This window comes from Humulus lupulus, chromosome 3 (assembly GCF_963169125.1).
Source record: "Humulus lupulus chromosome 3, drHumLupu1.1, whole genome shotgun sequence".
NCBI lineage: Eukaryota > Viridiplantae > Streptophyta > Magnoliopsida > Rosales > Cannabaceae > Humulus > Humulus lupulus.
The window spans coordinates 117,747,755-117,819,843 of NC_084795.1; the positions used below are offsets into that span (position 1 = coordinate 117,747,755).

Below are 72,089 nucleotides of genomic sequence, written 5' to 3' on the forward strand. Positions count from 1 at the left end.
ACAGTGTCGAAAACTCACTACTACAAAATTGACATAAGACGATGGTTTTAAACCGTCGTATGGACTCTCATACGTCGGTTCTAATACTGTCGTCCCATGCAATATCATGCCATGTAAATCATGAAACGGCGGTTTAAATAAAACTGTCATCTCTTGTCGTACATGAGACGATGATTTCTATACAAACGTTGTCTCATGTGGTACGTGAGACGACAGTTTCTGTGCAAGCATCATCCACTGTAGTAGATGAAACGACAGTTCCTACTCAAGCGTCATCAACCTGTAGTACATGAGATGACAAATTATGTGCAAGCATCGTCCTCTGCAATACATAAGACGACAGTTTTGTTGAGATCGACGTCCCATGTAGAATATGAGAATTTTTTTTATTTATCTATTTTTAACCACTATATTCATTCATAATTTCCTGTGTAATTACAACATTGTTCAGATAGAATCAATAGGCAGACAAAATCAATAGAACTCAGTCTATTCTAAATCTAAAAATTACAAGATCAAAATATACAGTTGGAATAACTATGTAAGTGCTAACTAAAAATTACAATTCGTATATTTTCTAATTCAGATTTCAAAAGTTACTCTAGCTATGACTCATCCACTCAAGAAGCTTGGTAGCTCATTCATTTCGAGTTTCATTAATTTCGCCAAGTGTATATGTATTCTTCCCATCACACTACAAAATACAAAATAAAAAAACTAAGTCAGAAATTAAATTCAATAGAATTGTAGTTCAATAATAATAAATACACTTACATTACTAGTTAGCCATCGCATGGATGTCTCATTCAAGCAATATTCCTTCATCATCCTTATGATATAAAAGCCGCACTCTACTGACGATGTTTGATGAGGGAAATTAACTATTTTCCACTTGTAATTTTATTCATTCATTCCTGTCTTTCGCTTAATGTGTGAAAAGACACTATATAAACATCAATATGAAGAGCATATTAATTTTTTATTTCCATATCAAATAACCATATTATATTGTAAAATGAGTTTCAAATGTATTATCTGTTCATAAGGTTCTTTAAATCATTTGAAGGAGATTTTCTAAGTGGATCAAGATAGTAACATGTATGGTCATCTAGATCAATGATCACTAACATCCAATGATGTCTGCATTTAAAAAAAAGTTATTAAAATAAACATTAGAAGGTATAAGTAAAATTAATATTAAATGAAAATTTTACTTGCATGAAATGGTAAGGCACTAACCAAGTTTGACCCATCACTGTGTTATTGATACGCTCGATTATCCAGTTTTGTCCCAATTCTCGATGACCACAATAGCTCAATCAAACCAAAAAAGTGTGATATCTCTCTATCGCACAACTCAGAATATATTATACTACATACATGAAAGTTAATGATATTATATTTATACTTAAAACGAAACTAAAATATATAATTCTTATAGGATGTCATTTGTTCCAATCTCAATCAGTTTGCCCTATTTTCTTTGCTCAAGCATCAATCCCAAAATATAACTTTCAATTGAATAACGAAACCTATAGTATAGTCATTTCATGAACAAGAAAATGAGTAACTTTATTATTTTAGACTTAACAGCCACTTGAGGCTAGATCAAAGCGGTCATGGGTGGATGGATGAGTGTGTGTTTGTGAGCAGTAAGGAGTTCAAGTCTCCATAAATATATATGTATATATATAAATTTATATTTTAGACTAGATTCGTTGATTCGTTGAGAGATCAGGGAAATATTTCAGGAAGCTAAACTACAGCTCAAAGCAGAAAACAAACCTATGCATAATTGTAACTTAACACTTTAATGCATGTAAATAACTATATGAGAATTTGTTGTATTAATAAATTAGAACAATAAAAGGGAATTACGTCAAGTTTTAATTCTAAAAAAGGAAAGATGAATATCATTTTCTTTTTCACGGAACTTCTACTCAAAATTCATAAAAGTACAAGACATCATTGCAGCAAAATACCAAAACATTCTTGAGCTTCCACAAAAAAAGTATATATTCCAAGAAAGGTGGAGTGTTGATCCAGTATGTCTCTTATCTCATCCACTGAGTGGAAATGAGAGTCCAACTCAAATGGAAATAGTAATAGAATATAAGGATTTTAATTATCACTCAGAAAATCCTATGCAACTCAATTTACATACTTTAATAGCATAACAAATATGTAAGTGCTAGCAGAAAAGCTAGCCAAGTTTAATATCAACAACAAGAGGAGGGAGGGAGTAGTTCAACAGACCAATTCCAACTATAACTGGGAAACCTTTATTCTCCAACAAAGCCTGAAATTATCAACATAAGAGTTATATAAATAATTCTATTCAAGTTCTCACTGTCAAAATTTCAAAAATGATTAAGAGACTTCTAACTTATCTTCTAGTCCATTCCTGTATTGCTTGCACAGAAAGAAGCAATCCTCTATCCAAGTCATATGAATTGGGCAATGGAGCAAGTTTCATGGTGTCCTTGAAACTGGAAGGATCTGTTGTTGCTTCATGAGAGAAGTTTAAACATGACGATGGAAACATACCCAGAAAAAATAAATTGGCAAGTAGAATTGTCTCTTAGTCAAGGACACATACCGATGGCTGAGCTATTTGTAGGAGGGTCTGAAGAAATGAAATGCCATGTTGCCACTACAGGTTCCATTTTTGATTTTTTTGGAGATCGAGTCCATGGCTGAGATAGATCCTCAAGCTTATTAACAAGATTTGGAGTAACCCGGATTGGCTTTGGTGCAATTATCATTTTGTCTTGATTGCTGGCCAGAGATGAATTAGGCAAAAGTGGAGGTGTATTAAGACGAGGTACACCTGTATAGGCCAACAACACAATCATCGTTACTCTTAACTCATACATGTATATTTTATTGTATATTTTTCTAAATTACCTTCAAACAAACGCCAAGAGAGAGAATAGTGAACCACACAAACTTATAAAAAAAAGGCTCCAAGGAAACCAAATAAAAGCTTTTAAATAATTTTAAAATTCACAAGTAAAATAAACATGAATAAATTAGAAAAACATTGTCTCGTTTACAACCTTTTCTCTCAATAATTATTTCAAGATATGATTTAGTGAGCCACAGTCCACTAACGCCCATCTTTGATGCTTCATTTCCAACTGTCTACAGAAAATAAGATTAATCAAGGTGATAATAAGTTTAAAATACAATTACATATAAAGTCATGTTGAAAAGGATTGATAAAGGTAATGTGTTCCCTTCTAGTAACTTGGTTGATCCCAAAGTAAACAGATTTCATTTGTGTTTACCAAACAGGTTGTCCACCAATCCTCCCCTGTACCCAAAATATACTTCATATGTAATAGAAAGAACTTCAAAACACAGGATACTAATGCAGCATATCCTAATAAAATAATATATAAGGACATCAGCATAGTATCAACAGTAAACCTCTACAAAGTAATAATATAGGCACACAATTCATAATGACTTTATTTACATCCCAAGGGGACAGCCAAGTCACTCTTCATCAAATGGTTGGTCTTGTGTTCAAACCATGGCCATCACCCTTAAAAAACTTCTCCAAAAGAATTTTAAAAAAGAAACACATTTTAGTAAAGAATACTAAGTTCATACTTTTCGATTTGTAACCCTCAGCACCATGAATGTCTCACCAAGAGTATCAATTGTTTCAAGTGAAATAGATACATTGTCATTATTCACTGACATAGATGCTCGTTTATAACTGACAACTACATTGTACCCCAAACCAAGTAGCCCACCTAAAGTCATCCTTCCAACCTACTTTTGATATTTAAAAGGATAATCGAAAAGCAAAGAATATAAAGTAGTTATGTATTAAATAATGTACACATAAAATGACCCAAGCACAAGAGCTTTCACATGGTAAGGGCAATAGAAAATAGGAGACAACATCTGTGGCCCCACCCCAGCTTTACTAAAGTCAAGGAAAAGAGCAGAAAAACATTAACCTGTGCATGATGAAGGTCTGGCTCAATATGCTTTCTAACTAGAGGGAAAATGCTATCAATAAGGTAATCCAGTGAACAAGAATCACCAATGTCATACTTAACTTTGGACAGGAGACTAAAATGAACCCCACCAACGTGGTATAAGAGATTTAGATACGGTTGTATCAGTCTTTCATTTTCAACCAAAAAACTTATGTATTATAATATATATATCACTAATTACCTCAAAATTATTAAATGTGCCATACGATATACTTATATGTTCAAAACTGAAATTTGTAGTTCTCTTTCATCCCTATAACAAAGCTTAAATCCATAACAAATACTGAAATGTTCAATAGACCATAAAAGGAATCTTTAATGCAAAACCTCCAAAATAGATTGTCTAAAATTTCTTTCTTTTGAGACATTTACTCATGACCATAATGACTAAAATTCCAAATTATATATGTACGTGATTGACTTTCAAATGTCCCAAATATTCCTTTCATTAATTGTATAAGGCCTAAACTTAACGATAAGCTTCTTAATAACATGAGGTACAATATACTTTCAGTGATCCAATCAAAACAAAGATCAAGAACTAAAAGATGCTTCTTAATAAGTAGATCAATATGAGGTATGGACAATGTTAAACTTGTGTTTCTATGAACATACAACACAAAAGTACACAAAGGTACAAAATCAATTTTCAAACTATCAAATAAATGGAAAAAATTGAGGGAGAAATACCTTGGTGCCGCTGAAAATGGAGGATACAAACGCTGCCGCTGTCCTCTACGCTTGGTGCCGCCAAAAATGACGCAGTCGGCGCCGAAAAGAGTTCACCTCGCGGGAGATGGAGCAGGTGCCGAGAGAACCTTTGTGTGGCTGGTTGTGCGGCTCCTCTTTGCAGCAGAAATGTAAGGGTTGGTCACGATTATTGGGGCAATTTTTTAACCTAGAAATATTAAGAAAGTCATTCTTTAAAATAAATAAAGAAGATAAAAAATAATTTGTTATTTAAAAAATAGTTTTTATTAGTTTTAAAATAAAAAAATTAATACTATAAATTTTTAATAAGTATCGGTTGTGTTGGGTAAATAAATGTTTTTGAATTTTTTAAACTCAAAAATGAAAATATTATTTTTATTTTTGTTCTTTATTTTTAAATAATAAAAATGTATTTGGTAACTATTTTTGTTTATTGTTTTTAAAAACAAAAAATAATAAATGTGTTTGATAATATTTATTTTTATTTTTTGTTTAACAATATAAAAGGAGGAGTGATTTGAAGAAGAGAAACAAAAAGTCGAAACTGCTTAAAAAAAAAATTAAGTGAAAAACTTATATTTTCAAAATTTAATGAATTTTAATTAAAATTTTAAAAAATAATAAATAAAAATAAAGTTATCAAACACCTTTTTATGTTTAATTGTCAAATTTTTAATTAATTAAATAAAAAACTATTTTTTTAAGTGTTACCAAACATCACCATCATTAATGAATTTTTAATAAGAGAAATCTTCTATTAAATATATAATAAGTAATTCAATTAGCAATTAATATTACAAAATAGTATTAAAAATTAAACAATTATTTGAATAACTCATTTAAAAACAAAACTCATTCTTTAACTAGTAGCTATTGTGTGTTGCAAATTATTAATTAATACTTTTTTATTAATATATTTACATAAAATATATTAAATTATATTAAAAAATACAAATTAAATTAGTACTTGATTATTAGAAAATTTGTATTGCATTAGACAACAGTTTAAGTAGAAATGTTGTCTCATTTTAAAAATAGGCATGTTACAACAGTCTCATTAGAACTGTCGTTTCATGTGAGTTTTAATTTGCATGGCATAATAGTTTGTGAGCGACTGTTGTGTCATGTATATTTTTAACATGACATGACAGTTCTACTACAAACGTCATCTCATGCATGTCGTCTAAGTACAATTTTGTAGTAGTGACTAAGTTCAAACATATGTTTTACACGAGCCTACTTTTTTTTTATGCACGTGAAAAACAATCTGTTTGAACCTAGTTTTCAGCACTGTAAATTAATCAAAATTTCCTAAAAATTTACAAGATCCTCTATTAAAAAATTAATTCTGAAAACTATCACGAGCTGAGAAACACAAAAGGTATGCATCGGAGGTAGGTACCGGTGCATACCTCTTTAGGTATACATCATTGAATTATCTTATATATATATATCTATATATATGGGTTCACTCTTAATGGTGATTGAGTTTTTCTCCCATTGATTACTTGTCAATTAATAGCTCTTGGATTAAGATCTAATTGTCCATATTTAAAGATGTTAATTAATGTTATCTTTAATTTTTTCAAACTTGGTAATGAGCTGCCTGCTAACATGACAATCACTTTTTAAATTAATTAAATTATTAAAAAAAATCATTATTTAAAGTTCATTCCAAGATTCTATATCTCATTCTTTTTATTCTTTGTTCATTCAATGTTCTTTCCGTTATCATTCTTTATGCATTAATGATTACGATTTTCTCAACTACAATTAGTTGGCTAATTAATGGTGCCTATTTGAAAAATTCTATATTATATATATTTTAATAAAAAACATTACTCATTTTAAAACACTTGTTTACTGAAGCAGCTCCAATTTTTTAAAGTATTTTCATGTAAGATTTCCACGTTTATACTATTTTCGAAATTCACTAGTAGAAATTTTTTTTCAAAAAAATGTTAACTTGTTTTTAATGTAGGATTTGAAATTCACAAAGATGAGTAATTCTTGTTTCTCTGGAAAATATTGTTTAGTAATATCCCACAAGAACATCTTTTGTAAATGTTTGATGAAAATGCTCTAGATTTTTCAAAGTGTTTCATGTAAGATTTTCTATCATTTTTGTGCTTTTTTTATTTTTACAAATTACTTATCATCCATTTCTCCAATTTTAAAATTTACTAGTTATTTTTATTTTCCAAAAAAATTCTATCTTATTTTTATTTGCCATGTAGGATTTGAAATTAAAAAAGATAACTAAATCTTATTCCTCTTGTAAAAATAATTTAGTAAAAACATACAAGAACAATTTTTTAAGAAGTTTTTTATGATAAAGCTCTAAATTTTTCATAGTGTTTCATGTAAGATTTTCACGTTGGTACTGGTTTACCATATGTGTAACGCCCTGGATAGCCAAGACCGTTACACTGTGTGTTTATAAAGGTGCAAGACTTGCTAATCAAGTCATTTAATTAGAAACGTGTTACTGAAACTACAGTTGAACTAGGGTTAAAAGATTTTGGTCTCAAAAGTTTAATTTCTAATAATCAAACATTTCCTTTACCTGGGATCCCAGAAGTAGTCAAGTGAAAAGACCGTTTACAAAAGATTCAGGATTAAAATACAGTTACTAGCCACTCTAAGGCAAAACAGACAATTAGGCTTTTCTCGTCTTGTACCACTCCTCGGTCGTGGCGACTGATTAGCTGACTATGTACATTCAGCTCCAAAGCTCTCCATCTCAGGACTGGTCCAACTTGCCCTTGCCTTTACCTGCACCACGTAGCACCCATGAGCCAAGGCCCAATAAGAAAACACAATAACAGTGCATAATCATCAAGCAAACAACCAGATAACTCACACAGTATAAACATGTACTCAATAGTCCAAACATTCATGTTATTCAAGTATTCAGCATAACAAGTACATCATTTCATATCATTAATCAATTCACATATGATAACTAGGGTTAATGCCCTTAGGCCGCACCCACCCTCTATTTATCCCACTGGCTCCGGCCCGCTTAAACTGAGCTCAGTGAATATTAAGCTATCCTCAGCTACCAGTGGCCGAGCCGCGCCCTATGCGCAAGTATTATTTACGGCACCCTTAGGCTATTTATCACATGTCCCATGGCATAATACCATCTATGACATCATACAGATTTAGGGAGCTCTTAGTCCCATCACAAACACATAACCGAGTGCTGTTTTCTTACCTTTAGATTTCGATAGCTTTGTTTAATTCGATCCTCAAGCACGATCCCGTCTGAGCCCTAGCGTACAACCAGTCACACACAAGTTAGAACCAACTCCAAACCTCAATTCCAAAACCTAGCCTTGGGAAGCCCTAATTCCACCAAACAGGGTGGTGGAATCAAACCCCGAGCCCCCGGGCAAAAACCCTAACAAATAACCCAAAAACCCCTTTCTGGGAATAGGGTACCGCTACATCACCCTATAGTGGGTGCTACAGCTCTACAAACAGAGCCATCAGGCTCCCAGACGCCCAAGCCTAGCGCTGTAGCGCCCTAAGTCTAGCACTACAGCGCTAGTCACAGCCAGACAAAACCCAGACTTCTCCTCATTGAACTTCCTCGAACCAAAACCTTCCAAAATCCTTCCAAACCTTAACCAAAATCTAAAACAAACCTTCCAACATCTATATCTCACCTTATAAGTCCCAACCATACAAAACTCAATCACATGCACCCCAAATCAAGGAAATCACCATAGCTGAACCTAGAGCTCAAAAACCCAACAAGAAAATAACTGAAACTACAGAATTCAAGTGACCAAGATCAGAACTTCTTACCTTCAACAGAGAAGTTCAACCTTATGCTATTCTCCACTCTTCCTTAGCTGTCACTCCTCAAAACTTCAGCCTCAATTCCCTAGAATTCCCACCAAAACTCAGCTCAAAATCCATATTTACATTAAGAACCAGAAACTGAAAAGAAACCTTAAACCTTACCTCAAATGGATGGACTACTCTTGCTAACTCCTCAAGCCAAACCAAGGACCCTAGCCTCAAGCCCCTACGTAGACTCTCCCTGAGTTACAGCTCCAAATTCCTTCATGAAATGAGGAAGAAACCTAAACCGAGAGGGAGAAGAAATGGCTCCTATTTTTCCTTCTTACTTTTTCTTCTTCTTTTCTTTTCTTTTAGCTTCCTTCAAATTCTAGACATTCCACTAAGGCATAAAGGAGACTTAACTCTTGTCCCTTATAAGCCAAATGAACATGATACCCTCCCATTAAATTTAAGCCCTTAATCCTTCCAAGGGCATTCTGGTCATTTATTCCCAACTCTCGCTAATTCCTCGAGTGTCTCTAATATTTATCGCTTACTTCCGGACACCTAACTAATCACCAACTATATTCCTCAATATCAAAATAGACTCCAATATATTCTCTAAATCCCCAGAATTACCCCCAGGCTCGCCCCGAGCCAGGTATAAATCCCCGCTGTGACTTTTCCCCTGAACCACTCACTAGGATTGCCTCGAGTCACAGATTCCAAATATATCCACATAATAATATGGTCTCAACAATTTATCAAAATTATTTACATTTATGCCCTCAACAGGCTAAAATTACAAATATGCCCTTCTAACCTAGTCAGGGCCTACATGCATACTAATACACATAGTCATGCATCACAGATATTCAAAGAATCATATAACATGCTTTTTAATCATTAAATCACATATAATCCAGCTATGCCCTCCTGACACACTAATCAATGCCCTTAAGCCTTATTAGTGAATTTGGGTCGTTACAATATGTGCATCGAAAAACACGAGGTGTTGGGCCCAAAGATTTTTAAAAAACTTTATTTAAAAAAACTTTAAATAATTGGATCCATTAACATGTAAAACATTAATGATAAAGAAATAAAAAGACGTGGATTTAGCAATTGAAGAACTATCAAGAATCCTCGATTTCTTTTTGTATGTCAAATGAACATTCAATCAAAAGAGTCTTCAAAATACTCAGACCAAGAACTTTCAAGATGTATCTCTACACCTCAAGACGTGTGTGGGAACGTAGAGTAATGGTTGAAAAATAATTCTAACTAACAAGATATTCTCAACACATGAGACCTTGGAATATTAGGTCTGAGACAGTTTTCTGGGATAGAGAAACATAATACTATATATTTTTCTCTCTGTGAAAAGCATATAATTTTCTCTTTACAATATTCTCTCTATTAGACGTATGATGAAACTATTTCCATCAAATAGATTTATAAAAGAATTATTTAATTTTAAAATTCAAATTATAAATCAATTAATAAATAGTTGAACAAATAGAAGAAATATCCAAGACCCATTCATAGACCTTCTTACATGCCAACTACAGTGCACGCATTGTAGTTGGCATGCAACACGTCCTGATAACTTATCTTATCAAATAAATTAAAGAATAAATATCATTTCAAATTTAAATCCAATTTGAATTATCATAAATATCTTTTCACATTATTTAAATAAATAAAACTAATTAATTGAAAATTAATTATCTTAATTATTTAAATTCTATTTTCAAAAATACCATTTTCTAAAAAAAATAATTAAAAAAATATATTAATTAATTAATTTGTCTCAATTATATATTTGATCACGAAGAACAAATTCTGACAAATATGTCATTTTCTTGATTTTTCCCAATATCCACTCTTACTTTGAATAGTGTGGATAGAGCCATTTCAGGACCTATGAACCTATAATTTCAAGCTCCAATAAATTTATATTATTAATTAAAACTCTTTGATATAGTAACCTTAATTTATTAATCATAATATTATTCCACTAAAAATATGACATTGCACTCTTCTAATTATAGACATTTATTTATTGAGTACTTTTAAATATAAAAAGTATCAATACATTTAATCACTACATACAATTCAATCCTCTATTAGTGGTTCATAATTAAAGTAGAAATTAATTATTATTTAACCTCTTTAATTATATCTTGTTTCCTGAAGTACCATTAACTTTACTAGTGAACGTTAATTCATAAACTTATTTAAGAGTTGGAGCTCAATAACTTTTCAGTTTCAAAAGCCAACCCTTAAGAGAACCATTATTCAATTCCTCTTGGAAAGTTATAGATTTCTTATCTTTATATTATGTCATCAGCCGTCTACATCAATTAGTTCCCAAAACAAAAGTTTTCGGCCTAATCATTCTAACTAACCATAACGAGTGGATCAAATAACTTATACGACATAAACAAAAGTTCATAATAAATTCATAATTAAGATGAATTTGTGCATGATCATCTTATTGATATATTAAATATATAATTATATAGTAAACGATATTATTAAGTATTAATAACATATCTATGGACCTGTGAAATTGGCCAACAGTCGTATGTACAATATACGACACTTTTTGAATGAAATAAATAGAATGAATGACAGAGTATGATTATCTTAAATAAACACACATGAATTTTATAGTGGTTCAGCCCTGTTCTGATGAACAGTAATAATCCAATCCACTTAGCTTTTAGTATAAAATTACTCGACAATTACTAGTACGAACTAATGAGTTCACTCATTAGAAAGATTTTTCTCCCAAAATTCCAGAAAAAGAGATCCATCAAAGAGTCCAAAAGTCCCCGTAAATGAAGCCTTGGGTCCTTTATTTATAGTACCAAGGGGTTGTTACATGACCAGTAGTATGGGAATCCTGGTTTGGTACATGAGTATCATGTAATGGAGAGACGTATCCACCTTCCCATGATCATGAGATCGTGGGTCTTCTCAATGTTTCTTTAGAACGTGGTAGATAATGCACGATTGAAACTTCTAGGAAACTGTCAAGTCTCTGTTGGTATATGAGACTTAGGTGCTAGGCCCGACGACCAAAGCTTGGGTACTAGACCTACGACCTTCTTGGTGCTGGATCTATTGATCCTCTAGGTGCTAGGCTTGTTGATCTTCGGGGTGCTAGGCCTATTGATCTTAGTTTGAACGAGAGTGATTATTTCTCAGTGAAGTGTACTTGGGGGTTTAGGCCGACCACCCTATGAAAAATAGGGTGGGCCGACCACTGAGGTGGCTCTTGGGTGTGCTTAGGCCGACCACCCTAGGGGTTGAGGTCAGGCCGACCACCCCTAGGGGTCCTTGTTGTTAGGAAAAAATAGATTGCCTCAATGGAAATGGGTAATAATATAATACAACTCTATGCAATATATTACAAATAAATAATGATTGATTAAAAGGAGTGTTACAACTCTATAACTGAAAATACAAACAAACAAAGAAAGGAAGAGGAAGAAAGAGAAGAAGAGAATGGTGAAAGATACAACTCTAAACAAAATATTACAAGTAAAGGAAAGGTGTTTGAAACAAAAGAAAGGAAGATTACAACTCTAAACAAAAGTTACAAGTAAATAGAAAATGAAAATAAGAAGAAAAGCAAATAGAGAAAAAATGCAAGAACAAAACAATAGTAAACTCTCACTTACACAACCTAAGTGAAGAGGGTTGTGGCTCACCAACTTGAATAAGGTTTAAAACCTTTGTCCAAAAGCTTATTTCCCCCTAACTCAAGCACTAAGGGATCTCTCACAGATTTTTGGAAATGCTTTCTGGAATAATCAAGCCTCAAGGTGTATTTTCCAGCCAAGTGCTTTGTGGACGGAAAAAGGTGTGTCTTACAAGTGAGCATTAGGCTCATATTTATAGAGTTTGCGATACCCCTTTGAATTTCAAATTCTACCAACCCCCATGGCTGTTACCAATGTTTAATTGGATGTTTATGGAATTAAAATGGAGATTTGGGAGTTATTTGGGATGTTAGAACCGTTCAATTTGAAAAAAACTAAAAATTCACATAGGCTGTCAGCCTCACTGGTCGCGGCCAGAATCATCAGTGGCCACGGCCACTGGCCTCTGTCCCCTAGGCCGTGGCCAGGGAAGGACAGTGGCCGCGGCCACAACCTTTTTTCAGCCAAAAAATGTCATTTTCGAAATCGTTCCAAAACGTCCCAAATCTTTTCCCACATGATTTTGTAACCTCCAAACACCTATTGGGAGTTAAAAACATGTCTCCAACAGCCATATTTCATTATGGCTTTATGAAATCCAATCTCAAATGTGTAACATATAATATACACATTACTGGGTAATATTTTGGGAGTTACAAATTTGTAACTGATCTTATAACTCCAAAATATGTCACATTTGGGCACACACATGTGTCCAATTTTGTGACTCTCAATAATATGTTACAAGGTGTGACAAATCACATTTGTGTGACAAATTACATTTTGTCACATTATTTAATCTAATATTATATTATAAGAAATAATATAACACTTGTGCATTCTATGGCCAAACACCCCCGGGGTAGGGGGTCAGGCCGACTACTCCTAGGCCGACCACCCCTATGGGTAGGGGTTAGGCCAACCACCCCTAGGGTTTTAGGCTTGGTCGACTTCTCTAGGTCCTAGACCTATCTTTTTTGCCCGTCGGTCTTTTCTCAATACTTTGTCATTTTTCTCTGATTTGTGATGTCACGTGCGCATTCTCATTCGCCATGTTTTGGGATGACATTTTCCCCCAAGTTTATTGTAATGTACTCAACATTACGGTAAACTTGGTCCAGGCACGAGAAGCATACCATATCAGTACTTAGATAGTCAAGTATCTCATGACATTATATAGTACTTTTTTTTACTATTTATACTTTGCTCGGTACGAATTTTTCAGGGACAATTAATAATTCCTAAAAATAATTAGGTTTTTCAAGGAAAATTAATTTCCCAAAAATCTAATATATTTTTTAAGGAAATTTGAGATCCTAAAAATATAACGTATTTTTCAAGGAGTTTTAAAGTGCTAAAAATATAATATATTTTTTAAGGATATTAATTCTTAAAAATAAAAGATACTTTTCAAGGAATTTTAATTCCTAAAAATATAAGATAGTTTTTGAAGGAATTTGATTTCGTAAAAATATAAATATTTTTCAAGGAATTTTAAATTCCTAAAAATATAGATTTTTTCAAGGAATTTAAATTTTAACCATATCAGATATTTTTCAAAGAAGTTTGAATTCCTAAAAATATCTTATCTTCCTGAGAGGTTATAAGTAGATCCTTTCTTTTCATTTTGCTCTATGCGCCACTTCCACGTAAAATCCAAGCCTGATTTCTCCAGTTCCTTCTCAAATCCAGATCTTTGGTAAGTACTTTCTTCTAATCCTCACATCATTTAATTTAAATGTTCTTAGATTCATAAGAAACACTTTGCATTTTTGAGGAATTTTTGTCTAAATCTTCTTGCTTTGTTGTATCCTGATAAAAAATATTGACCTACTTTAATCAAGATTTCTCTGTAAAATTCCTTAGTCTAGGCGATTTCCAGGGTTATAAACCCCAGATTGGATGATTTCGAGGGATGCAATACCCTAGGCCGACCACTCAATAGTCCTGGAAATTTCTGGGACTCCAAACATAGTGCCTGCGATTTCTAGGAATAGGCCCAGGTTTGGGCCGACCACCTCCTTGGCACTCAATCATGGGCCAAGTACCTCCTGCTTCTCCTTGTGTGATTTCCAGGTATAGGAACAAGTTTGGGCCGAGCACCTTCAAAGTTTCCAACCTTTGCCTTAGGCAATTTCTAGGCTTAGGAACAGTGTTTGGGCCGAGCACCTCCAAGGCTCCTAATCCTTGCCTTAGGCAATTTCCAGGCTTAGGTACAGTGATTGGGCCAAGCACCTCCAGGGCTCCCCGTGTGCGATTTCCAGGTTTAGGAAAAGGGTTAGGCTGACCACCCCTAGATCTGCATGGGCCAAGTACTTCCCTTCCCTTGCCTTAGGCCATTTCCAGACCTAGAATTAGGGCTAGGCCGACCATCCATAGAGCTTCATAGGCCGAGTACACCCCTTTCCTTCCCTTAGGCGATTTCTAGGCCTAGAATTAGGACTAGGCTTACCATCTTAGGGGTTCATGGGTCTTGCCTCGGTACCTCAAGAGTTTTCCTGATCGGAGAAGAAAATCTGTCTCATCCTTCAATTGTTTGCACTCTTTTGTGTCGTGCCCATAATCATTATGGAAATGACAAAACTTATTCTTGTCCTTTTTTCCTTTTGAACGCAAGGGTGGTGGATTTCAGTATGGTACCTCCTGGTATGTTACCAAGTTAATCTCAGCCCTTGATGTGGTCAGAATGGTATAATTGGTGAACCTGGGCTGGTTGGGTTGATGCTTAGCTTGTTTGTTGGCGGGTGCTGACTTAGCTTTCTTTTCTCCACCCTGCTCGGCCCTTGAGGTATTCCTCCTCTTACTGTTGCCCCAGTATTGCCCTAAGGGTTTGCACCGTTCTTATATTCCTTGACAATGGTCGGATGGTTTATGCCTTTTTCTTACTTCATGATAGCATCATCTAGCTTGTTGTATTTTTCGGCTCGGTCCAGGAACTCCTGCAAGGTGTTGATAGGGTTCCTGTGTATACTATCCCACAAGGGACTTTGATAAGTGTTATCCAGATTTCCGAATAGCGTTTAGATGGATAGTCTCGGGGAACCGGAATTATCAAAGTCTTTCACGAAAGGAGACCAGAGGTCGCGGATGGACAGAAAGGCTCCGCCTCTCCCGTTTAGTGTCCAGCATACTCTTTCAAGCAACCGCGACGCGGAAGCTCGTCAATTATCCCGGACTCCCGAAGGGATATCCTTCGGGAAAGGTCCTTCCAGGAGAAGCTCTTCAGGTTACCTTCGCGGATACAGTTCCGTGCCTCGCACGGAAGAAGACCAAGCGGTCGAGTCATGGAGAAGGCATAGTTGGAATGATATCCACCTGACACAGGATCCCGCCTGACACGACCGACAGGTCGAGGCCGCACACATCCCAGCACGCCTAAAAGTACCATTTCGCCTACTGTTCCGCTGACAGCCTGGAAAAGACAGCTGCCTTTGCGCATTCCCCATACTTTCATGTAAATATACCCACATAGAGCCTGGTAGCCAGGCGACTACGGTAATTGTATCCCCTATTTATGGCTGGTGTAATTAAGACTCAGGGGGGCAAAGTAAAACCCTAATCCAAAACTCTAGCTATAAAGACCTCCTCATTTTGCAATAGGGAGGGGAGAAGAACACATTACATAGCAAGAACTCTGCTAAAATCCCTCTAGCTTCGTCTTCTTCTAGAGAACTCGAGAGAAACACTGTGAGTTTGTGAGGTTCTTGTACACCAGCCATTTTACTGTAATTCTCTACAAGTATAATAACATCGACTCGTGGACTAGGGCTCGTTAACGCCTGAACCACGTAAAAAACCTATTTGTCTATTTATATTTCTGCACTTCTACAGTTCTTATCTTTTTATTATTTTGTTTGTATTCGTTTTCGAAAAACTCGGTAAACATTTTGGTGCTTTCATTGAGAGATGTAGGGAGTTGTTAGTCAGCTCTTTTTCTGCGTACTGAAAAGATGGTGACTACGAGAAAATCCGCGGTTGACAAAAATGCTAAGGTCAACCCCGATACTATGATGGAAGATGCGGTACAAAACGAACCCTCGGCAGCCCAGACCGAAGGAGAAAGTACCCACGACTCGGACTACCAAGGTGAAGACCCGACATCCCGCCAGGATCGGGTCAGTACTGAAGATACGACATACTTAGAAAACGAAGAAGAGTATGTCCGAGACGGTTACTACAAAGACGGCTACTACTACGAGAAGGATCCAGAACTGGTCCAAGTAGCCGAAGAACTGGTGGCCACTAAGGCCAAGCTCGCCGAGCAGAAGCGCGTCTCCGGAAAAATGTAGCGCATGATGGAGCGCCTCCAAAGTAAGTTCGGAGATCTAGGCGACTCGGACGAGGACGCCTCTGTTTTAGGTGGTGCTGATGCCACCATGCCGGATCCCGCCGCTGCTGGACCATCCAAAGCCGCCCCTAACAAGGGCAAAGAAAAAGTTGGGGAGCCTGTGCGCACTAACGCCCCTGCACCTCCTAAAGGCGTGAATCACCAGGCCGACTGCCCCCCCCCCCCGCGCGCAGAAGGTCTCTGGCGCTTCTAAGCCCAGACGTCCTTCAGCCCCAAGGGGGCACTCTGTGCCTAAAGGGCCTGGTGCTAAGGCACCCAGGCCTAGGGGAAGGAACAACTGCCCTAGTGATTCCATCAACCAGGACGGTCGGGCTGCGGACACGCACTTCGAAGATAGCTGGTCCACGGTGGACCTAAGGAAAAGGTTGGAGGTCAAGTACGAAAAGGCCAAAGGAGAAAAGGCCCGGCCTCGCGGAGATGACCTGCGAAATCATCTCAACGACAAGCTCCGGGGACGTGACCTCCCGGAGAGCGATACAAAGAGGCTCGAGGAACAGATCGCTGCCTTGACCAAGCTGGTCCGGAAGCAAAGTGGGGCCCTGTCAGACTCTGAGGAAGAAGACCCGGAACCATGTATTCGGAGGATCGCAGAAACGCCCCTCCCGGAGAACTTCAAAATGCCTCACATAGAATTATATGAGGGGAGGACAGACCCGCGCACCCATCTAGCTAAATACAACAAGATGATGCAAGTGGCGCGCGTCAGTGAGGATGCCAAATGCATGTGCTTCTCACTCATCCTTACCAAGTCCACGGAAGACTGGTGGAAAAGATTAGCTCCCGGATCCATCCACAGTTGGAAGGAGCTACAGTCCGCATTCAGGAGGCAGTTCATTGCTGCCCGGGACCACGACATGGAGGTTGGTTCTTTAACCAACATCAAGCAGCTACCCAATGAGAGCCTCAAAGCTTTCATTCAAAGAATGATGGAAGCTGCTGCTAAGACCAAGGTCAGCGATGACATGAAGTTGATCGCCCTTCAATCGGGGCTTACCGTCGGCTCCCTGCTATGGGGAGAAATGCAAAGGAGGCGAGCAGAAACTCTGTCCAAATTCATATCAAAAGCTCAAGGAATCATCAACCTTGAAGATGCCTACCAACAGGCCTTTGGAGTTCCCCCAGCTCCGACGCCCTCCGTGACTGCACCGAGCTTTGCTTCGCAAGCTCCCGCGCCAGCCCTCACGCTTCCAGGAGCCCAGTTCACTCCAAGCGTGTATGGACCTTCTGCGTCTGCTCAGACGCCGAGTCAAACCCATTTCTCTGGGTACGGAGCTGTACCAACCGGATGTAGTATCGCTCCCGGCCTGTCGCAACCGCAAGCGGAAGGCCCAGAACAAAATCTGAGCCAATCGCGGAATAAACGAGGCGGAAGAAACTCCAACCGGGGGGACCATTCAAAGAAACCCCGGAAGAACTATGAGCCCAAGTTCACGGATTACACCAGTTTGATAGACTCGCGAGAGAACGTCTATCGGGCGACCTATAATATGGTCAACTACCGGAAGCCCCCGAAAGTGTCTCACGGAGGAAGGCGTCCACGAGACTCCAATAAGAGGTGTGAGTTCCACGGAGACGTGGGGCACACCACAAACGAATGCCTTCAGCTGAAGGATGAGATCGAGTCCCTGGCAAGAGCGGGACACCTCGGTCAGTGGGTGAGGATACCCATAATCTATCCCGGACAGGGAGTAGTTCACGGAGCTGCGTACTCTCCGGGACAGAGGGGGACCGCTAGTGCTCCTGGAGCCGGTCACCCCCAAGCTCCTGGATCTCAGTTCCCAGAGCTTCCTGCTCCGACCTCTCCGGCACCCATTGCCATGTTGACTCCAGGACCCGGAAAGCCATATCCGCCAGGCCTTGCTCCGCCACCCGTTGACGGACACGTGGCCACCATTTCCGGAGGACCGCACCTTGCCGGAAGCACCCGCAACTCCAAGAAAAGGTACTTGAGGGAGTTAGAACACACCGGGGAGATGTGCGCCTTGGTTCAGTCACCTGCTCAGCGTCCCCGAATGATGGATCTTCCCATCACCTTCACGGAAGACGACGCCCGACATGTGCACTTCCCCCACAATGATCCCCTCGTCGTGGAAGCCCAGATCGCCAATAAGAAGGTGTCACGGATTAACCGAGACAGATCTGATCCCATGCCCCATCCAGCTTCAGGGGTTCAATGGGGATGCACTCATGCCCTTAGGCAAAATTCAACTTCTAGTCACCCTCAGAGGAGATAGCGACGCTTGTGCCTTCAAGCACTGCACATTCGTGGTGGTCGACTGCCCCACGGCGTATAATGCCATCCTAGGCCGACCGATCCTAATCGATGTTGGGGCCATAACCTCGATACGCCACTTATGCTTGAAGTTTCCATGCGACGACGGGCGCATCGGCACCCTCCGGGGAGACCAACGAAGTGCACGAAGCTGTTATAACGTCTCCGTCCGATCCGTCTACACGGTCCAGGAGGCGATTGTTGCCACACCTTTGGCAGAGGATTTACCAGAGACTGGGGGTGCCCAAGGGGCATACGTTGACGAACTCGACCCTAGAGTGGGGGTCGAGAGGGCGATAGAGCCGATGGAGGAAGTCGAAGAGGTGATCCTCAACTCGGGAGATCCCACCAAAGTCATTCAGGTGGGGAAAAACCTTCCATCGGCCATTCGAGAAAAGATCGTGGCCACTGTGAAGAATAATCAGGATATCCTGGCATGGTTCCACGCTGATATGACAGGGATTAATCCTAATGTTGCGTGCCACGCACTCAACATAGACCCATCTGCAACTCCAGTTCGCCAAAAGAGGAGGCCGTTAGACCCAGTAAGGGCCGAACCAGTCAAAGCCGAAGTGGACAAGCTGATGTTCATAGGTTTTCTCCAGGAGTCACTCTATCCCGTGTGGTTGGCCAACCCGGTTCTGGTCCCGAAACCCGATGGATCCTGGAGAATGTGTATTGACTTCACGGACCTGAACAAAGCCTGCCCAAACGACTGTTTCCCTCTTCCGCGAATCGATTAGATGGTAGACGCTACTTCCGGGTATGAACTCTTATCCTTCATGGATGCATACTCCGGATACAACCAGATCAAGATGCATGTCGCGGACCAGGAACACACCAGCTTCCTCACGGACAAGGGTGTCTACTGTTACGTGGTCATGCCATTCGGTTTGAAGAATGCTAGGGTGACATACCAGCGTCTAGTAAACAAAATGTTCAAGGATCAGCTGGGGAGGAACATGGAGGTGTATGTAGACGACATGTTGGTGAAATCCAAGACCTCCGGGGACCACAGTGACGACCTTGAGGAAGCTTTCGCCGTGATCTGAAAGTACGGAATGAAACTGAATCCGAAGAAATGTACTTTCGGGGGCTCGTCTGGGAAGTTCCTCGGTTTCATTGTCAGCTCCCGCGGAGTGGAGGCCAACCCTGAGAAAATTAAAGCGTTCATAGATATGCCTTCTCCCCGAAAGCAAAGGGATGTCCAAAGCGTTACCGGAAGGATAGCTGCTCTCAGCCGCTTCGTATCTAAGGCCACTGACAAATGTGTCCCCTTCTTCAATGTGTTGCGAGGAAACAAGAAGTTCGAGTGGACCCCCGAATGCGAATCAGCCTTCCAACACCTCAAGGAACATCTAACTCGAGCTCCCATTCTGTCCAAACCTGTCGAAGGAGAGGCGCTGTTCTTGTACTTAGCTGTGACAAAGCATGCCGTAAGTGCCGCTCTCGTCCGGGAAGACGGCCGTCTCCAACTCCCTGTGTATTACGTGAGCAAGAGGTTACTGGACGCCGAGTCCAGTTATACAATGATCGAAAAACTCTCCCTCTGCTTGCTAATCGCTTCGCGGAAGCTAAGGCCCTATTTCCAAGCGCACACCATCAGAGTACTCACCAACCACCCTCTCCGGCAAGTCCTGCAGAAGCCCGAGTCTTCTGGCAGATTACTTAAATGGGCCATGGAACTGAGCCAGTTTGACATCCACTACCAGCCACATGTTTCCATAAAAGGTCAAGCTCTCGCGGACTTTATTGTGGAATGCTCAGGAATGAATGACCTCCCGAAAGATCCTGTCCCGGAACTTCCCACATGGAAGGTCTATGTAGACGAAGCCTCAAATGAAAAAGGAGCTGGGGCAGGTGTTATCCTAATTTCTCCCCAAGGACATCAGCTCCAGAGCGCCATCCGTTTCGCGTTCCCAGCATCCAACAACGAGGCAGGACACGAAGCCATGCTAGCAGGATTACAACTGGCCAGAGAAGTCGGAGCCCAAAAAATCGAAGTATACAGCGACTCCCTACTTGTGGTAAACCAAATATCCGGAGAATACCAGACGAAAGGCGAAAAAATGGCTGCTTACGTGTCTCTCTCCCGCAGCCTCCTGCAGCATTTCAAAGGCTACCAAATCCGCCAGGTCCCCCGGGACCAGAATTCACTCGCGGACACACTGGCCAAGCTTGCAACAAACCCGGAGATTGAACAATATGGCCTAGTGCCCATCGGGCACTTAGAAGCACCTAGTACTGAGACACAGAGGGTAAATGCCATCATCGACCATTCCCATTCCTGGATAGGACCCATCCTCAGATTTCTCACCACCGGAGAGCTCCCCACTGATAAAGCTGACGCAAGAAAGCTCCAATATCAAGCTCCCCGATACGTGGTTATGGATGGAAAGCTTTACCGCAGGGGGTTGTCCATACCCTTCCTTAGGTGTGTTGCCAGAACCGAAATCAGCACCATCATCCATGAGATTCACGGAGGCTTCTGTGGCGACCATACCTCCGGGCTGAGCCTCTCCAAAAAGATCCTTCGTCAAGGATACTTCTGGCCCACCATGAAGAAGGATTGTGTGGATTATGTCAGAAAATGTGAGCAGTGCCAGAGGTACGCCAAGGTTCCACGAGCGCCGCCTACAGAAATTACCTTAATGACCAGCCCCTGGCCGTTCGCTGTTTGGGGCATTGACCTAGTAGGTTCCCTTCCAACTGGAAAGGGTGGAGTGAAGTATGCCATAGTCGCGGTAGACTACTTCACCAAATGGGCTGAAGCAGAACCTATGAACACGGTCACGTCTAAGAAAGCACTGGACTTTGTCATCAAGAATATAGTGTGCTGTTTCGGGCTTCCACGTAAAATTGTGTCCGACAACAGGAAGCAATTTGATAGTGAACATTTCACGAACTTCTGTGCTTCGCATGGAATCATCAAAAGCTTTTCCGCAGTTGCCAGACCTCAAGCTAATGGGCAAGTGGAGGCAGTGAACAAAATTTTAAAGACCACGTTGAAGAAAAAACTCCAAGCATGCAAGGCTCACTGGCCGGAAGAGCTCCCGCGAGTACTTTGGGCCTATCGCACAACAGAGAGAACTTCGACAGGGCACACACCTTACTCCATGACCATCGGTTGTGAGGCCGTCATCCCAGTAGAAACTATGATCACCTCTCACAGGCAGGACACCTACGACCCTACCCGGAACCACGCCCTTCTCCAGGAGTCCCTGGACATGATCGAAGAGCTCCGGGAGCAGTCACAGGTCCAACTCAAAATGTACCAAGGCAAGATAGCCCGACACTTTAACTCAAGAGTCAAGAGCCGTACATTCGAAGTTGGGGACCTTGTCCTACGGAGAGTATTTCCTGCAACGCAGGATCCGGGAGTGGGAGTCCTCGGACCCAACTGGGAAGGCCCCTATGAAGTCCAAGAAAAAGTGGGCCATGGGACGTATCACTTAAAGAGACTCGGCGGATCTAAAGTCCCGCGCGTCTGGAACGCGGAGCACCTCCGCCGTTACTATCAGTAAGCCCCGGACTATCTAGTCGAAAGTCCTTGGTGGACGTAGCAAAAATGTAAAATATGGAGATAGTCCTCCCAGCTGTAAAACACATGCCTAACAGGCTAATTTAATAAAACACGGAGAGTTTCACTCCGCTTTTACTGCATTTTTTATCCCTTTGTTCCAAGCTACGTTTGAACAAGTGACCACGCGGTCCGGAGACGTCCGGACCCCACAATCACTTGGGGGGGTATACATGGCTAAGGCATAGCCATACGCCCCTTGAACAAAACATAAAGAGAACACCACTTATGTGCTAGCATTGTGTTTGAAATTTTTAAAATTGATTAAGCTTAGGTTGATTTGTTGCCATGAACATATTTGCATTACGTGTCATGTGTGCATTATGTGGTTATGTGAAAATTGCCATGAAAATATCTGCCATTAGGCATCATGAAAGTTATCTCCTGTGTAGCCCAGCGATGAACAGGACTGGAGGTTGGGGCACATTCAGAGAGCCATGTCGAAACACCCCCAACTCCCTGGCAAGTCCTTCGCAGAATACTACGCGTCCGCTGCAAGCCTTGCTACGCAAGCTTCAGCTCCGGGACTCATAAAGTAATGCATGGCAAGATCCGCGACCGTTGAGAGCTTTGCTTCGCAAGCTCCAGCTCCGGGCCCCGCAAGGCAAAAGAGGGCAAGGTCCGCGACCGCTGTAAGCTTTGCTTCGCAGGCTTCAGCTCCGGGTCTCACAAAAAAATGCATGGCCAGCTCCTCGACCACTACAAACTTCGCTTCGCAAGATTCAGCACTCGGAGCAAATATAATCGATCCCCTAATTACAGCAGGCCTTGCTTCGCAAAGCCCCTACTCCAAGATCGCACATGGTAGGCGTGACGATTTCCTTGACTGCAACCAACTTTGCCTCGCAAGGCTTCATGCCAAGTCCCTGAAGTCGGCCACCGTGAGGTCCGCAACGACAGTTAGTTTTGCTTGGCAAAGATCTAGCCCTAAGTCTAGCAACGCCCACCAAAAGATCTCCCGTCCCGGCACCATCCCGCGGAATCGTATTAAGTGTTGGCCTCGCAAGCTTTGTAAAGATCACGATGGGAAGATGCAACGGGTCACCTTAGCCATCCCAGCGAACGGTATAACTACAAGTCCCGGGATTGGCTATTTACCTTAGGAAAGCTGAGTATGATGAAAGAGGGAGTCTGGCCGTTGGAACCAAGAACCCTCCGTAACCTAGAAACTGCGTGGGAAAAGACATAAGCCGTTGGAGCTTCAAGTTAGAAATGCATAGGTTCTGGCTGTTGGAACCTAAACCTCATGCGCTCCTACATCAATTTCTATCGTATAAAAGTCTCTACCCTAAGCACAAAATTAAACAAGGAACTCAGCAGGAAAGGAAAGAAGAAGTCTACAATTATGACAATGAAGGCCCTGCAGACCGGACATCTGTAATGTTCCTGCAATCAAAGAAAAATAAATTTTTTATTTTTTTTTATTATTACACAAAGAATAAGACCCCTTCAGGCACTGGGGGTGGCAGCGGCTTCCACGACCGGGGTCTCGGAGACAGCGGTTTCAACTGGGGCTGGCGGAGTCAGCTCATTGGAAGATGGAACGTCATCAATGGCAAGTTCAGAGGTCCCCGCCTCTTCGGGATCTTCTGCCTCAGGGACTCCAGCAGGCTCGTTGATGTTATAAGTCTGGACGTACACCTCTGGGCTTTGATCCCACGCCTGTATCTTTTCCCTCATGGCGGCGGCGTCCTCTCCCAGGTAGCCTACTACCTCCGGGTTTATTTTCCAAAGTTGGTGCATGAGGACTACGTGGGATAGATTAATCGTTCTATTCAGCACCACCTCGGCATCTTCCTTCTCCTTCAAGCGCTCCGCCTCAGAGGTCGCCAGCTTTGCTTCCGCGACAGCCAATTGAGCCCTCAGTTTTTCCAGCTCGGCCTTGGATGCATCCCGTTCTCCCTTAAGGGAGTCAATCTCCTTGCGCTACACCTTATTTTTATCTAGCAAGGATTTCTTCTCGGTCACATGCCCCCTGACAGTGAGCCCCAAATCCAGCATAAACGCCAATCTGTTTATCCTTCTCAGCGAGCCCCAAATCCAGCATAGACGCCAGATCCTTGCTCCTCTTGTGATCTTGCTCCTCCTCGTGCAGCTTATTCTGAAGAATGGCGTATTCCTCGTTCTGGTTAAGGAGGAGATCGTTTTTCGATTGCAAGCGGGCATCCAGGGTGTCCTTCTCCCCCCTGGCCTGGGATAGCTCTTCCTGGAGCTTGGAGTTCTGGGCCTTCAAGTCATCCGACCGCTGCTTGAACTCATTCTCCGCGCTGGCCCGGTACTCTCGATATTTGGCAAGATATTACTTGTCCGCCTCTTCTTCAGCCGTGCGCCGGGCCTGGTTAATCTTCTCCACAGCCTCCACCTTTATGCTCTCGACCTGTTGGGTCAGTTTCTGCTTCTCCGCCTCCAAGGCCTGGCGAGCCACCTGGCTCTCCTCAAGCTGAACCAGAACTGCACCCACCTCCCGGAACGAGCGTTCCGCGATGAGAGAGGCCTGCGAGGAAAGACAACAGAATGAGTTAAGCAGAACCAAATGTACTAAGACAATTGATCCCGGAACACAACAACTGACAGCTTACCCCCGAAAGTTGCTGCTTTACGGCATGTGTCAGCAACAGCGGGTCCTTACTGCTACTGATGGCCCATTTCTCAGAATTGAGTTCGCACAAGCTCAGGGCCATGTCCTCCATCATCTCCACTCCGAACGACGCCAATGAACGCCCAAGCCTAGGCACCAGCCTCTTCTCCAAGGCTGGGCCATCCAAAATCGCTCCAGCCGGGTGAAGGGATCTCACCCCCTCGGCCAGCTCAGCTCTCTTCACGGCAGACAAGTTGTCTGCCCTTCCCTGAGTAACAGCCTTCTCGGCCTCCAACCGCCTCTTCAAAAAATTATTAGTCCGTCTTACACCCTCCAGGAGGGCAGCGGGGAAACGGGTTGGTTTCTGAGGGAAGTGGAACTTCAGGCCAGGCCGAGGAAGGCTTGTTTGTTGAGAAAGTGGAAGAGAAGAAGAAGAAGGAGACCCCGAAAGGGTGGACTCCCTTTGGACTGGAGGAAGAAGTAGACGGGGTATTGGGGACGGTAGCGAAGACACTACTGCCCCGCTTTGTGGTTGTTGCTGATGTTGCTGTTGCTTTTGCTGCTGCTGTGGCGGTGTTGATTGTCTTTGTGGTTGTTGTTGTTGTTGCTGTTGCTTTTGCTATTGGAGTTGTGTTTGCTGCTGGGTGGGGGTAGTCTGGTGGGGACTGCGCGCAGCCCGGAGGTCTCCATCACCTCCGGGAGAAGAGTGTCTAAGGCGTTTCTTCTTGTCGCCCTCAGCCTCTCCTCCGAAGCGCTTGCTCACCCCGGCCCTCTTCGCGGGGAACACAAGACCTTCCCCATCCCTGCTACTGCTCGAGACCACCATGTTCTCGGAAGGCCCCTTGACAGGAGGCTTCTCCACCACGGGCACGATTGACCTCTCCACCACCGGAGACCCTTGCGCCTCGCCACTTGTCTTCTTGGGTGTGGCAGCTTTACCTCCCCTACCAGCTCCGGCCTTTCGTCTTTTCCCCTTGGACAGGTCTTGGCTGGTGGCGGCCTTCTTGATAAGTGAGGTAGCTCTCCCCAACATCTTTGCTTCAGGATGTTCTGCAAGAAATGTGCGAAGCAAGGTTAGCCAACCATCAAGCAATGTGAAAAAAGATAAGCAGAAAACAAAACAAGCAACAACATAAAAGCACAAACAAGTCCCCCAGCAGGGAACAAGAAACAAAAAAAGGGAAAAGTTTGAAAGGGACGACCATGCACGAGAAATGTGGATGGCCTTCCCCGAGCAAAACAAAACACCGCTTCCTGCTCCAGGAAGCTCCCGTACTCCTTGATGTCCGGGAATGACATGCTGAGGGAAGAAGGGTCAACCATGGTGACACCTTCTGGCAGACTACCGTCACTCAAACACCCGAGGAGCTCATCTACCCTATCGCAATATCTGTCAAAGGGTATCCTACGCGGATCTAGCCTAAGGAAGTGGGGATCGAACCCCGCCTGAGAAGTCCGGGAAACCTCAGACAGGCTGGGGGTGTGGATCAATCGAAAACTAGTCTTACCTCTCCCGGAGGTACCAGCTCCCGGAGTCCCTTCATTGGGGTAAGCTGCAGCGTGGCGAGCCTCGATCTCTTCTTCCTCCGGCTGGGGGTCGGGGAACCTCTCCGCCCAACTAGGAGATAAATTATTCTCGTCCCGGGCCGCTTGGCAGATCACCTTGGACAGCTCCAGGGCAATCTGCTCCCAGATGTCAGCTGACACTTGACTTTGCCCCCTGCCACTCACTGGCTCAATATTTTGGAAAGAGGCGAGTAGCCCATACTCCCTCAAAGATTCGGTGGTCACAAGTCCTTCCACCTTCAGCTCTTCCTCTGAGAGCCCCTCATAGAAGTTTGACCTCCTTATCATCTCCGCACAGCGAGGTGTCCGCGGGACGGCTTCTGCAAAATCCAAACACGAGTGTTAGAGATCCTCCCGGAAGGCAGACCAAACTTAAAGACACAAAGTTAAAGAAGAGAGGAAGGAGCACTTACCAGGAACTTTGAAGTCCAAAGATAGAGCTGGCACCCTCTTCAATGGGAAGCCAGTCGTCAGGAACCAGTACTCCCGGAGATCTGGAACCCTCGCGGTATGACATGTGGGGCACATCACGTCCGGATATCTCTCCAGCCTATAAAACCCCACCTTGTCTTCATGACCTCTCATGGGCTGAGACTTCAGCCCATAGAAGTATAGCACCTCCTCCGGGGTAGGGGCTTCCAGATTCCTGGATTTGCAAAAGATGTACCACCCCGCTAGAAGCTTGTAGCTGGGGGGAATCAACTGGAAGGGGGAAATCCCCGCCTTCACGCAGAAGTTGGCAAAATAACCTCTTAGGGGCAAGTGTGCCCCACACACTATGTGTGCCCAGCTCCAGGCATCAAAACCCTCGTGACTCTGACTGGCAGACTCACCCAGCACCGACAGGCGGTGCCACATCAGACCTGGGATGTTCTTCAGGCCTGCCTCTGAGGAATACAGCTCCAGCATGCCGTAGTTCCTGAGCAGGTTCGGCTTCTGGTCCATCTCCCAGATGGAGCTATTGATAGTCGGTGGGCTAGCCGAGGCCACCTTAGCTTTTGCTTTCCCCTTCGCTCCGGAAACAGGGGAACCTTGCTCCTGGGCAGATTCAGCCTCTACCACAGCGATGACTTGTTCCTTTGAGGTGCTCATCACCGAGCAAAAGAAACAAAGAAGAAAACACTCCAAGCAGTCAGCACCCTTGCCATACCCTAACGGTATTAAAGGCGTCGGGGAGACCCTCCCCGAAAACTTCTTGGAGAGGCTCCCACCGAGCTTGGCGAGGGACTGGAACCATGCCACCCGGAGGACAGCAAGGAAACAGATTCAAACTTCGAGCCTGAGCCCGCCGAGAGAAGTGTTTTTCCAGGGGAAAACGCCCTAAAGGCGTTCACGCTTATGCCCTAAAATAACAAACCAGAACAGCACAAGCAGACGAGAAACAACTTTCCAAAAGCAAATCGTCAAAGCATGCAAAGAAATGACTTATTGACTCGCATCAGTCACATGCCTATCAAATCCCTATTCACGCATGCATAAAGATGACACCGGCAGAAAACTCAACCCTAACAACTACCAACAAACTGAGGTTTAGAAGGGAAAAGCAAAGTAAAAATACTTACTGGTATTCGAGTAGTTGAAGATTGAGGGAGTAACCGGGTCACTAAACCGCACGAACGCGTGAAGTAAAGGCTGTAAAGACAAGCAACAATTCAAACCTAGAACTTCGGCGATCAAACGTACTGCCTAATCGAAAGAAAAGTTCCTGGATTCCTTACCAAAAGAAGTGGCGAATTCGAAGGAAAGGAAGCTTGGAAGCTTGAGAGTTCGAAGATTTGGGAATCTGAGAATCTGAAAGCTTGAGAATTTGAAAGCGTAAAGAAGAAGAAAGGTCCGTTCCCTCATTTTTATAGCAGGAACATAATCGTTTCGAATTCCACAAATGGACGGTCCCGATCTTCCCATACCGCATGCATCAAATCCAACGGTTGGGGATGAAGCGCCGGTCCCATTTAAGACTCCTCGGATGGGAATAAAGTATTTATTTCCCATCATTATACCACCTCGGGCCCAGTGCACCATTAAATACCGTCAAATCACTACTCAGCCAGTCACCTCACGCACACGTCTTGGTCACAGAGCCATTCCCTGCATGACGCGTGGCCCTCGCCACACTTGAGTACTTGAGTTCAAACAGAAGAAATTTCCTTTTTTTTGTACTGACACTCAGGCGGGAAAAAGGAACCCTTCCAGGAACGCAGGAGGTGACCCCTCGCCTAATCTAGAGACCAGAACACCCGAAGGACTGTACAAGCTCCCGGACCTCTCAAGCCCCGTGACCTTGGGGGGTAAATGTTATCCAGATTTCCGAATAGCGTTTAGATGGATAGTCTCGGGGAACCGGAATTATCAAAGTCTTTCACGAAAGGAGACCAGAACTCGCGGATGGACAGAAAGGCTCCGCCTCTCCCGTTTAGTGTCCAGCATACTCTTTCAAGCAACCGCGACGCGGAAGCTCGTCAATTCTCCCGGACTCCCAAAGGGATATCCTTCGGGAAAGGTCCTTCCAGGAGAAGCACTTCAGGTTACCTTCGCGGATACAGTTCCGTGCCTCACACGGAAGAAGACCAAGCGGTCGAGTCATGGAGAAGGCATAGTTGGAATGATATCCACCTGACACAGGATCTCGCCTGACACGCCCGACAGGTTGAGGCCGCACACATCCCAGCACGCCTAAAAGTACCATTTCGCCTACTGTTCCGCTGACAGCCTGGAAAAGACAGCTGCCTTTGCGCATTCCCCATACTTTCATGTAAATATACCCACATAGAGCCTGGTAGCCAGGCAACTACGGTAATTGTATCCCCTATTTATGGCTGGTGTAATTAAGACTCAGGGGGGCAAAGTAAAACCCTAATCCAAAACTCTAGCTATAAAGACCTCCTCATTTTGCAATAGGGAGGGGAGAAGAACACATTACATAGCAAGAACTCTGCTAAAATCCCTCTAGCTTCGTCTTCTTCTAGAGAACTCGAGAGAAACACTGTGAGTTTGTGAGGTTCTTGTACACCAGCCATTTTACTGTAATTATCTACAAGTATAATAACATCGACTCGTGGACTAGGGCTCGTTAACGCCTGAACCACGTAAAAAACCTATTTGTCTATTTATATTTCTACACTTCTACAGTTCTTATCTTTTTATTATTTTGTTTGTATTCGTTTCCGAAAAACTCGGTAAACAATAAGTTATTCCTGCCGAGATGGCTACGAACTTCCCTTCATGTCCTACCGTGGCCGCTCAGTTTTCCTCTCTCATGAATCTTTGAATGTATTCTTTCAGGGATTCATCTTTCCCTTGCTTGATGTCTGCTAGCTGATTGGCATAAACATGTTGAATCCGCCCAACACTAAAGACCTTGCAGAATTCCTTCCTGAACTACTCTCGGAGTTGATGGATCTAGGTTTGAATTTCCAATACCATTCCTGAGCTGATTTAGAGAAACTGGTAGGGGATATCCTGCACCTATAATCATGCTCCACACCGAGTAACTCAATATGATCCTTGAACTTCCCAATGTGTTGTATCGGGTTCTCCTTCCCAGTGTATGTAGGAAGTTTCGGGGTCTTGTATTTCGATGGTGGTTGGGCAGCTTGGATCTTGGCACTAAAAGGACTCCAACTTCTATGAACCGGCTCGTTATCTGAAGGTTTCTTTGTTGAACCATGAACAACCATAATGAGTGCATCTATTTGAGCCTCTACTGCTGGTGGGATCGCTGCTCCAAGTGGGGTAGAGGATTCTAGTATCCCCCCTGAGCACTGGTCCTCCTATTGATGACCTCCCTCATATCATGAGGTTGCGCATCTTTCCCCAGCCTATCGAACACAGTACTTTTGTTATTCATCGGTTCTTTTCCCTTGCAAGACTAAGGGTGTAGGGGTGGTAGGTCAGCCTTGCCCCTATCAGTGCGACCCTGCCACTAAGCATCTCCTCCTATATTAATTTGAGAATTTGAGCGGCCATTTCAGTTCCTGTCATGCCTTTCAGATATTTGACCCTCATCTCCTGCGTTGTTTCATCGGTCCCCCTGAGAGGGGGCCTTCGGGGTTGCTAATATCCTACTTCGAGATGGAGTGTTATTCTTCTTAGTCATGGAAGAGTCAGTCTTGGACTGTGCCTCTTCATCCCATCTTTGGGAAAGTTGTTCAGAGAGTGTTCTTGGGGTCCTACTCCTCCCCTGAGACTCTATGTTACTGGTGTCTTGCATTCCTGCTGCTTTGGCCTGAGCCTCCCTCACCGCCTGAGCAGTAGCTTTAGTGTTAGCTCGGGCTAACTAAGTTGCTGCCTCCAAGGCCACGGTGGCCTACTGGTGCTTCCGGTGAGCCTCCTGCTCCCTCTGTATCATCCTCTAGACCTGTTCAATGATCTCTCATCGTTGTTGTTCCATAGTCGCCCTCTGAAGGGCAATTTCTGCAGCAAAGGCCTTCTACCTCGCTAGAAATTGTGCCATCTCCTCCTGGTGAGCGTCTGGTGGATCTTCTGCACTAGGTTGATCTCCTACCTCCACCCGAGGTTCGTTATCAAGATCTATGGGATCCTGGGTGGTGGGATCCCTGGGAGCATTCTTCTTGGTCTTACTGGATTTTGGAGACATCGTAAATATGATGAAAATGTGTTTTTGGATTTTGTACTCTCAATGAAAGCACCAAAATGTTGACATGTGAAATTAGCTAACGGCCATAAGTACAGTATACGACACCTTTTGAATGAAATAAACAGAATGAACGATAGAGTACGATTATCTTAAATAAACACACAAAAATTTTATAGTGGTTCGGCCATGTTCTAATGAACAGTAATAACCTAATCCACTTAGCTTTTAGTATTGAATTACTCGACAATTACAAGTACGAACTGAGGAGTTCACTTGTTAGAAAGATTTTTCTCCCAAAATTCCAGAAAAAGAGATCCAGCAAAGAGTCCAGAAGTCTCAGTAAATGAAGCCCTAGGTCCTTTATTCATAGTACCCAGGGGTTGTTACATGACCAGTAGTACGGTGATCGTGGTTTGGTACACTATTATCATGTAATGGAGAGACGTGTCCACCTTCCCATGATCATGAGATCGTGGGTCTTCTCGTTGTTTCTTTAGATCATGGTAGATAATGCACGATTGAAACTTCTTGGAAAATGTTAAGTCTCTGTTGGTATATGAGACTTAGGTGCTAGGCCCAATGAACAAATCTTGGTTGTTGGACCTGTGACCTTCTGGGTGCTGGAACTGTTGATCCTCTGGGTTCTAGGCCTGTTGATCTTTGGGGTGCTAGGTCTATTGATCTCAGTTTGAACGAGAGTGATTATTTCTTAGTGATTTGTACTTAGGGGTTTAGGCCAACCACCCTATGAAAAATAGGGTGGGCCGACCACCCAGGTGGCTCTTGGGCTTGCTTAGGCCGACCACCCCTAGGGGTAGGGGTTAGGCCGACCACCCCTAGGTGTTTTAGGCTTGGTCGACTTCCCTAGGTCCTAGACCTATGTTTTTTGCCCGTCGGTCTTTTCTCAATACTTTGTTGTTTTTCCCTGATTTGTGATGTCATGTGTCACATTCTCATTCACCACATCATCCTCGTATTTTTTAGGGATAACAATATCGGGTCCCATTCATGTATAATCACTTTATACAAAGTACCTCCAATAAGATGTTCTACTACATTAGTAATTTGGATCTAGATTACATGTATTCATAATAGTAGTGAACTGTACTTACAATATTTAATCCAAAGATTCCACAAAACTTTGTTTTATGCCAAACTATTTTAATTCTTTCCCAACAATCTTAATCCTCTCGTGCTAATACAAGATTATAGTCACAATAACGAATTAGGGAATTTTCTAACATTCATATAACATTATTCTAATAATAATAAATATATGCTAAAATTCATTTCAATTATATATTTCATAAAACATTGTTCAACACATATTCTTTAAAGGGCACTAATACCAACAGTCTCCCACTTTCCATAAAGCAAATGAGGCATCTCCCTCAAATCCATATTGCTAACATGATCTTTAAAAGACTCGGGGGACAAAGTCTTAGTAAAAGGATTGACAAGGATATGTTTTGAAGCTATCATCTTAACTCATACATCTCCTTTGTGAACAATATCCCTGATAAAGTAGTATTTCCTCTCGATATGCTTTCCTCTGTTGTGACTACTTGGTTCCTTCGAGTTAGCTACCGTCCCACTATTATCACAGTACAAGACTAGTGGTTTATCCATGTCTTGAACCACTTCCATATCAGAATATAACTTTTTGAGCCACACAGCCTCTTTAGCTGCTCCACAAGTGTATCATCCCAAATTTTCTAATAAGGCTTAGTGCCTCGATTAGCGTGCCGGGAGTGCAATAACTTATTTAATTGTATATATGTGCATCATTATGTGATTACTCGAATTGTATTATTATAATACTAGATCTACATGTTTAGGTGAATTAAATATGCATGTGGGCCCATTTGTGTTGTTAAGGGAAAATTTGTAATTTTTGACCTGTTGAGGGTATATATATGTGTTATGTTGTGATATGTCTGAGACCACATTATTGTGGAGATACATTTGAGTTGCGTGATTCGAGGCGGTCCTAAGGAGCATGTATCTGAAATAGTCACAACAGGGACAAATGCCTAATTCAGGGTGAGCCTAGGGGTATTTTGGGAAGTTAGTGTGTGTTCGAAATTTGCCGGGTAATGGCTAGCAATTTAGCGAGTATTTTTGTATGAAGAGATTAGTTGGCGATTTATAGGAATTCTCGAGGAATTTGCAGGAATGGTGCAAATGATAGATTTGCCCTTGGTGGTATTGAAGACCTAAGAGTTAAGTTAGGGGAAATTTGGTCATTTTGTTGCCAAGGGATAGACATGGACTTGTGACTCTAGACTCATTCAGAAGAAAAAGACATAGTCATTCTCTCTCTCTTCGCTCACTCTCTCTCTTGGTGGCTTGGAAGGTTTTGGGAAGTTTGAAGGAAAGGCTTTGAATTTGGGGCAAGGAATTGACGATTCGAGGCTGGAAATTGTGGAAAACGAGCTAGGAGCATGTCTGAGGCAGCTGATGGTCTAATTCCCTGATTGAGGTAAGGTTTTACTTTGAATTTTTGGTAGTTTCAGCTGTAGTTTAAAGGCTTTTGTTTAGGTTTAAACCTTGGTTTGATTTTGAGTTTTGGTGAGTCTATGGAGTAGTTTTTTTAGCTAATTATAATGATTATATTTTACCGATATGGATTCTAGACGCAATTTTGGGTTTAGGTATTTATTTCGATGGATTTTAGTGGATTCACGGAAGTTCTTGGTTTGGTGCTCGAGCCGTGACCCTGTTCTTTAGGTACCGCAACCCGTGTGCGTGAGAAGGCCCTGGCAGGTCTCTGTAGTTGCCCAAGCACCGCGACGCAGTTAGGGCGCAACGTGACCCGCCTCCCCAGGAGAGAGCCTTAGTGCTCTATGACTTATTGCGCGCCACGGCCCTAGAGGCTGGGCCGCAGCTTAAATAGAGGGAAATGACCAAAACAAGGTTTTAAGCTCGGGAACTCAAACTTATGGGCTTGGAGGGATTCTACTACCCCGTTTAGTAGAATTCATGGTCCTGGAGGCTAGTATATTATCTCCATGTTTTTAATTAGTTTAGGGTTTGATTGATATTTATTATTAGTGCGTTGTGAATAGGTTTTACTGCTAAGGCTCGTGTTTTGGTGTTCGTGCTCGGGATTCCACTATACGGTCAACTCGGACTTAGGTAAGAAAACTGTCTGTGCCCATAGAGCAGGGCATGGCCCGATTATCTATGTTTGGTTTTATGCATGAGTGTTTATAACTATTATGCTATGTTGTGTATTTATGATTGGTCGACGAAGGCCGGGTTTGGCGAAGGCCGGCATCGACGAAGGCTGAAATTGGCAAAGGGAGGGAACAACAATAAGCATGCTCAATGCAGGCCAAACTGAAATAAGCATGTTGAATGTAGGCCACTATGGTATGGCCACCTAGGGTGTTGTACTCACCCGCTCGGTGAAGACTATGAACTTGGTGCCTGGTAATGCACCACGATCGACATAGGCTACTATGTGAATTGTCTATTGTATCTGTTTAAGTTATACATTTATTGGAATGAACTGTTATATGCCATGTTTGTGGAGTCTTCTTGCTCAGCCTTGGCTCACGGGTGCTCTATGGTGTAGGTAAGGGCAAAAGGAAGGCTGACTAAGCATGAGTTGGAGGGCATGGTGTAAAACGCCTTAATCTAATACTTTGTAGAACTTTAGCATGCACATAAGTTTATAGAAGAAAAACCACTTATTATAAAAGTCCCAGTGGGTCCTTGCTAAAAACATGCAAGTTTGGGCCCAATAGTTTTAAAAAAATAATAGTTTTATGCAACGTTTTAAAAGTAATTAAATGTCAAGTCCCACTGATAAGTTCTAAAAGATAAAAATAAACATAACAGTATTGTTTAGAAATTGGCGTTAAAGTGATCATTTTCACGTTCATATGATGCCCCCACGCCATATACACCCCGATGTCACATCACCACGCGTGCCACAGAGAAATCCTATTTGCTACCAGGAAGGGAAAGTAAGGGGGATGAGCTAAAAGCCCAGTAAGGAAGTACAAATAACACACAAGTATACACACAAAACATATTCATATTCATACATCGTTACATAAACATTCTTATCCTAACCATCATAATTATAAGCATAATCATCATAAACATCATCATCATATACATATTCGTCGTAACATTATCATCGTAAGCATCGTCATCATATACTTGTGAACATCGCCCGCTATCTTCTCCATGTCACATCTTGAGGTAAAAAGGATCTCTGGTCCTTGAATAATGTCGGCGCATCCGCCCTATGAGTTACGTCTTCACATCCTTAATAACTTGGGTTATGCCTTCATATCCTTAGCAACCCCTTTTTGTTTTGTCGCGTTCATCACACTAACAACCATTACATATCAGACAACATACATAAATATATTCAGTTCAGCCATATCAAAGCCAAGGAAAGATACATGATTCCTTACATTCATCATCAGATCATAACAACATTTAACACATCATATCACATGGTCCATTTTCATATATATCATTTATCCTTAAACAAGCCAATCTTACCATTCATAGCATAAACAACCAAAATTCTATCTAACTTCCTTAATTCAAGTCCAAGTAAAAAAAAACTAAAAAACTTCACAACAAGCCTATACCATAATCAAATAACATTCTTTAGCATCACATAAGACTTTCTTGTATCCAACTCATATATCACATGTTTGCATGGGCCATGCACACATGGTAAAAACTACTCATAATTTCCAAATAGGCATAATTACACATAAAATCACCAAAAGAATAATGCAAATTATACATATGTTACATGCATGGTTTTTAAATAAAAATCATATGGTTCAATGTTAGACATATTTGGCAACGTAAAAGTGTATTTGCATGTGACATGCATACGTGGGAACCTTGTTAAAAAGTGACGTTAAAAATGATAATTCCTACGCGCTTATTTCTATTGTTTCCAAAACAAGGATTTGGAAACACGCTTTTATTACCATTACTTATCTCTTTAGAAATCGCAAAGTTGATTAGACCTTTAAAATATTATTTTTATTTCATAAAATAATTTATTTAGCCATTTAAAAATGTAACAATTCCATAATTTTTTTGAATTACATAAAAATAATAAATGCTAGAAATTATGTGATATATTTATAATTAGCATGATTTCCTTAGAAAATAACAATTTAATTTAAATTAATAAAATTACAAACTTGGTGTGAGAAAAATATAATTTTTAGGTGAGTGAAAAATATAATTTTTTTTGTATTATTTTTAAGACTTAATTTTAAAGAAAATAAATTCATAAGTGATAATCCAAGAATTATTATTTAAATTATTAAACTAAACTTTCAGCCACTATTTAATTTATTTAAAAATCACAAGTGAATGAATCTCAATATTTTTCTTAATTAAAATAAAGAAAAATCATATCCATTAAAATGAACAGTCATGGTTAAATTTAAAAATATAATTTTTAATATTGACATAACTTAAAGTTATATTATTTCACAAACACACAAATTTTCGTTTCATAAAAAAAAACGTTCCAATATTTTTGCAAAAATTCCAGCAACCATATACACTCTCAAAAATCACCATATTGAATTTAAAACTTCATATTTTCTCAAAAATATATCAAAACGTGTAATTATTTATTTGAGTAAAAATATCATTTTAATGTATATTAAAATTCCATTTAATTTCATAAAAACATCATAGCACTTGCAAAATTATTTAAGCATGCAAAAAATGATTTTCATCATATTCTAAACCATTTAAACCCCAAAAATCAGCAAACTTAACAAATAAAAAATCCATCTTTTACATCATGCTTCACAAAATTTACATCTTTACCATACATTTTTAAATCTATAAAATTAATTCACAAACCCTAGCATGTTCCGAATATGCAAGGGGGGCATAAAAGCAAACAACTCATCATGCATTACACCCTTTTAGCCAAAACCCTCATGAATTAAACATAAATATAAAAAAATATTATCATTTACATCCACATGCTTCCTAGCATGTTGCTATCATCTTGAATACCCTAGGGTTTTCGACACCCATGAAAAGGAGAACACAAAATCTTAGGATGGTGGGGAAAAGACACCTTAGGCCTAGAAATTAATAAAAGATCAACAATATAAAAGCCATACCCATGATCTTGCAAGACCTTCTTCTTCTTCCTCCTTTCTTTTCTTTCTTTCTCTCATTCTCTCGTCGAACACACTCTCTCTCTCTCCTTCTCTCTAGGCCGACGGTCCCAAATGAGCATAATGCTCTCTTCATTTTTCCTTCCCTCTTTATTCTAATCTATCCATAATAGCCTAAGGATAGGAATTGGTAAGTTTCCTGATTGTGCTTATTTTCTTTTAATTCCAATTTATTTGATTGAAGAAAAAAAATATAAATGGACAACTCTCATTCCCTCCTTTCCCACTTGCCGTCCACATTACTCTTGTTACCCTTTCTATTATTTTTTTTATTAAATATTATAAATAAACTTAATAAAAGGAAAATAAAGTGTGTAGAAAATTCTACACAAGTGCACCATGCAACCATGCACATGCACACACTTAGTAACTAGGGTGTATCACTACTTACCATGCACCTTGGTGCATTCAACCAAAACTCAATTATTCACATATTAAAAATAAATAACAATTGACAAATAAATTCAAAAAATTATACCAGACAATTGTAACAATTAATTCAAACAAATAAATAAAATAATTCACAACACTTAACAATTAAATAAAATAAAGCACAAAATTTGAAAAAAAATTTGGTGTGCTTACAATATAACCTCCTTAAAAGGAATTTCGTCCCGAAATTCCTTCTTACCAAATAATTCAGGGTATCTATCTCTCATGTCTTCCTCTAACTCCCATGTTGCTTCTCGTTGCGTACTATTCTTCCACAGGACCTTAATTAGTGGAATCCTTTTGGATCTCAGTTCCTTGATTCCCTTTTCAATAACGCACTCAGGCTGTTCACCATAACCCAGGTCCTGCTTCAGCTTTAACGGCTCGTAGCTCAACAAATGAGAGGGATTTAACACATACTTACACAACATCGAGATGTGAAAGACATTATCCATTTCGGCTAGTGCTGGGGGCAGTGCAAAGCGGTAAGCAACTTGCCCTACTCTGTCCAAAATCTCAAATGGACCTATATATCTAGGTCTTAACTTCCCTTTCTTTCCAAAACGCATAACACCCTTCATCGACGAGACTTTCAAGAAAACAAAATCGCCCACTAAAAACTCAATGTCCCTTCTCTTAAGGCCAACGTAGCTCTTTTACCTACTCTATGCAGTAAGCATCCTTTGGAAAATCTTCTCGATTGCCTTACTGGTTTCTCTAACTGCCTCGAGGCCTAAAATCTGCTTCTCCCCAACTTCATCCCAGTGTAAAGGAAATCTGCACTTGCGTCCATAAAGAATCTCACAGGGAGCCATCCCAATAGTAGATTGGTAACTATTATTATAAGAGAACTCCATTAGCGGTAAGTATCAGTTCCAAGACTCTTAAAAGTCCAAGGCACAGCATCTCAACATGTCCTCTAGAATTTGTATAGTTCTCTCCGACTGCCCATCGTTCTGAGGATGAAACGCAGTGCTAGACTTTAGCCTTGATCCCATAGCTCTCTGTAGTCCCTTCCAAAATTTTGATGTGAATACTGACCCTCGATCATAAATTATCGACAATGGCACCCCATGAAGTCTCACTATCTCACTTACATACAATTATGCATGTTGATCTGCCGAGTATGTGGTCTTAACTGGCAGGAAATGGGCGGACTTAGTGAGCCTATCCACTATTACCCACACAGAATCATGCTGCTTCGTGGTTTTGGGTAACCCTACCACAAAATCCATTGATATATCCTCCCATTTCCATTCAGGAATGTAGAGCAGTTGGAGTAACCCTGCTAGCCTTTGGCGTTCTGCTTTGACTTGCTGGTAGGTCAAACATCTAGAAACAAACTCAGCAATATCCTTTTTCATTCCATGTCACCAATATAGCGCTTTAAGGTGTTGGTTCATCTTTGTGGACCTTGGGTGTAAGGAATAGGGGGTTGTATGCACCTCTTTCATAATACTTTCCTTAATCTCAACATTATCAAGCACACAAATTCTATCCTTGTATCTCAGCAATCCACCATTGGACATTGTGAAGTCACTACTACCTCTTTCTTGTACCAAAGCCTCTTGCTTCATTAGAGGTTCATCCACTTTCTACCCTTCTCGAGTTTGTTCTAGTAGGGAGGATTGTAATGTGAGGTTTGCTAGTCTTCCTGTCACAAGTTTGATGCCAGCATTTATAATCTCCTTCTAAAGAGGCATCTCTATTGTATGTAGTGCCGAGACATTCCCATGTCCCCTCCTACTCAATTTATCTACCACATTGGCCTTGCCTGGGTGGTATAGATTTCACAATCATAGTCCTTCACTAATTCCAACCTCCTATGCTGCCTCATATTCATTTCCATTTGCGCGAAGAAGTACTTCAGACTTTGGTGGTCAGTGTAGATTTCGCACTTGTCCCCATATAGGTGATGTCTCCGTATCTTTAGTGCAAACACTATTGCTACCAACTCAAGATCATGAGTGGGATATCGTTGCTCATAGTCTTTGAGTTGTCTGGAAGCATATGCTACTACCTTCCCATCTTGCATTAACACACACCCTAAGTCGTTCTTTGATGCCTCACAATACACCACAAATTTCCCATCCTTTGTTGGAACACAAAGAATAGGTGCAGAAATCAACTTATCCTTCATGGTCTGAAAGATTTCTACACATTTCTCAGTCCATGCAAAGTTCTGATGTTTGCGAGTTAAGTTGGTTAAGCGTGTGGTGATCATTGAGAAACCCTCGACAAACATCCTACAGTAGCCTGCCAATCCCAAGAAGCTTCGAACGTCTGAGGCATTCTTCGGCTGGGGCCTGTAACGCCCTGGATAGCCAAGACCGCTACACTGTGTACTTATAAAGGTGCAAGACTTGTTAATCAAGTCATTAATTTGAAAACGTGTCACTAAACATGTATGAGCTAGGGTTAAAAAGGTTTTGGTCTCAAAAGTTTCATTTTATATAATTAAACTGTTATATACATGGGATCCCAAAAGGAACAGAGTTAAAAAGTTGGGTTACAGACTTCCAAAATAATACAAACAACTATCAGCCATACTAAGGCAAAATGGACAATCTTTGGGTCACGCGTCCCTGCCTAAACCTCAACCGTGGCGGATGAGCAGTGGCCATGTACATTCTGCTCGTGGACTCTTCATATCAAGGCTGATCAAGTTTACCCTTGCCTTTACCTGCACCACGTAGCACCCGTGAGCCAAGGCCTAACAAGAAAACATGTGCAACACAAACAGTTATAACTGATAGTAAATTCACTAAGCACAAACTCTTATCAAATAATCGACATTAATCATTCAGCATATAATCATAATCATGGATGCAATCAAACACTTATAACATTCATGTCACATAATAATCAGGGCCAACAACTTAGGCCGCACCCTCTGTTTATCCCACTGACTCTGCCCTGCTTAAACTGAGCTCAGTGCATAATAAGTTGTCCTCGACTACCAGTGGCTGAGCCGCGCCCTGTGCGCTAGTGTAACCCTTGGCACCCTTAGGCCATCGGTTCACTAAATAGCTTGCATGGCATAATACCATCTTTTCAAGCATACACAATAGGGAACCCTTAGTCCTATCACATATATTCAACCAGGTGCAGTTTTCTTAGCTTCAATCTTTGCGGTTATTGTTTATGAGCAACACTCCTCAAGCATGATCCGTTCCCGAGCCTAAGATTTTATCACCTAGTCACAACCAAAGTATTAGGTTTCATTAATATCCAAATATAGGTTTTCGGGTACAAAACTAACTTCCGGGAAATCGAATCCCACCAATCACGGTGGTGAAATTGATCCCGAGCATTCTAGGCTCAATTCCCGGCCTTAGAAACCCTAAACGTTCAAGTGCACAACTAAGGGCTGCGGCCCTTGAAACTTAGCCGCGGCCCTGGCCTCAAAACAGAACCAAGGGGCAGCCCTAGGCAAAGACACGCATCGCGGCCCTAGCATTGGGCGTCGCGGCGCTCACTCCTGGCCGAACCTCCTTGGCTCATCTTCAACCTAGGACCACAACGCTCTAGAACAGAGCCGCAGCCCTTCCCTTTGATCCCATAATTCCCACCATTTATAGGCTTAAAACCTTAGCCAAAACCACCCTTAAGGCCCCTACTTCAACACCCAACAATCCCAACACTTTCAGAGCAAGTTAAACTACACAATTCAACAGAAAGAGTCAACTTAAACTCATAGAAATCATACTTTTAATTTCTAAAACTTAAGAGCATAAACACTCAAAACCAACCAGTCAAAGCATAGATTTAAACCTCTAATTTATAAATTAAAGCTTACCTCTTCAATGGAATCCTTTCCGTACTCAAAACCTAGCTAATTCCCAAAGCTTTCCAACTCAAATTCCACCTTAAACATCAAAACTGAAATCACCTCAATACCCAGCTGAAAACTCAGAATTGAAACTTCAAAAACATACTTTGATCCGTACCTTAGCCTTGATTAAATATCTCCTGGATAATCTCTGAGCTTAGCTTCAAATCCCCACTGAATTCCCAGCAAGTTCCCAGCTTAAAATCCCATAAATTCTCTATTTTCCTTTGAGAGAGAGAGAGAGAGGAAAGGTTGAATAAAGGGTCGATTTAATTTTCTGCCTACCGTTTTCTAAAGCTTCAGTCCAATCTTATCCTATTAAGTCAATCCCGAGGCTCGCGGTGCCGGAAACGTCGCCGAGGGCAAAACGGTAAAATTCCCCAATATTCCCGCCTAGACTTCCTAACCTCAAATATATCTCCATATATTTATTTTCATAACCCGATAGTCTAAATAGCTACCCGATACCTGAAATACCCCTGACTTATCCAAAGTCAACTATTAAGCTCCGTTGTGACTTTTCCCCGCTAACTAGCCCTAGGATCGCCTCGAGTCGTGCTCTGCAGACCTACCCACATAATAATGTGGTTCTCACAATTACCATATATACGTATCACATTAATACCAATATAATCATACAAGCATCATTAATCATATAATTAAGCATTTAAATCAATAAAATCATTCAAATCACATTAAACCCAATAATGCCCTGCCGGCACACTAATTAAGGCCCTTAAGCCTCATTAACGAATTTGGGGTCGTTACAGGGCCAGTCTCTAATGGCCTCGATCTTTGATGGATCTAATGCTATCCCATTCTTGCACACTACATGCCCTAGGAAAGTTACCTATAACGACCCAAAATCGCTAATAAGGCTTAAGGGCCTTGATTAGTGTGCCTGGAGGGCATAATGGGATTTTGTGTGTGACTTTAATGAGTTTAATGTATGATTATGATTTAATGCACGTTATATGACTATTTGATTATTTGAGACGCATGACTATGTGAATTAGTATGCATGTAGACCTGATTATCTTAGAAAGAGCATATTTGTAATTTGGCCATTTTGGGCATGACTGTGTTGATATCTGTGATTTGTGACTCGAGACGATCCTAGAATGAGCGAGTTAGCGGAAAAGTCAAAGCGGGAATCTATACCTGGCTTGGGTTAAGCCTGGGGAGTTTAAATGAGAATTTGGGAAATATATTGAGGTTAATCTTGATGATGAGGAATGTATAATTGGTGATTAATTAGGTATTGAGTAGCGAGCGGGAATTATTAGGAACACTTGAGGAATTAGTGGGAATTTGGGTAATAGGACTAAAATGTCCCTACATGGGCAAAAAGGTTTAGAATTATTAGGGAGGGCATTTTGGTCTTTAGGCTTGTTAGAGATAAGTTAAAGGGGGGCTTTATACTTAGTGGAATTAGTAAAAAAAAAGTTAAGGCTGAAAAAGAAAGAAAGAAGGAAGAAAAAGGAAAAGAGAGAAAACATAAGGGTTTTGTTCCAAAAGAATCGGTTTGTGGCTCTCCCACCATTTCCCTTCATTTTTCTTGGAGTTAAGCTCAGTGGAGAGCTAGGGTAGGCTGAGCCTCAAGGATCCTAAGGTAGACTTGAGGATTAGCAAGGGATTAGCAAGATCACATCAGAAATTTGAGGTAAGTTCTTGGAGATTTCAGTTTTAGGGTTTAACTGGTTTGAGCTGTGTTTTTGAGCTAAATAGATGGGGATTTTTGGGAAATCAGGCCAAGATTGAGAAGGAGCAAGCTAAGGAGGTCTAGGGTTCAACTCAAGGTCGAAATTCCATCCACGGTATGATTTCTAAGACCTTGTCTTTGATGTTTGAATGAATTTCTGGTTTTAGGGTTCATTATAGTAGATCTTGAGTTTTGGGTTGTTTGAGCTTGGGGTATGAGTTCTTGGGATGCTTGGGATGAGTGTGAGGTTTTGATAAGTTTGTTTTTGGGTTTGGAAAAGGTTTGGACAAGTTTGGGGTTGAAATGGTTGAAGGAAAATCGCAGAAACGATTTTTGGGTGTGGTCTGGCTGCAACTAGCGCTACAACGCTAGTCAGTGGGCACTGTAGCGCTAGCCCTGTTTTTGGGGGGTGTGGTTCTACTTGTAGCACTACAGCGCCCTCTTTAGAGCGCTGTAGCGCTGCATTGTTCACAGAAAGGGATTTTTGGGCTTTTGTTGAGGGATTTTGACCTAGGGTTCGGGGCTCAATTCCACCACTTTGTTTTGGGGATCTAGGACTTCCCGAGGGCTCGGGATTGGTCCCGAGGCTAGGTTTTGGACTTGAGGTTTGGTGATGACTTTGACTTATGGATTTTGTTTAGGTGACCGCTAGGGCTCGAGTAGGATCGTGCTCGAGGAGTCAGGTGATCAAGGCTATCGAATTGAAAGGTAAGAAAACCGTAACACCCGAGGACAGGGCATGGGCCCACAGGGTTATTTCAGGGCATGGCCCTAGATTGTATTATGTGCGAATGTATAACCTTAAATAAATTATTATATGTTGGAATGATTATATCGAAATGTACTATATGTATTAATGTAATGAAATGAACGGCTAAGGCCGAGAGCGGCGGAGGCCGAGAACGGCCTTGGGGCCGGAAGTAACACTTAGCACATGGAGTGCTTATAGCCAGGGTGGGACCCAATGGATACATGAGTTATCCTTACGATAAGGACCGAGACCCCAGGCTTAGGTAAGGCCTCTGGGGCGGCATGGCCGTGCTTGTTCAGTCTGATGGTTTTCCTATTTATCAGTGGATTATATGTCAACTATATTCTATGCATATGTTACATACTGTATGAGTTTTCTTGCTGGGCTTCGGCTCACGGGTGCTCTGTGTGGCAGGTAAAAGCAAGGAGTCAGTCAACCGGCCATGAGTATGGAGAGCGTGGGGGCGGCGCGTACATGTTCGGCCTGCCCGACTACTTTGGTTGGGGGCATTTTGTATATGGTTGTATTAACTTATTCTTTTGATAGTTAACCTGGTGTAAGTCTATTTTTGAGTTGTAAATATTTTGTAAACCTTATTTTTGGGATCCCAGATGTTTGATACTTAATGTTTTCAATGAAACTAAACAATTTCAAAGAGTACAGCCTTAAACTCTGGTTTAGTCACGCTTTTGGTTTTAGAAACCTCGTAGAGTCTGTTAGTTGCACAATTTCCATTTTCAAACTCAATTAGTAACGACTCTAAGGTAGTAGGGCGTTACATTACCTGTTCCAGCCAAAATTCACACTTAGAGAACTTAGCGTATAGCTGATGTTCTTATAGTCTTTTCATAATTAACCTCAAATGCTTCTCATGCTCCTCCTTGGTCTTCGAGTAAATAATGATATCATCTATGAACACTACCACAAACTTGTCCAAATAGTCCTTAAATACCCTGTTCATCATATCTATAAATGTTGCTGGGGTGTTAGTGAGTCCAAAAGACATCATTAGGAACTCATAGTGCCCATAGCGAGTTCTAAAAGACGTTTTCGAAATGTCTCCCTCTTTCACTTTCAACTGATGGTACCTGAATCGCAGATCAATCTTCGAGAATACTACTACCCCTTTTAATTGATCAAAAAGGTCATCTATCCTAGGAAAAGGATATTTGTTCTTAATGGTGACCTTATTGAGTTCTCGGTAATCGATGCATATTCTCATGCTCCCGTCCTTTTTTTTCAGAAATAGGACTGGTGCTCCCCATGGAAAATGGCTAGGTCTTATGAACCCCTTGTCCAACAACTCTTGTAGCTGGTTCTTAAGTTCTTTCAACTCCACAGGTGCCATTAGATATGGCGCTTTAGAGATCAGTGTTGTTTCTAGTGCAAGCTCGATCACAAACTTGATTTCTCTGTCCGGGGGTAATCCTGGTAATTCCTCGAGAAACACCCTCGGGAACTCACGAAAAATATGCACATTTTCCAGTTTTAACTCTGACTCCTTGGATTTATCCACCACACTATCCAGAAATGCTGAACAACCATGTTGCACCATATTCCGTGCTTCTAGTGTCGATATTATGGGTGTTAGAAAACCCGCTACTTCTCCTCTAAAGGAAAGACCTCTCCTTCTTTTGGTATAAACTCCACAGTCTTTTTCCGACAGTCTATTGTCGCCCCAAGTTTGGATAACCAATCCATGCCAAGTATGACATCATAATATGATATAATCAGTTCTATAAGGTCTGATGGGTACTCCCTGCCCTCTATCATTATAGGTGTTGACGATAACCACTTAGTTGACAACATCATCTCTCCCGATGGCAACATTGTACTAAGGCTATGCTCAAATAGTTTATAAGGCCTACTCAACTTATCAATCACATTCATGGAAATATAAGTCTGAGTCGTTCCAGAATCAATAAGGAATCTACACATCATACCAGATATAGGGAGCTGACCTGTGACTATGGTGTTGCTGTTGGCTGCTTCATTCTGAGTTACGAACAAAACCCTTGCTGGCACCTGGTTGTTGTTACTATTCTGTGCTGCCTTCCATTGTGGGCAATTTTTCTTTAGATGTCCTGCCTGACCACACTTAAAAAATTTATTGGTGCTGACCTGGCATCCTCTTGGGTGTCTTTCCGAGCATTTTGGACAGATGGAGTGCTCTACTCAGTTGCCTTGGTGATTCCCACGGTTTCGGTCATTGAAGCGATTGTTGCGGTTATAGTGGATCTGAGTGTTGTGAATATTGTTATTCGTGGCTGGAGGTCTTGGTCTCTTATCAGTGCCACTGTTCTGCCCTTCATTATCTTTCCTTTTGTTACTCGCATTGAAGCACTTTTTCGATAGTTCTCTCTTCTAGCAACATTATCCTTCCATATCTGATCTTCCAAATATTCTGCTTCAAGTGCTCTATCAAGTACTTTTGCATAACTGACCACTTTAGCACTGGTCATCATAACATCCCTAGCGATAATCGGCTTGAGTCCCCTCACGAACCTTAGGACTCGCAGAGTTTCAATTGGCACAACTTCAAGGCAAAATTTTGCCAACCTATCGAACTTCTGTGCATAATCAGTGACAAATAGGTTTCCTTGTAATAGATTTACAAACTAATCTACCTTGGTTGCTAGCACAACTGCACTGTAATACTTCTTGCTAAGGCCTGGACGAATTCTGGCCAAGTCATGGTATTCAAATCATGTGTCTATTTATATACATCCCACCATATCTGTGCATCCATTTTGAGTAAATAAACTGCGCAGGAGAATCTCTGGCAATCATTAAACTCCATATGATCTAAGATGGCCTCGATCGATCTTAACTAATCCTCTGCCACTATGGGTTAACTTTCCCTTCAAAGGTTGGTCGGGCTTGTTTTCTGAAACGTTCATACACTGGCTCGAACCCATAACTTACAGGCAGTGGTGTAGGTGGTGGTGTTGGCGGCTGAGGCTGTGCCACTGACACTTGAGGCACTTGGGGTGTTTGGAGAATATGTCTGGCATGTGCTAATTCCTCATCTTTCAGTCTTAGTTGGTATATCAACCTTGCTACCTCTGCGGCCAGGTCCACAGATGATGTTGCTGGAGCTACATGTTGGACTGATGGCATTTCCATGTCAGGGGTTGTCGTGGCCTTAGACTTTGTGGAGACACTCTTTCCTCGGCCTCCTCCTCTTCCCTTCCCTCCTCTTCCTCTAGTCGACATTATGAGATTCTAAGGCATCGAAAGAAAATCATAAAGAAGGAAAATCGCATAATGGTTTGATAGTTATTTGATAAAATCGTACATTGAAACCACATCATTTAGAGTTTGCAAGAGGAAAATGTTAAACCATAGCATTCAAAGTGTTCAAATTATTCCAAAAGTTAAACAACCCATAAAGTGATTAATAACCAAAAACAGAAATCCTTAGGGTCCTTAGAAAAAATCCCATCTTATTAACGTTTCATGTAACGATCTACGCGACAGACTCTAGTCCTCAACTGTGGACTCGTCCCCTGAGCTGTAATCAAAGACGTCCTCTGGGATGTGAAAGTAGCTGGGAGAGCTTGCCATTATCCTCATCCTAGCGGTCGCACGTGTTATGGCTCGAGTTACTTCCTTAATTTCCAAGGCTCCTTCCACATCATGTACTATCTCCAAATGCTCCTCTATCTCTCCGGCATCTGTCTTCACCAATACCAGCTCCTCACGATTAAAATTGTAGTTGTCTATAAGATCTTAGATACGTATTCCATGGTACTAAATTCCAGGTCATCTTGAATGATGTCGTTCCATGATCTGTCAACCTAGAGAAGGGCCTCAAATTACATTGATAGCACTTCCCTCAACACCCAATATTACTCTCTGGGCCATAACAAAGCTCCTCTTTTGTTCATGATCCCTTGAATACGATCACAAACCACCATTGTTGTTTTTAATACTGCAATCTGCCAATCGTAAGAATCCTCCTGAAGTTGGACCTTGGGTATTGCTTGAGTATTTGTTTCTTAGTAGTTTTCAAAATGGGAGGCATCTTTCTATATTGCAATTATGAAACTATAAAATTAAATAAAGCAGAAACTAGTAATAGCACATAAAACAAATACTTACAACGAGGTGAGGTGAGAATTTCTCGTCTTTGGCGTGTATGGGGAGGGTCCTTGAAAACATGGACAACCTATCTCTGATACCATTTGTAAAACACCCTAATCTAATACTTTGTAAAACTTTTGAATGCACATAACTTTATAGAAGAAAAATCACTTATTATAAAAGTCATAGTGGGACCTTGCTAAAAACATGCAAGTTGGGCCCAATAGTTTTTTTAAAAAATAATAGTTTTTGTGCAACGTTTTAAAAGTAATTAAAGTTCATGTCCCACTAATAAGTTCTAAAAGTTAAAAATAAACATAACAATATTCTTTAGAAATTAGCGTTAAACTGGTCGTTTTCTCGTCCATAGGATGCCCCCACGCCATATACACCCTGACGTTGGAACTTCCCACATCACCATGCGTGCCACATAAATCCTATTTGCTACCTAGAAGGGAAAGTAAGGGGGGTGAGCTACAACTCTAGTAAGGAAGTACAAATAACACACAAGTATACACACCAAACATATTCATATTCATACATCGTTACACATCATAAACATTCTTATCATAACCATATCATAATATGCATAATCATCATAAACATCATCATCATATACATATTCATCATAAAATTATCATCATAAGCATCATCATCATATACATGTGAACAGGGCCCGCTATCTTGTCCATGTCACATCTTGAGGTAAACAGTATCTTTGGTCCTTGAATAACGTCGGCGCGTCCGTCCTATGAGTTAAGTCTTCACATCCTTAGTAACTCGGGTTACGTCTTCATTTCCTTAGCAACCCCTTTTTGTTGTGTAGCGTTCATCACGCTAACAACCATTACATATCATACAACGTACATAAATACATTCAGTTCAGTCATATCAAAGCCAAGGTAAAGATACATGATTCCTTACATTCATCATGAGATCATAACAACATTTCACACATCATATCACATGGTCCATTTTCATATGTATTATTTATCTTTAACAAGCCAATCTTACCATTCAAAGCATAAATAACCAAAATTTTATCTAACTTCCTTACCTCAGGTCCAAACAAAGTAAAATGGACAAACTTCACAACGAGCCTATACCATAATCAAATAACATTCTTTAGCCTCACATAAGAATTTCTTATGCCCAACTCATATATCCCATGTGTGCATGGGCCATGCACACATGATAAAAACTACCCATAATTGCCAGATAGGCATAATTACACATAAAATCACCAAAAGAATAATGAAAATTATACATATGTTACATGCATGGTTTTTAAATAAAAATCATATGGTTGAATATTAGACATATTTTTAAACGTAAAAGTGCATTTGCATGCGACATGGATACGTGGGAACGTTGTTAAAAAGTGGCGTTAAAAATGATAATTCCTACGCGCTTATTTCTATTGTTTCCAAAACAAGGATTTAGAAACATGCCTTTACTATCATTATTTATCTCTTTAAAAACTTATAAGTTGATTAAACCTCTAAATCATTATTTTTATTTCATAAAATAATTTATTTAGCCATTTAATAATATAATAATTCCATTATTTATTTTTAAATTACATAAAAATACTAAAGGCTATAAATTGTGTGAAATACTTATAATTAGCATGTTTTCCTTAATAAATAACAATTTAATTTAATTTAATAAAATTTGGTGTGAGTAAAATATAATTTGTAGGTGTGGGAAAAATATAATTTTTATTTGTGTTATTTTTAAGACTTAATTTTTAGTAAAATAAATTCATAATTGATAATCCAATAATTATTTTGTAAATTATTAAACTAAACTTTCATCCACTATGTAATTTATTTAAAAATTACAAGTGAATTAATCTCAACATTTTTCTTAATTAAAATAAAGAAAAATCATATCTATTAAAATGAACACTTATGATTACATTTAAAAATACAATTTTTAATATTGACATAACTGAAGGTTATATTATTTCACAAACACACAAATTTTTCTTTCATAAAAAAACTTTCCAATATTTTACCAAAAATTTCAGCAACTATATACACCCTCAAAAATCACCATATTGAATTTAAAACCTTATATTTTCTCAAAAAATATATAAAAACATGTATGTATTTATTTGAGTAAAAATATCATTTTAATGTATATTAAAATTCCATTTAATTTCTTCAAAACATCATAGCACTTGCAAAATTATTTAAGCATGCAAGACATTATTTTCATCATATTCTAAATCATTTAAACCCCAAAATTAGCAAGCTTAACAAATCAAAAATCCATCTTTTACATCATGCTTCACAAAATTTACACCATTACCATACATGTATAAATCTATAAAATTTATTCACAAACCCTAGCATGTTCCTAATATGCATGTGTGACACAAAATCAAACAACTCTTCATGCATTACACCCTTTTAACCAAATGAATTAAACATAAATATAAAACAAAATTCTCATTTACATCCACATGCATCCTAGCCTAAGGAAAATAAATGACAGAGTACGATTATCTCAAATAATCACACAACAATTTTATAGTGGTTCAGCCCTATTCAGATGAACAGTAATAACCTAATCCATCTAGCTTTTAGTATTGTGTCACTCGACAATTACAAGTACAAACTGGTAAGTTCACTCGACAGTAAGATTTTTCTCCCGAAAATTCGAGAGAAAGAGATCAGATCTAGAAAATAAATCCCAAAAAAATTCCCTTTAAATGAAGCCTTGGGTCCTTTACTTATAGTACCGAGGGGCTGTTATATGACCAGTCATACTGGGATTGTGGTTTGGCACACGATTATAAGGTAGTGGAGATACATGTCCACCTTCCCATGATCATGAGATCGTGAGTCTTCTCGTTGTTTCTTGAGATCGTGGTAGACAATGCACAATTGAAACTTCTGGGAAAATGTTAAGTCTCTGTCGGTATATGAGACTTAGGTGCTAGGCCCGACGACTAAAGCTTGGGTGTTGGACCTGCGTCCTTCTGGGTGCTGGACCTGTTGATCCTCTGGGTGCTAGGCTTGTTGATCTTCGGGGTGCTAGGCCTATTGATCTCAGTTTTAACAAGAGTGATTATTTCTCAATGAAGTGTACTTGAGGGTATAGGCTGACCACCCCATGATAGATTGGGTGGGCCGACCACCCAGGTGGCTCTTAGGCCTGCTTAGGTCGACCAGCCTAGGGATTGAGGTCATGCCGACCATCCCTAGGGATCATTGGGCAGATTGGGGCTGACTACCCTAGGGGTTGGGGTCAGGCCGACCACCACTGGGGTAGGGGGTCAGGCTGACCACTTCTAGGCCCTTGGGCCTGCTTAGGCCAACCACCCCTATGGAATTTAGGCTTGGTCGACTTTCCTAGGTCCCGGACCTATCAGTTTTTCCCGTCGGTCTTTTCTCAATACTTTGTCATTTTTCCCTAATTGGTGATGTCATGTGTCTCATTCTCAGTCGTCGCGCCATCATTGTATTTTTGAGGGATAACATTTGCCATCCAAGTTTATTGCAATGTTTTCAAATTTACGATAAACTTTGTTCTGGCCCAAGAAACATACCGTTGCAGTACTCAAATAGTTAAGTCCCTTGTGACATTACGTTGTACTTTTTTAACTATCGATACTTTGGTCGGTACAAATTTTTCAGGGACAATTAGTAATTCCTAAAAACAATTAGGTTTTTCAAGGAAAATTAATTTCCTAAAAATCTAATCTATTTTTCAAGGAAATTTGAAATCCTAAAAATATAACATATTTTTAAAGGAGTTTTAAAGTCCTAAAAATATAATATATTTCATCAAGGATATTAATTCGTAAAAATAAAAAAAAATATTTTTCAAGGAATTTTAAATTTGAACCAAATTAGATATTTTTTCAAGGATGTTTGAATTCCTAAAAATATCTTGTCTGCCTTAGAGGTTATAAGTAGATTCTCTTCCTCATTCCCGCTCCATGCACCACTTTCAAACAGATGCAAGTCTGATTTCTCCAGTTCCTCATCAAACTCAGATCTTTCGTAAGTACTTTATTCTAATCCTCACATCATTTAATTTAATTGTGCTTAGATTCATAAGAAACACTTTGTATTTTTGAGAAATTTTTGTTTGAATCTTCTTGCTCTGTTGTATCCTGATAAAAAATACTTTACCTTCTTGAATAAAGATTTCTCTATAAAAGTCCTTAGTCTAGGCGATTTCCAGGTATATAAGACCCTCGGCCGAAAACTCAATAGTCCTGGCGATTTTTGGGACTCCAAACCTGGTGCCTGCGATTTCCTGGGATAGCCCAGTTTGGGCCGAACACCTCCTTGGCATGGGCCGAGTACCTCCTTGGCATGGGCCAAGTAGTGCCTTAGAGCTTCATAGGTCGAGCACTCCCTTTTCTTCCTTAGGCGATTTCCAGGGATAGGCCTAGGTTTGGGCCGAGCACCTCCTTGGCATGGGCCGAGTACCTTCTTAGCACGGGTCGAGTACCTCCCTAGAGCTTCATAGGCTGAGCACTCCATTTTCTTCCTCTAGGAAATTTCTAGGGATAGAATTAGGGCTAGGCCGACCACCTTAGGGGTCCTCGGGTTGAGTACTCCTTGCCTTAGGCGATTTTCAAGGATTCAAGGTGGTCGCCCCAAGCATAAGCTGACCACCTGGGACCCTAAAAATATTCTGGACACTTGAATGGTCCTCAGGCACTTTTCTAAAGCTTACTTGCTTGGGGTTGTTGGCCTATGCTTAGGCTCACTGGGTCGACCCCCATATACCCCCTATATTGAATTTTGCTCCTCATTTCTTCATTTTTACATTTTAGTTCATGGACGCGCCCCCAGCTGTTGGCTCCATTATGCTCATTTGGTAACCTTAATCTTTATTTTTCTTCTGTTGCAGATGTCCAACTCTTCTTCATTAGACAAGTCGGTAAGTAAGCATACTTCATAGGAGTTTTTCGAAAGGTTGAAAAGGATTCTCCCTCGTTCCGCTCTATACTTATTTAGTGAGGAAAATTTCTAAAAGAGGTACTGTCCAATGGTGACAGTGAAACAGACAACTCAGCAACCCTCTGCAATTGATCCTTAGATTCCCAGGCATATCACTCAGGGCTCCTCGCTGGACTCTTCTCAGATTACTTCTCAGCACAGTATGCCCTGCGGCTCCCAAGGCATCCAAGGCACACCTCAGTGAAGTCATTCTGTTCAGCAGGATAGGTCACGATAGCGAGAACCATTGCAACGCCCTTCGCACCGAGAAACTAGTCGAGTTCCCCCTTAATCTTGTTCTCAGCAAGATTATACCAAGGGCTCACATCACCATACTACTCATCCTCAGGAGCGTCCTTTTCATAGATTCTGTCCTAAGGTAGTTCGCCCTCCTTCCAACAGGAAGACAGTCTCGCCAGCTGAGCAGCAGAAGAAGAGACGACAAAAGGAGTTCCATTTATAATATTCTGGGGCCACCTATGCCAGTGAGATCATATGGAAATTGGTGGAGAAGCCTTGCCCTGCTGATTATGAGGTTGTTTCGTTCAAGGGAGCGGCCTCTGACATGTCTGAAGAGAAGGTAACGAACTTGAGGAAGACCTTTGACCTCTCTAGCATGTTCATCATTATCCCTAGTCCAGATGACAGAGCAGAGGACCCTCCTCTAGGTATGTGCGCTTGGAAACATTCTTCCATCAAGTCTGGGGCCCTACTTCCTCTTCATTCGTACTTCTAAAGTATAGCAAACTATTTTTGTATTAGTTCTTCTCATCTGGCTCCTAATGCGATCTTGGACTTGTCTGCATTGTACATCATCTATCATTGCTGAAAATGGGCTGCCCTAATGCCTCACAAGATACACTATCTATTTGACCTGAAGACAAACCCTTCTCAGCGTAACTTGGGATCTCTGGGAATAGCCAGGCATTTAGATATGCCGATAACTATTTCTTTACCAAGGACACAGAGGCCAACAACTCCATGTTTAACCATGTTGGGCCCTTTTATAGGCCACTCCCGACCTAGGCTATGACAGTTAGGGCCAAGGCACTAATTTCCATGACCCTTGAGTAGAAGAATGTCAAAACCCTTGTTACTCCGGAGAACCTTAGGAAGGTGGGGTTGTTTCCTCCTACCATATCAGATGTTTCAAATGACGATGTTTCTGAGCCCGTGACATCCATAGACTTCTCGAGACCCATTCATGTTGAGGAGGTACCCTCTCCGCCAGTACTAGCCGGACGTGAGGGTGATAAGGTGGGTACATCTGTTGCGTACTCATCGCTTGCTTCGAATGACTTTGATGAGGCTGCATTCGAACTTGAATCACATTTAGAAGTTTCAACACTTTATCACTTTTATTTTATGGTTCATTGGTACTTAATATCCTTCTAACTTTTGATCTTCTTTTGCAGGCTCAGTCAGGTTTTGTTTTGTCCATACCCATCAATGGTTGACTCCCACCGAGGCCAGTCCTTCTATTCGAGTGGAAAAAAGGGCCAGGGTTGAGGCTGAGTTGGTCATGGAGGTTCCTCTTGAGGTGTCTCCTCTGACTCCTTTAGCGTCTAGTCCAATTATTTTTGTGTCTAGCCCTGTCGGAGAGGTGGAGCTATCTTTGTCTACACCAGTTCCTCCCATTTTGTATGAGGCGTGTGCTTCTTGTTCTGCGCCTACTCCTTTATCTAGCCACATCAGTCTGCAATACAAAACTTAAGCGCCCTCGTGGACCGAGCATCGCATCTAGAGAAAAAAACAACAACCTTTAATGGGATCAAGAATGAGGACCTGAACACCATTCTCACGAAGTCACTCTTAGACATTCAGAGTGTGAGACCTTTACAGTTCCCTTCTTAACTATTTAGTTGGTGTTCTGACATTTATTTAACACTTGTATGTTTTTTGCAGGCATTGATGCTGCTCTCTCATGTCGATGATAGGTCTGTAGAGTGTACGTCTACGCTCTCCAACCTTCGTTCTGAGCTTGAAGCTGTACCCCAAGAGATACTGGACCTTAGGCGTGTTCTTGGCTCTAGGGATGCTAACATTGCCTTAAAGGATTAAGAGATCAACACCCTTCGTAGTACCGTGGAGCTCAAACAAAAGGAAGTGAGTGAGTTGACTCTCAAGATAACCTAGATGGAGAGGGAACTTGCCGATAAGCTCCAATAGTCTGAAGCTGAGAATGAAAATCTGATTGCCTACATGGACCGACTGCGGAAGGATTTTGTTGTCGAGAAGGAGCAAGAGGTCAAAGCTGCTCGGGACAAGGCTCGAGAGAAGTATTCAGAGACATCCTTCTCTTACTTCTACTTGATTTGGAAATCCAACAAAGATCTGAACTTAGATTTCCTTCCCGAGAAGACGCAAGCGAAGGAGCTTAGGAAGTGTCTGGCTCGTGAGGCTGCCGAGGCTCAAGGTAGTCTTTCCGATGATACTCCTCACCCTAGTTAGGCTTCTTTGTCCTTTATTCTATCTTTCCTCTCATGCCATTGGTGGGGCACCTTGTACTTGACAATTTTTACATATGACATTTTATGCCTTTATGCTTTTTTTTTGTTATGAGTACTCAGTGTATTGACTGAAGTTTTTTTATTTCCAATGATTACTAAGTATATCAACTCACAACCCTCACTGGTTTAGGTATCAATATACTCTTAACACATGTATTTTACGTGCCATACTAACCTTACTCCTTTACGTTTTTCATGCTAACATCCATGGTAATGTAAGTAGTATGATACTTCACCAAGTACCATGAACAAAATGGCCAGGTTGACCACCCCATGGGTGATTGGCCGACCACCCTATAGGGTTGATGGACTAGCCGACCAACCCATAAGGGACATGGTTAGGAATCTCCCTACCAATGCCTTTTTTGTTTTAGTTTTTTTTGGAACTTTCGAAAGATATGTTGAACAAATGTCATAGAAAAACTTAAGCTTGCTTAGTACATAAGGTCACGCCCTCATTGCTCGTGTATACCCTGATCGGTATGTAATATATGCCCCCCAAGTGATCATGGGTTCAAAAGCCTTGGTCACTTACTACTTGACTATTCCTTGCTTCTAGCGTTAAACACATAGGACTATCCTCTCCACCAAATGATGCAAACCACAAATTCTTGTCCCTCATTGGTAGTCGGGTAATGGTTTCATACTCAGTAGTAATGATTCCTATACACAAATGCAGATTGTGTAGCAAGTGTCGATCACGATCTACGTAATCTCTCGTGTACTCGTATAATGATTATAGACAGAAATGTCTAAGTTGGACCAACCGAGTCTAGATGGGCTAATCGAGCCTGTAACGAGTCTTAGATCAAATTAACAATTGGTCCCTGAAGGACCAAATTCAATTATGATCTGATAATAGTCAATGGTCGTTGGACCAGTCTCTTGTTTTTTGATCGTATGGACCGATGGGTTCCTCAAGAACCGGGATCGAACATGATCAATTAAGTTAGCGACAAGGTCCTTGGACCAATCTCTCATTTGGATCTTATGGGTCGATAGGCTCCTCAAGAACCAAGATTGAACATGATCCATTAATTTGGCGTCAAGGTTCTAGAACCTGTCCTTTTTGTTGATCGTGTGGGTCGATAGGTTCCTCAAGAACCAGGATCGAATATGATCAAATAGTTGGCGGCAAGGTCCTCAGACCTGTCTCTTGTTTGGATCGTATGGGTCGATAGGCTCCTCGAGAACCAAGATTGAACATGATCCATAAATTTGGTGATAATGTCCTAGGACCTCTCTTTTGTTGATCGTGTGGGTCGATAGGTTCCTCAAGAACCTAGATCGAACATGATAAAATAATTGGTGACAAGGTCCTCGGACCAGTCTCTTGTTTGGATCGTATGGGTCAATAGGTCCCTCAAGGACCAAAATTGAACATGATCCGATGGGGTTGACAGGTGTACAGGAAAAGTCCTTCATTGAATGATAGTTAAAGAAATAAGAGAAACTTTAGAATTAAATTCATTCACTGTAGCACAATGGCTGCTACATAGATAATTCATAAATAATACATTTGCAAATTAAAACTTGTATTGCTACTGAGCAACTTCATTGATAGTACCAGTGGAGGTGTTCACCATTCCTATAGTTTCTGATTAGTCCACCATTCAGTTGAGCTATCTTGTACGTCCCAGGTGGTATCACCTCCTACACAAGGTATGGCCCTTCCCAGTTAGGTCCTAGAACCCCTGCCATAATGTCCTTAGTGTTTAGGAATACCCTCCTGAGTACTAATTCCCCAACCTGGAATTTTTGATCTTTCACTCTAGATTTGAAGTATCTGACCACTTTTTGTTGATGTGCTGCTACTCTGAGACTTTCCTTTTCTCGTCATTCTTCGATTAAATTAAGCAACTCTTCTATTAGTTAACGATTCCTCCCCTGATCGTATCTCTCCTGTCTATGCGATGGGGGAGTGAGTTCAACTGGCAACATGGCTTCATACCCAAATGCCAAAGAGAATAGTGTATGCCATGTCGTCATTCGCACCGTCGTTCGATGTGATTATAGGACCTCTGGAAGTAATTCTGGCTAGGCTTCTTTGGCTTGTTCAAGGCGTTTCTTTTGAGTGTCTTTGATAGTCTTGTTCACTGCTTTTACTTGGGCATTAGCTTAGGGGTGTTCTACCAAGGAAAAGCTCTTCGTCATTCCATGCCTCGTACAAAAGTCGGTGAACATATCATTGTCGAATTGAGTCCCATTGTCCGAGACTATCTTTTTTGGTAGGCCAAACTTTTTACTTTTGCTTTTTAATCCATTTTCCAAACTGTTTGCATAGAATTTAGTGTTTTTGTTAGAATGCTGCTGGTCGTATAAAAGCTTAACTTTTAGACACGAGCAACGTTATTCCAACTCTCTACACTTCTTGGTATTTTTGGCCGTAGATTCTCATCTCCCCTTCTCTGTTCATAGATTTTAATGCAGGATCTGTGGGGAGGTGAGAGGCCAGTCGACGACGACATGCTTGTCTAGTTTCTTGAAGATCAGGCTCAGTCGTCGCTACTTATTCTGGAAATTCCTTTTTCCCATGCCCCTTCTAACAGACCTTCAACCAGTCCATAAAACATGGATCGAGTAAAATCTACCGCCCAAAAGAAAAGAAAAAACTCTCCCCTTGAAAATTAGCCTGCTCCTCAGGTTGAAATTCCTTCGACCGGCAGACGACCCGAAAACACTCCTCAACTAGAAATCAAAACAAAGGACCAAATCTGGGACGTCCTTGGACTAGACGTCGAATGGTACGTTGCTCCTCCTAGAAACATTACAACTAGGATGATATGGAATTTTCTCAAAAGTATGGACTTTCTGGGATTACCCTAAACAAACCTTCCATCGACCAAAGGCAAACCTGCCTGGGTGCGCCTGGTCAAGATACCACATTGAGGCAGGGGCAACCTTGCCTCTTCTTCCATTCTTCCAGGGGGTGGCCAACTATTTTGAGGTTGCTCCCTTCCAAATCACCCCAAATGGATATAGAATGATTTCTGCTCTCTATATCCTGTACATCCATAGGAAGTGGCCTGTGCCTACGCTACATGAGATCAACTACTTATTTGATCTCAAGTCCAACCCTAATCACAACAACACGGGGTTCTTCCATTTTTACCACCAGGAATCTACTCGCACCTTCTTGAGTGAGATCACCTATAAGTCCAACGTAGAAAAGTACTTCCAAGAGTACTTTTTAACAATAGACTTGGTAGCCAACAATCTAGCCTTCACTCAAGGAGGTAATTTCTATATTCTTTGGTCGTTTAATTCCTTTTAACCTTTCTGCACATTCCTTAGAAAATTAGTATTCTTCAGTTCCATGGCAAAGACAAACTCCTACTCCAGAGATGGAGATTTGAGCAGAATCCCTGGCCAGCATGACTGACATAGAAAAAAACACCAAAGAGCTGGTCACAGAGGCCAATCTAAGGCTGGTCAGCCTTCTGCCACGTTACCAGGATGTGAGGGAATCAACAGCGAGGAGTGCTACTGGTGAAGAAGTTCCCGAGTAGCACCATGATGTGTCACAACCTCCGAGGAGGAGGACAACTGGGGTGACAATTAGGGAACCCTTCAGCACCCCGCGAGCAACTACTGCCCTTGCTCCTTTGCGAAAGGGAAAAAAAAGAGTTTCCGAACAACCTGCTCCCATCCTTGAATCTTCAGGCAAGAACGGTACTGACATTTCGCTCTTAGATAATTTTCTAATTCCCTGTCATTTATTTGACAGGGATGACAACTTTAAATACACCCCTATTTTAAATTCAGACTTCTTCAAGCTAGAGAGTGAGTGTAGCAGTAGTTCAGTAAATAGTGTAGCGACCAGTAATCGTAGCTCGGATATTTTACTTGCAATTTCCTTGCTCTTATTTTCTTGATGTAGTAAGTACATCTATTCATATTTTCTAATTGCTCGTATGCTCTCTTACTTGTAGATATGTCATCTGAAGATATGTTTGAGCTTTATAGCGTACCCGTTGCACCTTCGAGCAAGAAAAAGGAGAGCAAGCAACACCGTGGATAGAGCTGCAAGGCCCCTCCAATGAAAAAGGCTCGGAGTGGGGATCCTCTAGCAGTGGCTCCTTTGAAGGAAACAACGCCTCCTCTGTCTCCCCTCGACCAGACGTCTCCCTCAGAACTAGTCGACCAAAACTCTCCCCCACCAGCACCAGTCGACTAGACACGTCCTGACCAAAATGGAGATGTGCTGACAAATTTCATGCTTAGCTTGGCCAAAGAGAGAATGACCAAACTGTCAAGGTACAAACACAGCCGAGAGGCCATCGTCAGCACTAACTCCGTGGAGGTCGACTAGATAATTAATCGAGCGCTCAACGAAATAGCCAGCGTAAGCGGCTATCTATAGCTGAGTTTTTATTTAATTATTTTGTCATTTTCTACCATCACCTTATCTTTTTTTCTGATCGCAGGGAATGCTAACTATGACCGCCAGCTGGCGCCACTCGGGGGCTTTGATTGCTCAATTCCAAGAGTTCGAGGCTGGCATGCCGAGGAGTCCAAGATGGCTGAGAAGAAAAACGTAGAACTGCTCGAGCAGAACACCAAGCTGGCTGAAGAGCTGAAGCAGTTCTAGGCTGCTTTGACCAAAGCCATTGGGGAAAAGGAGAAGTACAAGGAGGCTTCTAAACTTAACTTCCAGGAAGCCAAAAAGCTTGAGGACGAGCTGGTCGCTAGCAGAAAGGAAATTGAAGGGTTGGAGGTGCGCATCAAAGAGTTGGAGGAGACCAATGCCAGCAACTTGGAGAGTTATAAGGGGGCCACCTCTAACTGCATCTATGCATTCTAGAAGTACAACCGCGAGGCAGAGTTCAGCTATCACTCTGAGCGCATGAGGCAAACTGAAATAAACCGATGCCTTGCTCACTTAGAGGAAGAGGAGAGAGCGAAAATCCCAGCCTCCCCCAAAATCTCATTGGCTACGGGCATTGATGGCTCAGAAGAGGAAGCTGGGGCCTTTGTTGATCAGCAAACTCCTCAGGACCCTTATATGTAGTTTTTCTTTAAATTTTACATGTAGTTTAAGACACACAAACTACGGTTTGTGATGTCAAAACAATTTATATTTTTATTACTACACGGACAGCTTTCCTTTCAATAGACAATTACATCCGAGCAGTAACTGCTCCCAGTGTAAAGGATTTCACTTTTGATATTATCATATTTGCATTTTATTATAACATTTGTTCGCATGACCGAACTAAGCATACTCTAAGTACTGTAGCATGCTTTCACTTATTTTGCTTGTGTGTTTACATACTTGTTGATATGATTTGCTTACTAGATACCTTATATGCCCCCCAAGTGATTGAGGAGCTTTAGTTACTCGGTCACTTGCCTTGACCAAGACCTATTCGAACATAACTGCTCGGATTAGATACTAGTAAAAATGATAATATAGCAAAACAACACACGTAATGAGCAAATACTTGTAATAAATACAATAGTTGGCAAGATTGATTGGCTGCGCACAATCCCTTTTATTTCTCTAATAAATGGACAATCGTGTCTGTACGAGTGATCAAAAATATGATCTTACACTTATAAGCGAACAATCACAGGGATGACTAACCCTTGTTCTTAAACTTGTAAAAAGCAAAATTAATACACGCAAATTATTTAAGAATAATTGTTTATTGATAGTACTTGCGTAGGTGTTTTCCATTCCAATAGCGTGGAACAAGATCTCCATTTAAGAGAGCATGTTTATAAGTGCTTGGATGGAGGACTTCTTTGATTTGGTAGGGTCCTTCCCAGTTAGGTCTGAGTACTCTAGCAACTTGGTCGCAGGTGTTAAGGAAAACTCTTCTAAGTACCAAATCTCCCACATTAAACTTTCTTTCACGTACTTTAGAGTTGAAATACTAGGCGACTTTTTGCTGGTAAGTCCTTACTCGGAGTTGGGCTTGCTCACGCCTTTCATCAACCAAATCTAAAGATTCCATCAATAACTAGATATTAACACTTGGATCATAAGCCATCCATCGATGTGATGGCGGATCTAATTCAACAGGCAACATGAAACATAGTTTCATATCCATAAGCCAAGGAAAATGGCGTATGACCTGTTGTTGTTCGATGCGTCGTTCTATACGACCAAAGGACTTTAGGCAACTGCTCTAGCCATGCCCCTTTTGCCTCTTCAAGCCTTTTCTTCATAGTACCTTTTAGTGTTTTGATAATTCCATGTCGTTCGCAAAAATCTGTAAACAGATCACTATCAAACTGAGTGCCGTTGTCTGAGATAATTTTTCTTGGAAACCCATAGTGCACACTATGTTTTTTACCACAAAATCAAGCACTTTCTTGGTCTTTATGGTTGCAAGTGGTTCAGCTTCAGCCCATTTTGTGAAGTAATTGACAGCCACCACGGCATATTTAACGCTGCCGTTTCCTGTGGGCAAAGACCCGATTAGGTCTATTCCCCATACTGTGAATGGCCACGGACTCTGCATCTACTTTAGCTCATTAGGGGCTGCTTGCAGAATTTTGGAGAACCATTGACACTTGTCGCATTTTCAAACAAATTCCACCGAGTCTTCATTCATTTTTGGCCAGAAGTAAACTTTGCCCCCAACGTGGTCCTCACATAAACCTTCATGGACCTCTCGCATTAATTCTTTGGCCTTTTCTTTTGAGACGCATCTTAGGAGTGGCATTGAGTACCCCTTTCGATATAGAACTCCATCGACTAGGATGAATCGAGCAGCCTGCCTCTGAAGGGCCCTTGCTTTGTTTCTTTCTATCGGCAATACTCCATGTGTAACGACCCCAAATTCGCTAATGAGGCTTAAGGGCCTTGATTAGTGTGCCAGGAGGGCATTATTCGATTTAATGTGATTTAAATGATTTTATAGATTTAAATGCATAATTATATGATTAATAATGCTTGTATGATTATATTGGTATTAATGTGATATATATATGGTATTGTGAGAACCACATTATTATGTGGGTAGGTCTGCAGAGCACGACTCGAGGCGATCCTAGGGCTAGATAACGGGGAAAAGTCACAACAGGGCTTAGCAGTTGACTTTGAATAAGTCAGTGGTGTTTTAGGTATCTAGTAGCTATTTAGACTATCGGGATATGAAAATAGATATATGGAGATATATTTGAGGTTAGGAGGTCTAGGCGGGAATATTGGGGAAATTTACTGTTTTGCCCTCGCGGTTGGTTCCGTCACCTGAGCCTCGGGTTTACTTAACGGGATAAGATAAACTTAAGGAAAATAGTAGAACTAAAAATAGACTGACCTTTCTCATTTCCTTCTCAGCTCTTTTCTCTCTCAAGGAAACTAGGCAAACCACAAGGAGGAAAACTGGGAATTTTGCTGGACTTTGAGCTGGGAATTTTGAGCTTAGCTCAGAGATTATTCAGGGAACACTTAATCAAGGCTAAGGTAAGAATTAAACTGTGTTTTGAAGTTAGAAGCTTTGAGTTCTTAGTTGGGTACTGAGATAATTGTATTATTAATGTTTTAAGGTTGAATTTGAGCTGATAAACTTGAGACTTAGCTGGGAGTTTACTTAGAGAAGGAGTTCAACTGAAGAGGTAAGCTCTAATTCATGACTAGAGGTGTAAATTCAAGTTTTGCATGGCTGGTTTGGTGTTTTGAGGTTCTTGAGTTTCAGAGATTGAAACATGGATTTCTATGAGTTTTAGGTAGAGTTTTCTGTTGAATTATGTTGCTAAAGTCATCCTAAAAGTGTTGGGAATGTTTGTTTTTGAATTAGGAAGCTTTGGGGTGATTTTGGGTAAGGTTTTAAGGATTGAAATGGTGAAATTTCTGGGCTTGAAGGGAAGGGCCGCTACTCTGTTCTAGAGCGCTGCGGCCCTACGATGAAGATGTGCCAAGGAGGCTCAGCCAAGGGTGAGGCTCGCGGCGCCCAATGCAAGGGCCGCGATGCGTGTCTCCTTCTAGGCAAGCCCTTGGTTCTGTTTTGAGGGCAGGGTCGCGGCTAAGCTTCAGGGGCCGCAGCCCTTGGGTGCACACTTGAACATTTGGGGATTTTAGGCATGGGAATGTGGTCTAGAATGCTCGGGATCAATTTCACCACCGTGCTTGGTGGAATTCGGTTTCTCGGAAGTTAGTTTTGTAACCGGAAACCCTAATTTGAATATTAATGGAACCCTATACCTTGGTTGTGACTAGGTGATAAAAGCTTAGGCTCGGGAACAGATCGTGCTTGAGGAGCGTTGCTCGTAATCCAAAACCACAAAGATCAAAGGTAAGAAAACTTCACCTGGTTGAATATCTGTGACGGGACTAAGGGATCCCTATTGTGTATGCTTGAAAAGATGGTATTATGACATGCAAGCTAATTAGTGAACCAACGGCCTAAGGGTGCCAAGGGTTACACTAGCCCACAGGGCGCGGCTTCGCCACTAGTAGCAAAGGACAACTTAATATGCACTGGGCTCGGTTTAAGCGGGCTGGAGTCAGTGGGGTAAACAGAGGGTGCAGCCTAAGTTGTTGGCCCTGATTATTATGTGATATGAATGTTATAAGTACTTGATTGCATCCATGATTCTGAATAAATGTTGAATGATTAATGTGGATTATTTGACGAGAGATCATGCTTAGTGAATTTACTATCTATTATTACTGTTTGTGTTGCACATGTTTTCTTGCTGGGCCTTGCCTCATGGGTGCTACGTGGTGCAGGTAAAGGCAAGGGCAAACTTGATCAACTTTGATTAGGAGAGCTCTGCGAGAAGAATGTACATGGCCAGCTACTCAGCTGTCACGGTTGAGGTTTAGGCAGGGACGCGAGACCCGAAGATTGTCCATTTTGCCTTAGTATGGCTAACAATTGTTTGTATTATTTTGGAAGTCTGTAACCCAACTTTTTAACTCTGTTCCTTTTGGGATCCCATGTATATAACAGTTTAATTATATAAAATGAAACTTTTGAGACCAAAACCTTTTTAACCCTAGCTCATACATGTTTAGTGACACGTTTTTAAATTAATGAATTGATTGGCAAGTCTTGAACCTTTATAAGTACACAGTGTAGTGGTCTTGGCTATCCAGGGCGTTACACCATGTGTCAAGTACTCAATGAAAGGTTCCATCCATGTATCTTCCACTTGAATTACTAGAGAATTTTCTTCTGTGTTGATGCTCGGTGCAGACAGACGTTCAACAGGCACTATATTCAGCGTTTCTGCGTCCTTTGCACTCACTAATTTGGCTAAGGCATCAGCGTTTGAGTTCTGGTTGTGAGGTACTTGCTGTAGAGTATATCTATTAAACTATGCCAACAAATCCTTTGCTTTGTTCAAGTAAGCAACCATCTTCAGCCCCTGGGCTTGTAACTCTCCAGTAATCTGATTAACCACCAAATGGGAGTCACTATAGATTTCAAGTGACTTTATGCTCATGTCCCTGGCTAATCGTAAACCTATGAGCAACACTTCATACTCGACTTCATTGTTAGACGCTGTGAAGTCTAATCTGATAGCGCATTGGAACCGATGTCCTTCAGGCGTTACAAAAATCACTCCGGCTCCAACGTGATGTTCATTAGAAGAACTGTCTGTAAACAACTTCCAAGAGGGAGCTTGGATTTGAGGCTCAGGATCTTCTATCTGTTCGCAGTTTGGAAGCCTAGTGAGCTCTGTGACAAAGTCGGCTAGAGCTTGCCCTTTTACCACTGCTCGTGGTAAGTAAGAAATTTCAAACTGTCCAAGCTCGACTGCCCATTTCAATAATCGGCCAGCAGCTTCTTGTTTCTACAGAACATGCCGTAGGGGCTTGTCGGTTAATATTGTGATGGGGTGAGCTTGAAAGTACGGTGGAAACTTTCTGGAGGCTAAAATCAGCAGTAGGCTAATTTTTCAATGGGTGGGTACCGCAGCTCCGCCCCTATTAGCCTTTTGCTTAAATAGTATACAACTTTTTGCAAATTTTCTTCCTCTCTTACAAAGACAGAACTAGCAGCATATTCTGTGATCTCCAAATAGATGAATAAAGTTTCCTTTTCAATCGACTTAGATAGAATTGGTGGCTGCGACATGTGGGACTATAAAGCCTGGAAAGCCTGTTCGCACTCCTCCGTTCACTCGAAATTCTTATTTCCCCTAAGTAGATTAAAAACGAGACACATTTGTTTGTTGATTTGGAGATAAATCTACTTAGAGCGGCGATTCTCTCGGTAAAACTTTGAACATCATTTATCTTTGTTGGCAATTTCATATCGACCAGGGCCTTGATATTTTCAAGATTAGCTTCAATACCTCGTGAGTATACTATAAATCCCAAAAATTTCCTTGATCCAACTCCGAAGGAACACTTGAGGGGATTCAGCTTCATTTGATACTTATTCAAGATGTTGAAGCACTCTTGCAAGTCCCCTATGTGTTCTTTAGCCTTCTTCAATTAACCAGCATATCATCAGCATATACTTCCATATTTACACCGATGAGCTCCTTAAACATGTGATTGACTAGTCGGTTGTAAGTCGCACCAGCGTTTTCAAACTGAAGGGCATTACTTTGTAACAGTAAAGCCCTGTATCGGTCTGAAAGATATTGTGATCCTCATTAGGTGGGTGCATACTGTTCTGATTGTACCCAGAGTATGCATCCATAAATGATAGGATCTCATGCCCATGACCAGGGGGTCTGAGTGAGGAAATCGGACATGCTGAGCGTCAAACTCGGAGAAAGTTATCAGTTCTTCCTCTATTTAAGCCTTCTTGGGCGTCCGTTCCTCCACATTCCTCATCTCAATGTCCTGGTTGTGGCATAAAGTTTGAGCATACCGCTCCCTTGCCTTCCCCCTATCTTCTGCAAGGTGTGGGCCGCCACAGATGGTCAGCAATGTACCTGCCACATGAGCTGGCTGTAAAGGTGGTGAGTGTTGGCATACAGGCGCCTGCTCGTTGCCTCCTTGAGCCTCTCTCTGAGAACTTCCAGTGACTTGTACGTATCTTCTTAGGTGTCCTTGTCTGATAAGGAACTCAATCTGATCCTTTAGTTGGTTGCACTCATTAGTGTCATGACCATAGTCGTTGTGAAAACGACAAAAAATTTTTGTATCTCTCTTGGAGATATCTTTCCTTATAGGTGCTAGTTGCTTGTAAGGGACATTGGTGTTGGTCGCCTGGTAAACCTCTACTCTACTCTCGAAAAGGGCCGTGTAGGTGAACCTTGGTTCATACCTGTTGCCTTTAGGGCACTTATTTTTAGACGTTGATGGTTCAACATTTGGCCTTTTCCACCATTCTTTCTTAAGCTGTTCCAGGGGGAGAATGGCACCTTACTCCAATAGTAAGGGCCATCATTTTCTCTTCATCTTCAAAAATTTTAGCCCCAGCAACTGCTCGCATGAAGCACTAGACATACTCCTTTAAGGATTCTCCCTCCTTCTGGGGTATCTTGACCAGCTGATTGGCCTCAGTCAGGTGCACACAACCAGCGTAGAATCGTCCATAGAATTCCCTCACGAAAATTTCCCATGATACTATGCTGGCATGAGGGAATTTAAAAAACCACTCCTGAGCAGTGTCAGATAGGGTGGCCGGAAAGATCCTGCAGCGGGCATCATCCGACACCTTCTGGATGTCCATTTGCATCTGCCACAACTATCCTTTGTATGAGCGGAGTTCCTCTTCTCCGATCATACTCCATGTGGGATGTTCGGCTTCCCACCACCTGCTGGATAGCTTTGTTTAATGCATCGATTTGGGCCTGCACGACATCTAGGATCGCTGGGGCAACTGGAGCTGTAGGGGCGTTCTCATCGTGCCTTTCATGTCTATTTTTAAGCACATTCCTTAAGTCATCATCTCTGCGCCTTTGCTCATTGGCGCCCAACCGATCATAGATGTTAGGCTGCCCCCCAGTGTTCTGGCTCACAGGCCTATTGTCTCTTGGTAAGGATTCCTTTCTCCACCTCTTTCTTCTCGCTCTCGACCAGCGTTCCTTCTGTCGGTGTCAACTTCATTATAGTCATGGCTATCCCTGATCTGCGACCGACTATGGTGCGATCGGCTGGTCACGTTGTTCCCCCCTCGAGCTGGCACCTCCTGAGCATTAGGGGGAGGCCTGCATTGGTCAGTAGGTCCCTGGGGATTATCATGATGTGGGGGTCCCCTGACCGCAGAGCCTAACTTGGTGTACCTTCTGTTAGTAGAAGGATGTTGCCCCCTGCTCAGTGGATTTGGCTCATCATCCATTGGGCGTCTAGGGCTTTGAGGAGGCTGCCTAACCCTATTCTGCCTTTGACTCTGGGATTATCTTGACCATCACGAGAAGGTGGTTACTGCTCATGATCCTGAATTGGGATATCCAGTTGAGCACCAGGTAGTTGCTCCGGGCATTGAGGACTCATTGGCTGAAGTAGAGGATTCGGGTTTGGGGCCCGTTGAGGAGGTGCATTTAGTGGCTGATCCGGATGAGAAGCTAGTGCAGCTAGCCCTCGAGCCAACTAAATGGCTGGTTCTAGGGCGGCAGTGGAATCTCTCTACCGGCGGTCCATGTCTGCCTGCCACTCATTCAACTCTTGTCATAGACGTTCGATTTCCCTCTGTTGCAACGCCAGCGTCTCAGCCGCATTCTGTTGATTGGCCTTCAGATTGGCCAACTCCTCTTGCAACACACTCAGTGTTGTCCTCAGGGTTTCTGAATCCATTTCTTCCTCTTCAATGTCCAATTGTGGCTCATCTTCAGCCACATTTTGTGGAGGAGGCTGGGTGGTTGCAGCGCCAGAAGTCTGTCCTGTCTTTTTGGATGTCTTCACCATTTGATCTTCTTGAAGTCTTGAGTTCTACTCTCAATGAAAGCACCAGAATGTGGACCCTCAAATTGGTCAATGACACGAAGTCAGATAAACAATTTGAAATGAGATGAATACAAAAAGAAAAAAATCAAATGGAAAGCAAACGACACAAACAATTTATAGTGGTTCAGCCCCAATTGGATGGTAATGACCTACGTCCACTTAGTGTTCTTTTTTATGTTGAATCCCAATACTGTGATCAATGAACTAGGGTTCACGAGTTTCACCAGCCTTGGGAGGATTATAACTTCAGTGAGATGATCACACTATCTTTTTCTCTCTGAGTACAAGGAAAAAGTTCAAAAGTCCTTTCCTTGAGCCCTTTGATTCTTATTTATAGGCTGAAGACGGTTACATGGGCCAACGGGCCTTAATTATAATTAAGATTTGCGTATCAAGGTAATAAAAGAAAATATAATAAATGCTAATATTAGAAGATTGTGTATCCACGAAGCAGTAAATGAAAGCATGCAACCAGATTGGTCGATTGTCGAACAGGACTCATTCACTTAAAGTTCCAACGTGCCTGCCACGTCATCATGAGCTGTTTTAGGGTAAACATTTGCCCCCCAAGCCTAGGGGGTTTAGGCTTGGTTGATTTTCCTAGGTCCTGGACCTATCGGTTTTGCCCGTTAGTCGTTTCTCAATACTTTGTCGTTTTTGCTTGATTGGTGATGTCACGTGTCTCATTCTCATTCGCCACGTCGTCCTTGTATTTTTTAGGGATAACATGCTTATTTTCTTTCAATTCTAATTTATTTGATTGAAGAAAAAAATATAAATGGACAACTCTCATTTCCTCCTTTCCCACTTGCCATCCACACTACTCATGTTACCATTTGTTTTATTTTTATTAATTAAAAAATCTAAATAAACCTAATAAAAGGAAAATAAAGTGTGTAGGAAATTCTATACAAGTGCACCATCCAACCATGCACATGCGCACACTCAATAACTAGGGTGTCTCACTACTTACCATGCACCTTGGTGCATTCAACTAAAACTCAATTGTTCACATTTTAAAAATAAATAAATAACAATTAACAATTAAATTCACAAAATTGTACAAAAAAATTCTAACAATTAATTCAAACAAATAAATAATTCACAACACTTAACAATTAAATAAAATAAAGCAGAAAATTTGAAGAAATAAAAAAAATTGTGCGCTACACATGGAGTGGCGTGTACATGTTTTTGGCTACCTGGCCGATTCGACTTGGGTAGTTTTGAGGAATGGGTTATAACTGTTCGTTTTTGTCACCTAGGACGACTGTAAAGTAACTTTTGAGTTGTAAATACGTTTTAAATAATATTTTGAGATCGCAATGGAACACTTTTATAATCTTAATGAATGCCCAAAAATTTTCTACTAAAGTTTCATTAATCTAGTCTTCACTTTAATTTATTCTCACTTTTTATTCTAAAACCTCAATTAGCGAGCTAATGACACATTTTAAAATCACATGTAAATGACTCTAGGGTAGTAGGGCTTTACAACTTGGTATCAAAGCGTGCCAGGATTTATGGTTCCTGTAGATTAACCGAACATTTACGCACGCTGCCAGAGACAAGCTCGACTTAGGGTTGGTTAGTATTAAGTGAAATATATGTTTAATTGCTTGTCTGAATTTTCCTGTTTGCTTGATTGATATATGTAGAGCATGATTAGTCTATTTAATGCTAGGGCATGGCCCCTTTGACTGCTATAAGATTATGCTATGTGTGCATTGTGGTTATTTGATATTTGTGTTTGATTGGTTGACCTGGGAGGTGGTTTCTTTGGATGTTGTTATCGTGCCTGATGTGCAGTGTCATTGATTACAAGCATATTGAAGTTATTCCTCGGTGATAACAACTAGGGTCAGGACCCTCCACGTGCCCCACAGAACTGGCAACAAATATTTCCATAAATGGAAGCTAGACTTTAGAGAATTGAAGACGGGCTCCGAGAGCTGAGGCAGCAGGCTCCTCCTCGGGATGTTGGACTACAGGTCCCACAGGCTGTGGTACCAGTGTCAGCCCAGCTTGTGAAAGAGAATAGGTGGGAGCCTTTGTATTAGAGGTTTAGAAAGAAACACCTTCCCACCATTGAGGAAGGTCCATACCTACTGCGGGAACAGTAGTGGATGAACACGACCTCTTCTATACTGGATTTTATGAGGGTGGAAGGGAATGAGAGGGTGGCTTGTGCCATTTACATGTTAAAGGAAGACGCCTGCATCTTATGGGAAGTTTGTCTCAGAGGAGAGATGTGACTACTATGACTTGGGATGAATTCAGGGATGTCTTTAATGAGAAATATTACAGTGTTTCAGTTCGAGCTTCATAGGTGGATGAATTTATTAATCTGAATGAAAACAGAATGACTATCACAAAATATGCTTTGAAGTTTGATGACTGGCTATGTTTGCACCAGATTTGGTGCCTACTAACCACAGCAACAAAAATTGATATTGCCCAATAAACTCCTAAGCGGTCGCATTAGTAATTGGGCTATGTTATATCCACAGAGAGGTAAAATACAGGTAAAAAAGAAAGATTAGTAAATAATAAACTTTGAAATAATGTAACATTGGAAAAGAATACTTTTTTAAACACTAAATAAACAAAATTGAGAAATTAGAATAAGAAAGAAAATATGGAAGGCATAAATTTCATTCATGCAAACATATATATATATATATATTTTAATAAAATTAGTTCATTCTTCTCAACTATAATTCTACAACATTAGTTATAGTTGGAATAATTAAATTATACTAACTTCTAATTTTATGAACCTATCATATTATATACTTTAAACCGACAAAATACCAATGGAAAAATGCTGTAAAAAGCATATAATATAACAAATATCCTAAATTAAATCAAGAGCCTAAATTACATAAGAAGAGCATGACTAGGCTTGTGTAAAAGACACTAATAAATTTAGAATAAAAATTAAAAGAAAATAAATTGAATTGTAACAAATATATAGAAATGAAGAACGAAATAAAGAATCAATATATTAAAAATATAATGTGAAACATGAACTTCATTCTAGCCTTTCCACAAGAGAATTTAGCCTAAAATAGTCATTCTTTTCACTAAAAAAATGTAAAAGAAATGAAAGAAAAATAAGAAAAAAATGTTTTTTTTCTATAACTATACTCTCCACACTTAATTCCACTATCTGATGTCATTTCCCTACATTTGGCTCTCTATTTATAGTGGAAATAGGACCCAAACTGTGTAAAAGCGTGTACAAAATAGTAGGGAAAATGGTTGCAAAATTGGGGCAAAGTGGGATAAGTGGGAGACAAGCTGCTGCAATGGGGAGACACATTGGACACGTGTCACGCGGTGAGTGGCTTCGACAGAGATGTGTTGGGGGTGTGGGAGACGTAAGCCAGGCGAGTGGGACAAGTGGCAGGCTCGGGCTGGCTGGCGAGTTAGGCGCTGGCAGCAGCTGGCAGGCACGCGTCAGGCGGTAGGTGTGGCAGGAGTAGGGACATGTGGCGGCTGCTGGATGAATGGCTCGACTCCGTCAAACTCAACATGGCTTGATTGGGTGAATGACAGGATGCCATGTGGTAGCGTGCGCACTTGCTGAAGACTTAGGTTGGGCTCGGTTTTTGGGACTGATTTTGTCAAA

At 41.3% G+C, this 72,089-nt stretch overlaps 1 protein-coding gene across 1 annotated transcript; it reads right to left on the reverse strand.

The window, feature by feature from the left end:
• Positions 1-2,203: 2,203 nt before the first annotated feature.
• LOC133824972 (uncharacterized) lies at positions 2,204-45,642 on the reverse strand. Its single transcript, XM_062257979.1, has 8 exons — positions 45,377-45,642; positions 3,975-4,089; positions 3,657-3,783; positions 3,291-3,385; positions 3,060-3,144; positions 2,600-2,830; positions 2,420-2,508; positions 2,204-2,299 (listed from the first exon to the last, which is right to left on the reverse strand). The coding sequence occupies exons 1-8, from the start codon at positions 45,640-45,642 to the stop codon at positions 2,204-2,206; spliced, it is 1,104 nt and encodes a 367-aa protein (XP_062113963.1).
• Positions 45,643-72,089: the final 26,447 nt, after the last annotated feature.

Excerpts from the sequence above, each read along its gene's own strand:
- LOC133824972 (XM_062257979.1), bottom strand. The coding sequence starts at position 45,642 with ATGGTGCAACATGGTTGTTCAGCATTTCTGGATAGTGTGGTGGATAAA. Across the intron at positions 3,386-3,656 it reads TGAAACAATTGATACTCTTG|GATATGCTGCATTAGTATCC; the intron begins GTGAGACATTCA and ends TTATTTTATTAG. Across the intron at positions 2,831-3,059 it reads AATAATTATTGAGAGAAAAG|GTGTACCTCGTCTTAATACA; the intron begins GTTGTAAACGAG and ends TGGCCTATACAG.